At 43.8% G+C, this 72,089-nt stretch overlaps 1 protein-coding gene across 1 annotated transcript; it reads right to left on the bottom strand.

Annotated features, from left to right (window-relative positions):
• Positions 1–31,082: 31,082 nt before the first annotated feature.
• On the bottom strand, positions 31,083–63,659 carry PDGFB (platelet derived growth factor subunit B). The gene is made up of 7 exons (XM_088455052.1): positions 63,273–63,659; positions 45,528–45,624; positions 37,822–37,914; positions 36,525–36,718; positions 34,818–34,965; positions 34,535–34,710; positions 31,083–32,027 (listed from the first exon to the last, which is right to left on the bottom strand). The coding sequence occupies exons 1-6, from the start codon at positions 63,327–63,329 to the stop codon at positions 34,574–34,576; spliced, it is 726 nt and encodes a 241-aa protein (XP_088311178.1). The 5' UTR covers positions 63,330–63,659; the 3' UTR covers positions 31,083–32,027; positions 34,535–34,573.
• Positions 63,660–72,089: the final 8,430 nt, after the last annotated feature.

Here is a 72,089-nt window from a genome sequence, read left to right as displayed (position 1 = left end):
TCTTCACCTAGTGGGCGGCAGCCTGTCAGCTCTTTTGCATGGCCGCCGCCCACTAGGACTTCCGGTGTCTTCGCCCGGTGGGCGCCAACCCGCCAGGGCTTCAGCGTCTTCACCTGGTGGGCGCCCACCCGCCAGGGCTTCTGGCGTCTTCACCTGGGGGGTGGCTGCCACTTCCCCAGGGCTTCAACGGTCCTCTGCAGGTGCCGCCGCCTCCAATGATGTCACAAGTCGTGATTGGCTCGCGGCAGCCATCTTTGAATTTCAAAATAGCGCAGAGGCGCCTTTTTTGAAATGGGCGCCTCTGCCGTATTCAGCATAATGGCTGGAGGAGTCTGAATCCTCTCGGGTCCATGCCAGCTGCCAACGCTCTCACCGCCGCCGGATCATCCTCCGCCGCCCCGTGCCCCCGCCGACACCCACGTCCCCCGCCGACAACTGACACCCGCCGCTACCGCCGCTGAGGTCCCCACTGCTGCTGCTTTGCCAGCTACCGCCCGCAAACGACGCCCATCTTGCTGCACCCAAGTGAAGCCACTATGACTACACCTGCTGGAAGCTCCTACTGTGGCTGCGCAACAAGTTGATAAGTCCTATCTTTATAATGGCGCATTCTTGAGGTAATAGTCTGAAAACTGTAACTTTCTAATTCACCTGAACCCCAAAAGCACGTACCCTGGCACAATAGCTACCTAATAAAACAAACCCCAAGTCTAAATTCCACCCTTAACTTGAGTTTTGCCTTTCCAAAAATCCCCCATAGACTACTGCACAAAAGTGTTCCTAATTGACAATGTCAGAAAAACTGACAGTTGGAGCATTTAGATTACTCCCAAATCCTCATTTTTTATGCTTTTGCCCTGAAATTTGGTATGCAGCACCGTGCAATAGATCTACCCACCCCTATCAAATTTCAGATCCGTATCTCCTACAGCTTTTGAGGTGTAGCCCCTTGAACACCCTGCCACCCCCTTCGGAATTCTCTATGGAGAAATACATTTTTTTTATGCAGCCTTAATATAAGGGCACAACTGTGCCCTTATTATATATATATATATATATATATATATATATATAAATATATACACAACACAACAACCGGCACTCTGCTTAAATATCCAAACCTTGCCTTGGTGCCCTCCCCAGGTACAACTGAGTCCTCCGTAGAATATAAATGATGAAGATAGCGGCACTCACAGGACTTTCAATCCGGTTTAAATCTATATACTGTATATTATATATATATATATATATATATATATATTAGGGGTGAGCGGTACGGATTTCTGAAATCCGAACCCCCCCGAGCCCCCCCGATCCGAGGCCGATCCGAGTCAGGCTCAACTTTTCCCGCCTGACTCGGATCTGAAATCGAGGGAAAATGTCATCATCCCGCCTTGCGGGTTTTGGATCCTATATAAGGTACCCGTGTCTGCGCCATTTTCTCACTCGGCTGTGGACAGTGAAGAGGGAGGGTGGGAGTTAGGGCTGACTGGCCTGTGTAGTGTAGTGTAGTGCAGTGTAGAGTTGTGCTGTGCTGTGCTGCGCTGTGCTGCTGTTGTCCATAGGGGCTGTGTCCACTCGTCCAAAGTCCATAGGGGCTGGCTGGACTGTGTTGTGCAGTCAGTTGTCCATAGGGGCTGTGTCCACTCCAAAGTCCTGTGCAGTGTCCCAGTCCTAAAGGGGCACTGTAGTGTTGTCCAGGGGGTGCTCTGTCCATCAGGGGGGCTCCCCCCATGGCAAAAAAATAAATATTTTTTCTGTGTTTGTGAATTGTGTGCGCAGTAGCCGCACGTGCATCAACAAAGTAGTGCCAAGCGTGCGCCTGTGTCATAAGTAAAGGGCCGGCTGGCTTGACTGTTAAAGGGTGCTGTAACCCCCAAAGTGCACTCCAAACAAAATAAAAAAATATTTTCTGTGTTTGTGAATTGTGTGCACTGTGGCTGCACGTGCATCAACAAAGGAGCAGCGCCAAGCGTTCGCCTGTGTCCCATAAGTAAAGGGCCGGCTGGCTTGTCCGTAAAAGGGTGCTGTAACCCCCAAAGTACACTCCAAACAAAATAAAAAAAGATTTTCTGTGTTTGTGAATTGTGTGCACTGTGGCTGCACGTGCATCAACAAAGGAGCAGCGCCAAGCGTGCGCCTGTGTCCCATAAGTAAAGGGCCGGCTGGCTTGTCCGTTAAAGGGTGCCCTAACCCCCAAAGTACACTCCAAACAAAATAAAAATAAATTTTCTGTGTTTGTGAATTGTGTGCACTGTGGCTGCACGTGCATCAACAAAGGAGCAGCGCCAAACGCGCGCCTGTGTCCCATAAGTAAAAGGCCGGCTGGCTTGTCTGTTAAAGGGTGCTGTAACCCCCAAAGTACACTCCAAACAAAATAAAAAAATATTTTCTGTGTTTGTGAATTGTGTGCACTGTGGCTGCACGTGCATCAACAAAGGAGCAGCGCCAAGCGTGCGCCTGTGTCCCATAAGTAAAGGTGCCAGCTGGCTTGTCTGTTAAAGGGTGCTGTAACCCCCAAAGTACACTCCAAACAAAATAAAAAATTTTTTTCTGTGTTTGTGAATTGTGTGCACTGTGGCTGCACGTGCATCAACAAAGGAGCAGCGCCAAGCGTGCGCCTGTGTACCATAAGTAAAGGGCCGGCTGGCTTGTCCATTAAAGGGTGCTGTAACCCCCAAAGTACACTCCAAACAAAATAAAAAAATATTTTCTGTGTTTGTGAATTGTGTGCACTGTGGCTGCACGTGCATCAACAAAGGAGCAGCGCCAAGCATGCGCCTGTGTCCCATAAGTAAAGGGCCGGCTGGCTTGTCCGTTAAAGGGTGCTGTAACACCCAAAGTACACTCCAAACAAAATAAAAAAATATTTTCTGTGTTTGTGAATTGTGTGCACTGTGGCTGCCTGTGCATCAACAAAGGAGCAGCGCTAAGCGTGCGCCTGTGTCCCATAAGTAAGGGGCCGGCTGGCTCATTTCTTAAAGGGTGGTGTAAACCACAAAGTGCACTAGTCTCCAACAAAAACAAAAAAAATATTTTCTGTGTTTGTGTGCGCCTTAGCCGCAAGTATTTATCAATATAACATAAATGGAGGACCAAACTTTCTCCGATAAAAATAAAATAGGGAAAGATCAAGAACCACTTCCTCCTAGTGCTGTTGCTGCTGCTGGGAGTTGTTCATCATCCCAGAGAGGAAGTAGGAACACCACTACTTTTACTAAACAATTGACCCTCCAACAGTCCTTAGCGAGGAGGATGAAGTACGACAGCAGTCATCCTGAAGCAAAACGTATAACTGAGGCCTTGACTGCTATGTTGCTGTTAGACGTGCGTCCGGTATCCGCCATTAGTGCAGTGGGATTTAGACAATTGATGGAGGTAGTGTGTCCCCGGTTCCAAATCCCGTCTAGATTCCACCTGCATCCTCAAAGCAGCAGCGACAAGCGTGCGTCTGTCTGTTAAAGGGTGGTGTAACCCTCAAAGTGCGCTCCACAAACAATAAAAAAATTCTTCTTTTTTTTCTGTCTTTGTGAATTGTGTGGGCTGAAGCCGCACCTGCATCCTCAAAGCAGCAGCGACAAGAGTGCGTCTGTCTGTTAAAGGGTGGTGTAACCCTCAAAGTGCGCTCCACAAACAATAAAAAAATTCATCTTTTTTTTTCTGTCTTTGTGAATTGTGAGGGCTGTAGTCGCACCTGCATCCTCAAAGCAGCAGTGACAAGCGTGCGTCTGTCTGTTAAAGGGTGGTGTAACCCTCAAAGTGCGCTCCACAAACAATAAAAAAATTCTTCTTTTTTTTCTGTCTTTGTGAATTGTGTGGGCTGTAGCCGCACTTGCATCCTCAAAGCAGCAGCAACAAGCGTGCGTCTGCCTGTTAAAGGGTGGTGTAACCCTCAAAGAGCGCTCCACAAACAATAAAAAAATTCTTCTTTTTTTTCTGTCTTTGTGAATTGTGTGGGCTGTAGCCGCACCTGCATCCTCAAAGCAGCAGCGACAAGTGTGCGTCTGTCTGTTAAAGGATTACATCGGTGACAGCATCCAAGTAGGCATGTCAGACAGTCCGTACCTGTACTGGCAGGAAAAAGAGGCAATTTGGAGGCCCCTGTACAAACTGGCTCTATTTTACCTGAGTTGCCCCCCCCTCCAGTGTGTACTCCGAAAGAGTGTTTAGTGCAGACGGGAACCTTGTCAGCGAAAGGTGTAGGAGGTTGCTTCCACAAAATGTGGAGAAGATGATGTTCATAAAATGAATTATCAACTCTTCCAGGGAGACCAGCCTCCAGAACGTACAGAGGGACCTGTGGTTGTGGATTCCAGCAGGGACGAATTAATACTCTGTGAGGATGAGGATGTACACAACACTGAAGAGGGTGAGGAATCGGTGGATGAGGAGGATGAGGATGACATCTTGCCTCCGTAGAGCCAGTTTGTGCAGGGACAGAATAATTGCCAGCTTGTTTTGTGGGGGCCCAAACGAACCAATCATTTCAGCCACAGTCGTGTGGCAGACCCTGGCGCTGAAATGATTGGTTTGTTAAAGTGTGCATGTCCTGTTTATACAACATAAGGGTGGATGGGAGGGCCAAAGGACAATTCCATCTTGCACCTCTTATTTTTCTTTGCATTATGTACTGTTTGGGGCCTAGTTTTTCAAACTGCCATCCTGTCTGCCACTGCAGTGTCACTCCTAGATGGTCCATGTGTTTGTGCCGCCCACTCGTGTCGCTTAGCATAGTCATCCAGCTACCTCGGTGCAACCTTTTGGACATAAAAACACTATTGTGAGGTGTGAGGTGTTCAGAATAGACTGGAAATGAGTGGAAATTAAGGTTATTGAGGTTAATAATAGCATAGGAGCAGAAAAACCCACAAATTCTGTGATTTTAGCTGTTTTTATGCTTTTTTTAAAAAAAAATACAGATCAAAAACACAAAACCCAGAACCCAAAACACGGAAGGGTGGTTTTGGCAAAACCAATCCAGATCCAAAACACGAAGAAAGATCCAGATCCAAAACCAAAACGCAAAACACGAAAAGTGGCCGGTGCACACCCCTAATATATATATATATATATATATATATATATATAAAAGGACAACAGAACTGGATTAGAGTGCCTAAAAGTGCCACATAGTGCAAAGGATAATATATAAGTGTAAAGTGCAAGTGCTAAAGTGCATATAAGATAAATGACCTGGTTAGAAGAACAGACAGTGAGGATATAAAAATGGCGTACAGACAGCATAAGAAGACCGGGCTTGCCAGGAGTGGAGTGATCGCGAGACTCACATCCGGAAACACGCCATCAGCCGGATGACAACAAAGACCAAGATCGGAAGTGTCATACAGCGGAAACGTGGGTGCTGGCACCAGGCGGAAATGAGAGACTGATTTCACCGTCACCCAAAACAAACTATATATGGACCGGAATTTATACGAAAAAGATATGTCAAAAAAGGAGACAAAAAGGACAGTACTCCAAACTAAGACAAGCAATCAAAGGATCTCGATGTTACTCATTTTAGTTACAAAAAAATCTTCAGAGGATTGTTCCCGTTTAGACCACCTGGAACGAGAGTGTTAAGTCTATAGATCCAGGGGGCTTCCAATTTTTTAAGCATCAATTCTCTATCACCACCTCTCAACAGCTTGGGCACATAATCGATCAACATGCATCTTAAGGTCAACAATTGGTGTCCAAAGCTCAAAAAATGCTTTTCAACAGGTTTGTCAGTAGCTCCGGTATTGAGTGCTGCTCTAATCGAGGCACGATGGTTCGCCATGCGGTTTCTAAATTGTCTAGTAGTCTTCCCGATATAATAGAGGCTGCATGGGCAAGTCAAAAAATATGTTACAAATTTCATAGTGCAGACTAATTTATGTCTGATGGGGATCTATTTCCCACTATGTGGATGTGGAAACGTCTCACCACAAAGCATGGACCGGCACGTCACGCATGCATTGCATTTGAAGCAACCAGTTTTACTGCTATTAAGCCAAGAGTCACCCTGTTTTTTGGGTTGTAATGTGGGGCGCACTAACAATTGCCTCATATTAGGTGCTCTCATCCAATATATATATATATATATATATATATATAATATATGTATACATACATATATATACATATATATATATATATATATATATATACACATTTATACACAGTCATATATATATATAATTGTGTATATATATGTATATATATATCTATATACGGACAGTGGCCAGCGGCACAAAATTCAGAGCTGGACGCTATTTGCTCTCGCTTGTTCAGAAAAAGGGGCCGGATATTTAAATAGAGTGCTCGCTCTTTGCGGTCTGTTGACGCCTCTATGTCTGAGCGAGCGAACGAAACATGCGCTCGCTATTTTGTAAAGACGCCCCCTGGCCGCTCGCATCATATGTCATCTCCGCTATTTATTAGATTAATCGAGTGCATCGAAAGGCGTATGAACTGCTCACAGTGCTTGTGGTAGCATTTTCCTACTGCAATCATGCGAGCAGTTCAGGCTAAAAGACAACCAAGTGACGTGGTCGATGACGCTGCTTTGTTAATTATGCACACCCTTAAAACGCCCGTTTTGACCATTTGGCACGCCTGCGTTCGGATCTCCACTCCCCATTTTCAAGCACCTTCCCCTGTTACCACCCACAAACGCCTCATCCTGTCACTCAAATTAGCAGGCATTCGCTATTTTGCGAGCACACGATTTCCGACCGCACTGACTGGTTGGCACATGCGCATTAATTTACGACCCATACGCATGCGCAGATGTGCGAACATCGCTCGGAGCGAACGAGCGGCCACTTACCAGCGGCTCTGAATCAGGCCCTGAGTGCACATCCAGATACCCCTTTACACAAACACAGAAGAATGGCAGCACTCCATGGACTTCAAGGAAATAACCACAGCACAAGGTTTACTTTGACCAACATTAACCCTTGTGCTTGAAGTCCATGGAGTGCAGCCATTCTTCTGCATTTGATATATATATAAATTATGTACAGATATATACACATGACACAGCTCCTCTGAGTCAGACACAGCACCCCTCTCTGCCCACAGTGCCCAGTGCCAGCCAGCCCCATCTGTCTCCCAGCCTGCTTGCCTGTGCTAGTTAAACTTACTTTTTGGTCCGATGGCCGGGTGCTGGGCAGGGGCAGCTAATATGGAAGCAGAGTTGTGAGGTCACTCATGGCTCTGCTCCGCAATGACCCATAGGAGGAGTGGCCGAGGCTGAGCATGCACAGCAAGCCCTACTGTAACCAGAATGAGCTTGTGTGCAGAAGCTCATTCTGACCTGGCTCACGGTCAGTCAGTGAGTCACCTAACCGGCAGACTGCCTTGATCCGATCGCGGCAGGAGGGGAGGCAGCTTCGCGGAGGTAGGGGGCAGCGTCAGAGCCCTGGAATTTTCCTAGGCATTCCAGTCACCCTAGGCATTTGTTTAGGACCGGCTCTCCTAATTTGCCAGTGTTGTTAGGGTGAAGAGAGAAAAACAGTACTCTCTTTGTTGGGGCACTAATCCATCATAGATGAGAAAGATTCATAAATGATTATGATTTAGATAAAGCTCAACTTTTATTATATATTGAAGAAAAATAATTAAGAGCAAACAGACTTACATGTAATGCTACAATAACACAACACACAAACATAACATGACTAGATTGAGGGCAAAATAAAAAATCAGGTGTTTCTGAGAGGATTTTCTAGGACTTATCGTGTTCAAATAATACACCTGATGTCCCCCTCTCTGTCATCGAAATTATGTATTAAAAATATAATGCATGTAAAGAAAATTTTAAATGTATGGTTTATTTAACATATTGCCGTGGTGACTGCTGTTAAATCATTCTTTACAATCAGTTCTTAGCTTATCATATGGCATTATATTGTATATTATCACCAGGGGATGGTGGCGGAGCATTACACCACTGTCTAATGATTGGATCATACACTATATATATTGTATATTATCACCAGGGGATGGTGGCGGAGCATTACACCACTGTCTAATGATTGGATCATACACTATATATATTGTATATTATCACCAGGGGATGGTGGCGGAGCATTACACCACTGTCTAATGATTGGATCATACACTATATATATTGTATATTATCACCAGGGGATGGTGGCGGAGCATTACACCACTGTCTAATGATTGGATCATACACTATATATATTGTATATTATCACCAGGGGATGGTGGCGGAGCATTACACCACTGTCTAATGATTGGATCATACACTATATATATTGTATATTATCACCAGGGGATGGTGGCGGAGCATTACACCACTGTCTAATGATTGGATCATACACTATATATATTGTATATTATCACCAGGGGATGGTGGCGGAGCATTACACCACTGTCTAATGATTGGATCATACACTATATATATTGTATATTATCACCAGGGGATGGTGGCGGAGCATTACACCACTGTCTAATGATTGGATCATACACTATATATATTGTATATTATCACCAGGGGATGGTGGCGGAGCATTACACCACTGTCTAATGATTGGATCATACACTATATATATTGTATATTATCACCAGGGGATGGTGGCGGAGCATTACACCACTGTCTAATGATTGGATCATACACTATATATATTGTATATTATCACCAGGGGATGGTGGCGGAGCATTACACCACTGTCTAATGATTGGATCATACACTATATATATTGTATATTATCACCAGGGGATGGTGGCGGAGCATTACACCACTGTCTAATGATTGGATCATACACTATATATATTGTATATTATCACCAGGGGATGGTGGCGGAGCATTACACCACTGTCTAATGATTGGATCATACACTATATATGCACACTATGATTTTTGATTATTCCTGAGTTGAATCTTGTGACACAAATAGTATTACTATTATATGAATATGACATACTTCTATGTCCAATTAGTCTAGTTAAGAGGAATATTTAAACACTGTGAGTACTTTCTCAAGACAGGATATTACTCAGTCTTGATTAACCCTATGGTTTTTCTTTACATGCATTATATTTTCAATACATAATTTTGATGTCAGAGAGGTAGAAAATCCTCTCAGAAACACCTGATTTTTTATTTTGACCTCGATCTAGTCATGTTATGTTTGTGTGTTGTGTTATTGTAGCATTACATGTAAGTACGTTTGCTCTTAATTATTTTTGTTCAATATATAATAAAAGTTAAGTTTTATCTAAATCATAATCATTTATGAATCTTTCTCATCTATGATGGATTAGTGCCCCAACAAAGACAGTACCGTTTTTCTTTCTTCACCCTAACCATACTCCACTTACTCTCATGAGAGCACCTCTGTGAACTGATTTACTCTCTATTTTCTCACGAATTGCTCATCACGGTAGTTTATCCATCATTTACACATATATTATATTTTTTCTATATTTCTTCTTACGAGGTCATATTGCCAGGGCTCAAGTCATATACCATCCCCCCATCCCCCAACACATCTCTAATTTGCCAGTGTCCAAACTACCACAGTAATAAACAGGAGCGTTCTCTGTCCGGGCCTCCTCCTCTCTCTCCAGCGGCCGGCTGCACACTGGGCGCAGTGCCGCACCTGCAGACTCTGGGCACTAGAGTGTGCCCAGAGTCTACAGTGCATGCGCAGGTCACTGAGAAAATGGCACTGCGGCCGTTTTCCCGGTGTTTTCCCTACTGTGCATGGGGAAAACGCCAGGAAAAAGGCAGCAGTGGCCATTTTTCAGGCGATTTTGACAGTGCTTATACCGGCGCTTATGTGGAACTCCGGTAGCAAAGTGGTAAGTATTAAAAAAAAAAGGGCTCAGGGTGTGCGGTGTGAGCCCCCTGGACCCAGGGGATCGTGTGCCCCGCACACCTTGCACCCATTATAGAAACGCCCCTAGTAATAAAGTTTGTGGACCTGATTCAGAGCCATTCGCGAAGGCGCGATCGCTCGCTGCCGGGCGATTGCTGCTCAGTGCGCATGCGTATAATTCACAGTGCGCGTGAACAAGTCAGTCTCAGCGATGAGGAATTGTGCGCTTGTAGTACACAGGCTTCCTGCTACTTTGAGTGACAGATAGTGCCGTTTGTGGGTGGCAACAGGGGAAGGTGCTTGTAAACGGGGGAGTGGTGTTGAAAACAAAGGCGTGTCAGGCCAACAAAACCCAGTTTAAAGGGCGTGCATAATTAGCAAATTAGCGTGATTGTACATGTCACCTGCTTGTATTTCAGCCAACACTGATCGCTGTTCTTGCGGCGCGGTAAGGCAGCCTCAAGGGCTGCGAGCAGCTCCGATGGCTCTCGATGTTACCGATTAATCCTACAATTCCAGGAGATGACGTGTGTTGCGAGGGGAAAGGGGGCGTATTTAAACACTAGCGAGCGCTCAGTGCCGTAGCTCGCTAAGACATATAGGGCATCCTTACACCACGCAGTGCGAGTGTGGAATTTGAATATCCAGCCCCTTTTTGCCAGCGAGCAGCCACATCTTGCGAGCAGGTCTGAATGAGCTCCTGTGTCCACAAAGGTGTCTGTGTACCTTACTGTATGTGTGACAATTAAGACACTTCTTATATTGGTAGCTGGTAGATTGGCAAATATAAATATGTTGGAAATGGTTGCTGTGTGTGTATAAATACTGTATCAGAGGTTCCCAAACGCGGTTCTCAATGCACCCCAACAGTTTATTGTTAAGGTATAGGTCAAGGAGAAGGTGGATGGGGGGGAGGGGGGGGGGGGCTAGATGAGGGCCACAACTTCCTCTACAGATACAGGAAAGAAAAATGTCAGTGTTGGTAAGATTGATGTGGTCAGAGAAAGGAGGAGGTGGAGTGCTCATGGTCTGGTGGGATTGAATGTCATAAAAAGTATGGAGTCAATGTTAGATGTAAAGTAGGTGGCAAAGTCAAGGGTAGAGAGTGAGAAGGGGGTGGGCAGAGGAGGGAGTTAAAAGTAGTAGTAAGAGATGCCGGGTTTTGAGGTCTGGGCGGAGATGAGGTTCTTGAAATATGACTCTTTAGAGATGGAAAGGGCTGCACTGTAAGATGAGAGCATAATTTGAAATGGAGGAAGTCTGCCGTGGAGTGGGATTTCCTCCAATGTCACTCAGATATTTGGTGTTGTGACTATTTTTGTCTGCTATGTATGTTTTTCAGTGTGTTTGTCTTTGTGAGTATTTATTCAATGTGTGTTTTTTAGTGTGTTTGTCTTTGTGAGTATTTATTCAATATTAAAAGTTGTTTTATATTTTTCATCTAAGAGTGCCCCAAAAGAGAGTTCTATTTCCCATCACAGAACTCCCTGGTCTTTTCACTGTCCACATCACAGCATCTCCTACTTACTGACCTTACCAGCACCCCTCCTTCACTATCCAATTTACAGCAACCCCCCCAATACTGTCCATCTTACAGCACTTCTCCCCTTTACTGTCTACCTCACAGAACCCCCACCCCCTCCCTCCAGTGCCAGCAAACTTTACAGCTTTCTTTTGGTCTTGTCTCATGTTATGTGGCTGTTCTGTAACATGTGACTTGCTCCTCTGCAGTGGTGCGCAGCCTGACGTGACATTATGTAACATTTGCACGCACGCCTTCCAAATCCTACCGACTCCGAGTGGCGCACAGGGGGCTGGTGCAGCTCAGCCAAAAAAGAAAGGCCACTCCCGCCCCCCTTATTTGCAAGTTATTTAATAAAGTGAGTGTGGCATAAATGTTAAAAAAGGCAGTGCTTTGAACCAAGGGCCTGATTCAGAGCTGCTCGCTGTTTGCGAGCGCTTGCTCTGAATCAGGGCGAGGATTTTTTTGTTTATTTTTTCTTCCGCCCACTCGCTAAGCTGTGGGTGCCCACCCACAGCTTGTGCGAGCGGGTGGGAGATGGTCGCGATCATCGCAACCATCGGGCTTGCGAGGAGACCCTGTGGTAGGGTCTAAGCTCTCGCAAGCCCGAGTGGACTCCCTGCTCTACTAGAGCAGGAAGTCAACTACTGACATCACGAGTGATGTCAGTAGGGCCGCCCACAAACGGCAGGCATTCCTAAGGGAATGCCTGCGTTTGCCTAACCACCCCCCTCCCCGCCTACAAAACGGGGCAAGCTGTCAATCAACATCAACAGCCGCCCCGTCTTGTAGCGAGTGTCGAAACCGGATAATTGGATAAGACAGAATCTGTTTGCAATCAGGAAAACCTGCACGACGCCATCTTGTGAATGGCAGCAAGACTCCATTTTAGAAAAGAAAGCTTACACAAGCGCCATTTTGTCAAAAATACATAGTACACAAACCACAGTGCAAAGTTGCTAAAAGTAGCACGAACAGCTTTTTAACAATCTTCCCCAAACACATACCGACAGTGTTCAGAATACATAAAATAACTTTCCAACACATTAAAATCACCACAGACTTATATTTGAGCAACAGCAAAGCAGTGGTGTTTTCCCCGCATACATACATTTAAAAGCAATGGTCCCGTAACGCAAAAAGGATAATTATTACTTGGTTTTTTAAACGCAATGTATATAAAGAAATGAATGTTTTCTGTAACTATGGCTTAGTAAATGACAATTGGACTGTGTTTGGAAAAGTACTGATCTACTCTGTTTCCACAGCGTTCCGGTGACATCGATATGAAGATCAGAACATGCGGCTATGCAATATGAATGTTAGAGAGAATAACTATTTGAAATGTTGTAAGCCATGGCAGCTTAGATTTGCATGTGGGGGATGCAAAGGGAGGTTGGAGACCTTTTGTATCCATTTGAAATTGTTCAATAAATGCCCTGTAACAGATTTCTAACCCTTACCAAAACACAATGACATGGTGTAGGCTTGTTTACATTTTTGTCCAAAGGACTGGTTATTCCAGTCTAATCAATAGAGATCGCTAACTGGGACTAGGATTTAATTAGCAGAAGTTCAGGTAACCAAAAGGATACTCCCTTTCTGATGACCTCACAGGTGAAAGGGGGCGGGAACATAGCATGCACATTCTGAGAACACACAAGCCAGCACACACACTTGCAGATTTTGGAAGAGAGAGGTTCCCTCCCTCACAAGACAACGGAAAATGGGTCTCAGTTCCCCTGAGTTATAGCTAAGTATAAATTGTGCAATATTTAGCCTATTTGGGTGTCTGTAGTTATTTTTGGTGTTAATCTGTTATTAGCTTAGCATGGTTTGTGGTTTGTAGCTTTCTAAGGATATTCATGAGTCTGTGTTAGCATACAGTGGATGATATGTTATCTAATCTGTACTTTTTATCTACACTGTAGGGTACAATAGTCTGTTATCAGCATGCAGGAAAGGGATTGATTATGGAGTTTTTGTAATATTTGTAAATGATTGATGCTGGTTGATTGAGATCCTCTGGTGAGCTGTGTTAGGGCCTTCCCATGTGCTCTGTGTTAGGGCCTTCCCATGTGCTCTGTGTTAGGGCCTTCCCATGTGCTCTGTGTTAGGGCCTTCCCATGTGCTCTGTGTTAGGGCCTTCCCATGTGCTTGAACAATATCTCTGCTTGGGAGAGATAGGCTTGGTATGTGTTGTATACTCATGAATGTAATCATAGGGTGGTATCAGTGTTATATTATGGAAGTTGAATTAATAACAGCTTTGAATGGTCATAAGTAATTGCTGTATGGGTCAGATAGGTATATTGTCTATATTATAATTATGATCATTAATGGATATATGATTTACAGAAGTTACAACATTATGCAAGTTTTCTTACTTTCAAAATGGAGTGTATTATGGGAGTTTTCAATGTGAGTTTTCAAATTGGAGTTTGCCTAGGGATCATGAGGCTTGCAAACAAAGGAAGAGCATGTGCTTCAGCCCTTCCCCCTCCCCACGGTCTAGTGGGTACTGGATGAGGTCTGTTGTAGGATGGTATTGTTGTATATTGGAATCAGCTTGTGTTGTACATGTTGGAATATTAAATGGTGCAGTGTTTGCCTGATGTGTTGGCATATGATATTCAGCTTGCATATTTAATTAACTATGGCATAATGGGAGATTTCAATGAGGTAGCTTCATAATGGAGTTTGTTTGTAGACCATGCGGTTTGGACAATAGGGCAGAAAGCATTCCCAACCCCCCCTCTCTTACACACACACACACACACACACACACACACACACACACACACACACACACCCCATTACCAGCCATCTTGAACATGTGCTCTCAGCAGACATTGATATCTCTCTCATTGTATTTTAATGTGTCTCTCTTTCTCTCTCTCTCTCTGTTCTCTGTCTCTCTGTCCTCTGTCTCCCTTTCTCATATTGCTCATTGTATTTTGATCTTTATTAACCATTTCATGTATATTAACTGTACCTTATGACCTAATGTTTGTACAATTTATTTACGCTCATTATTAGATCATAGCGTTGTAACATCTGTACTTTTACCTGAATAATAATCTTTAGCGCGTTGGACCGCTATTCAACTGTCTCAGTATTTCATTAATGGTATAATCAAACACAGCGCTAATTAGCGACATCTTGTGGTTTTAGAAGGTATAGGCAGGTTTTTGTCTTAGAGGTTGAATCTTAGAGGTTTATAGGCAGGAATGTATTAAAAGGTTTATTTACAAATTCAACACGAGCCCGGGAGCGAATTCAAAAGCCCGGGAGCGACTGAACTTCAGTCTCTCGCTGAGGCTCGCGCATGCACATGCCGGAGGCGGCGCATGCACAGGGGGCAAACATCGACCCGCTTGCGAGCAGGTCTGAATCAGCCCCCAAGTATTTCGATTTTGCAAAATATGTGCAGCTGTCAGAAAATCTGCAATAGTCCTAGAAAGAGCCGGTACAGATGGCCAAAAAGTCTATTTTTTAGCCTATGAGGTTGATTCAGTAACTTCAGTAACGATCGCTTTTGCAATTTCGCACGGAATGCGAATGTATGCTAATGCCTGTCACAACTCAGCTGGCATAGAGACACCCACTGCTGCTATCTCACATCCCGACTACTTTGCACACACATCGACCTGTCACGCAACATTTACACCAGCCGCAGAAACTGCAAGTCTCGTCGTACGCAAGCTGTGTATGCAATCGCATAGGTTAATTTGTGTGTACGCCCATGAAACGGTGTTCAAACGAACAGACACTCTTGCATTTTTCAAACAACTCCCCCATCACCACCCTCAAACATTCACAGCCTGTCATTCACTCTGCGATGGATTCATCAGTGCGTCTGTAATCACAGTGCAATCGCATCACACTCGCAGTGTGGTGCATACACATGCGCAGTGGTTAACAATTGTTCAATCTGCATACGTAATTACAATTGCATACGCTGCTGAATCAGGCCCAATGTACGATAATGCGACATGTTTTACCGTAGGCATGTCTGTACATCTTAAATGACCCCCTCTGTTTCTCCCTTCCACCAGTTTCATTCAATAATGTAATGCAGCACAAATCCTTTCATACATACATATACCCTATAATGGAGCACATACCCTGTGTAATGCGCACATACCTTCTGTAATATAACACATGCCCTGTAATGTAGCACACATCTTTGGGCACAAACCCCATGTAATGCAGCACAACTCCATGGAACTGACCGCCTGTCATGCAGCGCACACACACCCTGTCATGCAGCACACACACACCCTGTCATGCAGCACACACACACCCTGTCATGCAGCACACACACACTCTGTCATGCAGCACACACACACACCCTGTCATGCAGCACACACACACCCTGTCATGCAGCACACACACACCCTGTCATGCAGCACACACCTTACCAACATTCCTGGGCAGCTTTCCGGGAGCAGCAGGAGGGGACCTTCTGCTCTCCTTTTCGGGGGGTGGGGCCAGAAGATAGACTTCATTCGGCCCCGCCCCTTTACAGAAAACACCCGCGATTCCTGGGTCCGTTTACGCGAAATGATGCGATTTGAACCATTTAGCCCTGCCCCTTCCCTACGGACCCGAAAATTCCAGGTAAAATCTCCCCATCCCCCAAATGGTCACTTCCTGTCAATCACTCTGCGATGGGTCTGCATGGTCACTGCGATTGCAGTGTGATCGCAGTGGAGCCTTCGCACATGCACACTGAGATGCATGCGCAGTACGCAACAATCATCCGTCTGCATGTGTACTCGCAACAGCGATCCTTGCTGAATCAGGCCCTCAATTTTTATATTTGAGTTCCAAAATGACTACAGAACTGAACCGGGAATCGGTTCGACTCAGAACACCAAAGTGATTCCGAACTGAGACTTGATTTGACTCGGAACCCCTAAGTTCAGGTGTGTTCGTATTTCAGGCAAACCGAACCACACATCCCTAATTCCTTGTGTGTGCTTTCGAAAGGAGCGTTGTCTCATGTCCATAAAGCCACGGCCCCTTTTGAATGGCGTTTTGAAGGCATGATCACGGATCACGCCCCTGTTCTCGTCACACTGGGGGCAGCCCCCAGTCTTTCTGCTAATTTGGTGTCACCCAGTACAGCCCGCACCCCCTGCACCTTTCTAGTGACACCACTGCACACCTGCCCTGTAATGCAACACACAACTAATGTAATGAAGCACACTTGTCATGTAATGGAGAACATAACACACATTATTTTCAAATAAATTAAATAAGAAACCCGCAGCAACCAACTAGACATTTCCTCTCTTTGTCTTACAAGTTGTATAAGACTGCTTGATTGGATGCCTAGTATTATTGCATATTTGCACTTTGCTATTAAATAAGCCCCAATGTGTCTTGGAAATATCTGTTTATAGTGCTGTATAAAAGTAATACATTTTGAAAGAGGGCTGTCCCAACTTCCTATGTGCATTCAATTGATGGGAGCACAGTATTCAATGTGCAATGCCACAGAAAATGCAGAAGTAAGCAATCAAATCTTCTCTGTAACACAATTCACACACAGTGCGCAATTCCCTAAGCTTGTCAGAAACACAATGCATCTCAGTATTTCCATAACCATACAGCAGCATAACTAAACCTCCTCATTTCCCAGCTTCCACACCCAAATGTGTCCTCTCGGGGAGAGCTTTTGTTTTCTGTCTTAATTAGTGGAAATTTATTTTGGTTCCATCATACAGAATTTTTCCTCTGTAACTCCATGATGCCTAGAATGTGAATTTTGAGTACCTACAGTATATTAATATATGGATAGAATGTCTGTATATCATGGTAAAGAGGGATATATGGTAAAGTGTGAATAATATTGATTATTCTTTTTATATAACTAATTATGATTTGCTTGTATATGGGATATGTGTTATGAAATTGATGTTTCCCCAAAGATGCACTAAATGTACTAGGCCTGTACTGTATGACACAGAGGTAATAACCTTCATTATGCCAATGTATTGTCTATTTACTAAATTATAAGTTCACAGACGGTTTTCAATGCATCCAAAATCCTACTCTTTCCACCTCTGCTGCACCACTCCATCTCTGCCAGGATACAATTCAAACTACTCACCCTCAAAAATTAAACACCCAGTGCAGGATATATCAATCCAAAAATTGTGGTAAAACCTCAGAAAACTGCAGCTTTCTAAGGTTTACCGCAAAACATATGGATCTCTCCATAAGTACTAAAAAGGTCCGGAATAGATATCTCCAATATCTACTATGGTCCCACAGGAAAGCAAGCCCCATAGATATATATGGGGCTGCGATGTGCAAAAAATGCATCAAACAACACCTAACTGTCTGGAGCTTGTGCCTGATAAGCAAAGCATCTGGCATTCCCTATAGAAGCCTATATGTTATTTATGCCTATTTCCTCAAGAAGGTCCTTCATTTATGCAGGAGATATGTCCGATTTATAGTGTTACAGCTGTAATACATTGTCTAATACTAAAAATTCTGAGTAATAAATTGAATCCACAGTTACAGGTGTTATCACTTTTCACAGCTCTGCTGTAATTTTACTAATTAGAAGTGCAGTATAAGGAAATAAAGCTTTTATGACAATGTTGCAGTAGTTTTGCTATTTACCAATTATATGCAAGTTAATCAACTATAGTATGGTCATATTGGGGGTGGGCCGTGCTTTGAGGTGTGGTAACAGTGGGGGGATGAGTCTAATTGGTGGGGGCTGTGGAGGGGGGTGGGTAGGTGCTGCAGCGAAAAGTAGGGATACCTGGTCCTACTATCGGTAGAGTAAATAGGTAAGATGGTACGTGCACTCCTAGAATGTCGGTGCAGATTGGGGTGGGGTAGGGGGAGGGAAGGGTGTGTGTGCGGCGGGGAGATGACTATATGCTGAGTTATGTCTGGTGTGGTAGTGTAATAAGTGATTATGTCTGTACAGGTGGGGTTGGTCAAATGTGGGGATGAGTAGGAATTGGGAATAAATTGGAATGAATGAATCAGCAAGACAAACTGAATCCAATCCTGTTTTATTGGAAGAGACACAGTGTTCCTCTAGGATGGTACTATAGTATAAAGATGCCAGGTAGCACTGGCTGGTTAAGTAGGCATAAGAGTGGAGGGGTGTGGCCAGGTATATTCCTTAGTTGGGAAGTGGGTAGACCCTTTAAGGGGGCTCCTTACAGTGCGGTCCTTACTACCTGCACGTTCCCCTGCTGGAGCTAGCGTCTACAAATTTAGGAACCGGGATTACCTATATGCTGATGTCAGAAGTACCTCCAGTTGGTGCCGTCCCGCACTGTTGAGGAGGGATGCTTACCTACCGGTATGTCTGGAGGGTCCGTGGCGAGGAGCGGTTCCCTTGCTGTCCAGTTATATTGATGTAGCCTGCTGACAGATGTGAGTCCTCCACGATCCTGTGGATGCTGCGTAGGATATTACTCGTGCTATTGATGCTGCCTGGGTATCTGGTCAGTGTGGTGGTGCAATAATATGGTGCTGCGACCGGTGCTAGATCCGGCCCCATGATCCCGTGGGATCTGCACTGTATGCCGGGTCGTGCGCTCTGTGAGAGCGTGCTCAACCTACAAGCCTGTAGGGAGCACACAGCACAGTGACCAGTGGTGACTCCACATGTCCATGAGAGTCCACTTGTGGCGTGATGGTTCAGAATTCAGGGTCTGAGCGCAGTGTGTGCCACGACTGGAGAGTACAGTCTCTTAGTGGGAGTGGGATGGATGATAGTTTGTTTGGTGCAGAGTCTTCCAACGAGTTTCGGCCTGTCGGCCTTTCTCAAGGAGTTCCCAATCTCTACTCATCCCCACATTTGACCAACCCCACCTGTACAGACACAATCACTTATTACACTACCACACCAGCACAATTTCTGCCTATGCAGTGTGTGGCAACAATGTTCCTGCACTCTTACGACATCAGAATTTCAACACTTGTTCATTGAAAGAGGGTCAATGTTTACATAATGTTGTAAGACAGTTGGTAAAAACAGTGTGAAAGAAAACAAATGCTAAATAGAACAGTTACTTTCTTAAGTGCAAACCAATTAGAAGCTCATTACATACAAAACATGTGACCAAGAAAAACAAACAAAATAACTGCCTTGATAATGTTTACCAGGTTGCAGGTTTTGATTGAGGTAAAAGCAAGTGAACAGTTTGGAGATGGCAGAGCAACTGAGAGCAGCACAAACTCCTCTTCTTTGCTGGTGCACTTAGATTCCAACCAAAATGTCCCAGTTTGTGTTGCAAGAAATCACATTTGTGAAGCAGTATAAATTTTCACATTTCACATAGTGAGATTCTGAAAATGTAAATAGATACTTCCCTACTTTGGAAGGTTGAGCTCTGTGACAGAGCGAGCTCTGCTTTCCAAATGAGGTCCAAGTGGGAGGGGTGGCACCTCAAATTTTACCATTGTGGCCCCACCATGACATATTGTCACAAATAGCAGGATTCAAAATGTTGTCTGCTCTCCCAGGATCCCAAGAGAATTTAGCAAAGTTTGGAAAATGTGGGGACAGTAGGTAAGTATGAGTACTTTGGGAACATTTTTAGGGGCGTTGCTTCTGTGTAACTATTTTCCATCAGTTCTTGATTGCAGTGTAGAACAAAAACCATAATGTGTTTAGTCACAGAGAGTTTGTCAGTGGGAACCACTTTCCTGATGAAGTTGCGCTGGGAAATTAATTTTTCAATGCAATCACAAATTGGACTCCTACTCCTACAGTTGCAGAGGCTTTGTTCAAACTTGTCCACCTTCCTGATATTGGAGGAAAGCTCTTCCATGGAGCAGTCAGGGGGACCAAGTTTTACTATATCTATCAGAAGATTCCAGCCTACTGAGACATTAACAAGAACAGATAAGCTATTATCTATGTCTTGTATGTTCATATTGATCCTGATTCAGAGTTGCTTCAAGCAACTGGGAATTCATGTAAACATCTGCCTGTATTCATAGTTGATTGCATCTAAAGGCCCCCATACACGATAAGATTTTACACACGATATGCACGATTTCGATCGATCACAACGATCAATCGTGCATATCGTGTGTGTTTTGGCATGCTGTACGACAGCGATGCGCGCCCCCGCCGTCGTACATCGGCATCGTAGATCTTATGGAAAAATCATAAGATCTGCGATACATCATGCTGTTGAATAGGTAAACGAAGCATCTTGTAAGATGCATCGTTTACCATTCACAGCAGCATGCGAAGCATCGGGCTGAATTTGAAAACGTACCGAGGTGTCGTATGTTTTCAAATCACCCCGTGTATGGCTGGCATAAGCGATGGCTCTGCCCCCAGCCCTCAGCTGTGAAAGCAGACTAGAGCACAATTCCCTCTACATGGAAACAACATACCCACAGAAGACAGGTACTACAGGTCAAGACCATCGCGACCATCAACCTGCACGCTCGTATAGGCTGTGGGTGGTGACCCACAGCTATACAAGCGTCCAGGAGGACGCTCCATAATTATGGAGGTGGGCCCTGATTCAGAGCGAGCGCTCTGGTCAGAGCGTCCGGCTCTGAATCAGGGCCATTGTCTTTACAGTAGAACTGCAGGTCCCAGCAAGCCTTCCTCACATGCTGGTACTTGGGGAACCACAAGTACCAGCATGCAGGGCATTAAAGGCCCGCTGGTACCTGTAGTTCACCTGTAAAGAAATGTTTAAATAAACACAAGACACACACCGTGAAATTACAGTTTTAATACATACATACACACTCACACATTACCAGGTGTGGTCGTCTTGTGCCTGTAGGCATCCATGGTCTTCTTAAAACAAAAAAAAACAAATAAAACCAACCAACGCACTAGATAACAACCAGGATGGTTATTATTTCCCGAATGAAGCGCTCAGACACGGCTTCTTCCTTTGAAGGTCCGTGACTGAGCATTCATTGGCTGAGAGAGGTCAGCCCCCCATCTCTCAGCCAATGAACGGCTCCTCCATTGAAGTCAGTGGTGGGAACTGCAGAATAAACTTTAGTTACCCTGCGGCTCTCCATTGACTACAATGGAGGGAACCGTTCATTTACCGAGAGAGGCGGGGGCTGACCTCTCTCAGCCAATGAATGCTCAGACATGGACCTTCAAAGGAAGAAGCTGTGTCTGAGCACTTCAGTTGGAAGTAACAACCATCCTGGTTGTTACTTAAGTGTGTGGTTCGTGTTTTTAGATTTTTTGTTTGACCGAAGACCATGGACCTTTCGACCGAAGAGGACCAAAGCACGCATATGAGAAGGTGACTATGTTTTTTTTTTCCACAGGTACCGAATGGAATTTCTACTGGAAAAGGGGACCGATGCTACAGGGATACATAGGTGAGTATCAGTGGCAGAACTCCCGGCGCCAGTCCTGAAGGGGGCACCTGGCTCCACTGTCACCCTGCCATTACGGACACTGCTGAGGAGGAGCTGCATGGAGAAGGAGTGCCGCTGATCGGTGCTCCTTCTCTCTGCTCCCCCGCCCCCCTGGCGCTATCAGCAGCCAGAGGACAGAGCTCACTCCTGAGCTCTGGCTTCCAGGTCCTGCAGTGCACTATGGGAGTGATGTCACGACGTCACTCCCATAGTTCTGAGGAGGGGGCGCCGGGGACGGACAGAAGCAAGCACTGGAGCGGGGTTTAAGGTAAGTGTTGTGTGTGTTGTGTGTGTGTGTGGGGTGTTACTACTGGGGGCATTACAGGGGCCTTACTACTGGGGGCATCCTATAGGGGCATTACAGCGGCCTTACTACTGGGGCATCATATGGGAGCACTACAGGGGCCTTACTACTGGGGGCACTATTGGGAGTACTACAACCTGGAGCACTACAGGGGCTCTTACTACTGGGGGCACTTCAAGGGGCATTACTACTGGGGCATTGCAGGGAGCATTACTACTGGGGGCACTACAAGGGCATTACAACTGGGGGCACCACAGGGGCCCTTACTACTGGGTGCACTGCAGTGGGCAATACTTTTAGGGGCATTATTACCAGGGGCATTACTACAGGGGGCATTATTACTATTGGGGGCACTGCAAAGGGGGACCACTACTGGGGGCACTACATAGGGGGACAACTACTGGGGTCACTGCATTTGGGGACCACTACTGGAGGTACTGCATAGGGGGACCACTACTGGAGGCACTGTATAGGGGGACCATTACTAGAGGGCACTACATAGATGGGCACTGCATAGGGGGACCTCTACTGAGAGCACTGCATAGGGGGACCACTACTGGAGGCACTGTATAGGGGGACCATTACTGGGGCCCTACATAGGTGGGCACTGCATAGGGGGACCTCTACTGAGGGCACTGCATAGGGGGACCACTACTGGGGGCACTGGATAAAAGGAACTGCATAGGGGGGTAGCAGCAGCTGGGGCTGGCACAGGTGCTGGGGGGGTGGTAAATTTTAATTTGGGGGGTACCAACATTTATCTTGCCTCCGGGCACCTGGGATGAAGTTACGCCACTGGTGAGTATGAGTACATGTGTGTGCATGTATGTTTATTAAAATTATACTGTGTACGGTGTGTGTGTCCTTTTTTAATACTGCTTTTGCAGTGGAACTACAGGTACCAGTGGTCCCTTAATGCCCCGCATGCTGGTACTTGTGGTTCTCCAAGTACCAGCATGCGGGGGAGGCTTGCTGGGACCTGCAGTTCCACAGCAAAAGACAATATTTAAAACTATATAAAATGCACTACAATTACACTATCAACCCTCCACCCCACCCACGGGTGGCTGGATATCCCCGGGCTATCAACCTAGGCTAGGGGTGCCCTGGATAGGGCAATATTTTCTCCTGTAATTCCAGAATCAGGACCGGTTCCCAGAGCCCAGTGCTGGTTGTACTAAGTACAGTGGAACCCTACACATTTTTTCCCTGTACTTAGACAACCAGGACTGGCTATGAAAAGTCCGGGGCTATTTCTGTTTTGAGGGGGGATCCCACATAATTTTTTTTCTAAATGTAACTATTTATAAGCTTGTTACAGTAAGATACATGCAGGCATGTCACTGATGTCTACATGGATCTGTGTGAAAATGAACTGTTCATGCTGAAAGTGAAAGCATGAAGCAGCTCTATGCAGTCGGGGATTGCCAAATCGCATAGCAAATCACTGTTCCAAACCGAACCAAATCGAATTCGATTTGAGAAATGCTTCTCAAATTGAATGTTAGTAAATGATGGATTTGAAGAGGGATTTGAACTTTCGATTTGAGTCGGTTTGAGGTGAGCTAAATCGAACTACAAAACGAAAGTCAAATAAGCATGTACCTTGAATTTGTGATGTGCATTCAATTGCTCATTGTGAATAACATCTCCTGTATTGTATCCATCAATACCTCAGGTTTCTAACCGAAGGAACAAAGATTTTGATCAAGAAGGAATCTTGTGCCGTATGTCTGGAAAACCCCTCTTTTTTAAGCTCAGGAATGGAATCCAAGTATTGCCCTGACAAGATCTCAACACTGACGGGTGGTGAGAGTGAAAGTCGACTACAATATAACCAATGGATTTTAAGTAATCGCTGTTTTGAATGTGGTATATTCTAATCTCTATTATTTATCTTGCCCATACAGCTCTTAATATTATGGGCAACGTTCTATTTTTCGCACACGGAAAGATTTCTAAAACCTGTAATGAATAAACTACCTTTCAGTTTAGAGTTTCTTATACAGCCCAGGATGCAGCAGTAGGAAAATAAAAGACAGACATGGGAGTAGACCATTCCTTAATGGAAATGGATTATACTTTTAAAGACTTGTGCCTTACAGGCGTTAAGGTTGTGTTCTGGAGAGATACAGGCATGCTGCCAGACTGTGAATGGGTTAAGCTTGTACATTGCTGTCTGTTCACCTCAGACCTGACCCCAAAGTGTGAGTAGGAGAGGGTGGGTGATCCTCTCTCACCCAATATCTTGGCAGGGCTCCTATGTTTCAGCAACAGCTGCTCTCAGCCTGCCCAGCATCTCTACCATCTGTAAAATCCCTTCTCAGTTTCCTAGGGATATGGCCGCCTCCGGCAGCTACCCGATCCTACCTCCTGGGGTGGGGTTACCTCTGCAGCTGCTGTTTTCTATCAGCGGTCAGTGGAGGGGGCACCTACTTCTTAGTAGAGGTACAGTATTTCAGTTCTTCTTGCAGAAAACAATACTGGTCACTTTGGTTTGGAGCCAAACTCTAATGAAGAAACACCATATATTGTTAGTATGCTTGATCATTTAATTAAACAGTTTCAGGAAGTATAAATAAACTGTCCAATTTTCAAAAAATTCATATCAAAATTGTATGTGGGGCATCAGACACTAATCCTGCAGCATTTATTTATTTTCCTTTCAGGAAATTATAACTTATTTATTTTAAAATAAAAGGGAAAGTATTGTGTTTTACGTTCATCTGTAAATAAGGCCTAAAGTAGTTATATGTTTCACCATAGGCATGGCTGTGCCTTATAAATATGCTGCATTCCACTATATTCTAGCATCTAAATGACGCCCCCTCCCTTTCCACCAGGTTCATGCACTTTGTCACATACTGTATACCTGTAATGTAGCACACTTCCTTGGGCACAGATCCCCTCTAATATAGCACAAACACCCTGTAGTGCAAAACACATACCCTGTAATGGAGCACATATCTCCAGTAAATCAGCACTCTTCCCTGAGCACAAACTACCTGTAATTCACCACACATCCTTGGCCACTCATGTAGCTCTCAGTTTGCTGGAGACCTGCTGCCATTTTCTTGTAGCACACATGCATCTTATTCTTCTTCACAGTGGTTCCTCCCTGCTAAACACTTCAGGGAGTCTCCCTGACATTCAGAGAGATTTGGCAAGTATGCTTCAGAGACCCCCGATAATTGCAATATTGTAATGCAGCCAGGGTTTTCATGCCCTTACTGATTCATGGAAGTGTTAAAGAACTTCATTAGTAAGCTGTAAATATAGCTTCATTGGGGATGTTAAAATGTATTTTCTTAATTCAAGAAGGAGATATCCACACATACAGGTAGTTACAAAACTGCCCTCACACCACTTGACTAGTCAATTGGATGTAAACTCTCCTTTGGCATTGCTGAAGTCTGCACTGAATTTTCAAAGGATGCAGAAGTGTTCTGCTACGGCAGGGGCACTGCAAACTCTGTTCTTCTTGTACAGAATATTTTATATTTAATGGAGTATATCAACATGTAATTAAATATAATAGATAAAGTTCAAGAAGACATTGATATACACTATAGTTTTTAGCTGCTCATGAAAATGGAAAGTGCCCTTTGGGTTGGCTCCTAATATTGACATCAATACAATCTAATTAACACAGACAGATTTTCAAACACTAATATGTGAATTTGCCCATCCCAAAAACTGTAGTATAAGGGATGTGGTAAGCTGCAGAGGTTGAAAGGTCACCATTGTGACACCTAGGTCATAAAATGTTCCAGCATGGGAGAGAGCTCACAGAGGGAGAGATGTATCAAACCTTGGAGAGAAAGTACTAACCAACCAGCTTCTAACGACCACTTTACAAGCTGTGGGGGAGATTTATCAAAGCTTGGAGAGAAATAAAGTAAAGTAGGGAAAGCTACAGAACCAACCAATAAGCTTATAACTGTCATTTTACAGGCTTATTTATCAACGGGTTTTATCATTCACGAGTGATAAAACTCGTTGCGTATGATAAATGGTGCTCCAGCCAATCAGCTCCAGTCATTTTTCAAACAGATGACAGTTAGGAGCTGATTGGCTGGAGCAGCATTATCATACACAACGAGTTTTATCACTCGTTGTGAGTGATAAAATTCGTTGATAAATAAGGCCCACATGTTTGAAAGATATTTTGATAAATCTATCCCTTTTTGTTTGACAAATGACAGTTATGCCGGGTACACACTAAGCCAGGGGTCTTCAACCTTGGCCCTCCAGCTGCTGTGGAACTACACATCCCAGCATGCTCTGCCATAGGTTTAGCATGCTGTTGTAACCCTGGTTAAGGGTTAAAATAAGTACTGTACTCATGATTGTAATATTTATAAATGTACAATTTGTGATGTAAAGTATATGTATTTAATTGTATTCATGACATAGCCCTTCTATAATTTATGTATACAATTATATATCTATTTCGTGTATTTACAGGAAGTTTATATGGTACTTCTTTCTTTGGTGGGGATGTGCCTCATTGTATGGGATACACACACACTAGTAGAAGAGGCGGAGTGATCTAGCTGGGAGTGGTTAGGTTTCTGTCAGAAAAAAGAAGGGCAGGGACGGAGAGAGAGATAAGAGGAGCTGCCAGTAGACTGAGAGGGCGCTGGAGTGCTCACCCCCCTGTGTCCCAGGTGGCAGCTGAGCGGTGGATAGGCTCTTCGGCACAGGGGGGTGGATTCAGAGAGGGAGTATGGAAGTTGGTAGAAGCAATGGTTCCTGCCTTGCCAGAAAGGTGGCTATTGGTGCTGATGTTTGTCAGGAGTTGGTACAGGACAGTGGAACCCTGGCTGGCAGCTCTGAAAAAGCCATCTCCTGGGCTGGTGAGCAGTGGCAGTGAGGATGCAGCAGCTGTAGCATCCGGTGACCAGGGGTAGAGAGCTGTAGTTGGAAGGCAGCATAGCTCTTTGTCGGACAGCTGATTGGCTATCCTATCTGATGAAGGTTCCGGTGGGCTTTTTAAAATGGCTGGACCAGCCCTAAGCAAGGCAGCTGCTGGAAGTAGTGCTGGGGGCAGGTTGGCAGTGGCTGTGGCGCCCTACCACTAGTGAGTGATCTCCTTATGGTGCGTACACACTACACGATATGCTTCCTGAGTGTGTCCCCGGTAGGCTGTGCTCAATGTCGTTCATGACATTGAGCACAGCCGCTGAACGATATCATTAACGATATTGTTCAGCGCCAGGTTCTCTCCCCCATTCCCTGACATGCAGCAACCTGACGGGGTCGTCAGATTGTGCTGCATGTTCAGGTGATGGACAATGTCGGAAACGACCAGCGGGAGTGCGCATCGCTGGTCGTTTCCGACATAAAAGTGCACGATTTGTGCACGATTACTGAGCGACTGCACGATTACGATGTCGTAATCGTGCAGTCGCTCAGTAATATCGCCCTATCGCCCAGTGTGTACCCACCATTACACTGCCCTCACCCAGAGCTTAGCAGCAGCACAAGTGAGAAGAGTGTGGAGGCATATGGATGTAATTGGGGAAATGACCCTGGGCACAGTTAGAGGAGAAATTTGGGGGAGCCCTTTCACATTCTATTCAGTGAATATTAAAGGCAGAAAAAAGTAACAGATATCTATCTACCTGTAACTAACAGGTAGCAGTTGGAAATAGAGTAAAGCCCCCTTCAGCTGATCGGGCATAGGCAGGAGATAGAGGACAGCTGCCAGCAAATAGCTAGTCCTGCCAGCCCAGTACAGAGGGGTATCCTGGTATTGTACACAGCAGCAGTCAGCAGAGGTTCATCACTATTGGCTGTCAGTGAGTAAATCATATGTACTGTACACATACAGCTATGGTATAGTGAGAGAGAGCTGGGCAGTCACACCAATAGCAGGCCGTGTTACCTGCAGTTAATAGCCTCATGTACTATATCTCTAATGCTCTCTCATTAATACCAGACTGACTAAAGAGTTGGGGGAGAGAATAGTTTACTGCACTTATTCAGACAAAGCTGAAAACTGGTATATTGACATTTGATCACACAGTAAAGTAACTATTTAGTTTTGGCTTCTGATAGCAGAGATCCACAGGAACTATTTCTGCATCTTGGGTTAAATATATTGTTATCTCTAAAAAAAGAACGAAATAAAAAAATGAACACTCAGGAGGGAAGAGTGTTATATTCACGTGAAATACTTACCTTACTAAGGAACTGCAAGCAAACTTTTAGAACTTAGTATTTAGGAGGCTATCTACATTGATATATTGTTATTATTTATGCATGATGTTACTGCATTGTTCAGCTAAACATATGTATGTCAATATACAACACAGTACACTGTTATGTCATATAATGAGGTGAATGTATGTTCTTATTTACTTGGAATTTCGTTAACATAAAGAACGTTATATCTATATGTAATTGTGTTTACTTACCTGGAGGTGTGATGCAAGCATCCAAAAAGAATAAGGAACAGATGTATTTATGTTATAATATTGTTTTCAACTAACATGCCCCTTCTGCACACTACTTTATAGGGAGTAATATTTAATACTTGAGTGTATTCATTGGCTTACATAGGCAAGTCCTATATATATGTACTATGGGTTTTCCCAAGTAGGTCCATACTGACAACCAATACTTGGGTGGAGGCACTGATAAAATAAAGGTACACCACTTAGAGGGAGGTTAACGGTGGGTATAGTAGACTATATGGGAGGTAATAGGGGGGTTACACTGTTATAACAAAAAGGAGGCAGTGCATGCTGGGATGCAGCACCAGATTATAGGCAGGGTGACAGGGGCAGTCGTCCTGGGGCCCCCACATATAGGGGGCCCCCACACACTGTACCCGGCCACATCTCGCTGGACGGAGCCTGCTGGGGACAGCGAATAAACCCGCCACTCCCGGAATTTTGCACAGTGGAGCTTGGCATTCGGTGTCACTGTGTAGTTCTGCCCCTACAGCTTCTCTCATTGAGAAGCGTGACATATCTTGCTGCTGGCGCCCACATGGGGTGCAATGCCTGCCGGTTGAGCACTGCTCCCCTTCAGCTAATGCCAGACGCAGCCGGGGAGAGACAGCTGAGCAGCAGCGGCCACAGCGCTCGTGGCTCAGGCAGTCCAGCAGTCATGGGGTAATTTCACCTTTGCGTCCTGTGCGGAGAAACAGGAAGGGGAACTGGACGGTTCAGACCAATGTGCAGCCGCTCTCCATGTCTAAGAACCGGACCCGCCTAGGGAGCAGTGCAAAGACTTCGGCCAGGACTCCGAGGAAGGCAGCCGGAGAATGTAGCGGAGCCACGGGAAAGAGACAGAGAGGGGCCACAGCAGGAGGAGGAAAAAGGTGACATATATGTATATCACAAGCCTATCTTTTACTGTGCACATACTGTCTCCCCTCCCTGTCCCCCTGTGTATATACTGTACTCCCTCCCACCCTGCCCCCATGTATATACAGTCCTCCCCTCCCTATCCCCCTGTGTATATAGTTCTCCCTCCCTGTCCCCGTATGTATATACTGTCCTCCCTAAGAAAATTAATGTCCACATTTTCCTAAACTAAAACACATGAATTTAATCCTTGTCCCTTTTCATGTAATATACCCTGCATGTGATTCATTTAAAAAAGTATAGTCACATGGAACCAAAATAACAGATGTGCTGTGACTGGAAGCAATAGCAAACAATCAGATGTTTGATTAGTCCAGTAAAAGCTAGACTATTGCAAGCAAATGTATGTTAGGCTATGATTTACAAACAAATTGACCTTCATGCCATGTTATTAAACAGTGAAACACGCATCTAAATGAAGATCATGTGATCTGAAAACCTCTTTCAAATATTGTGTGCAAGATAACTTTCTTATGAAATGTCAGTAACTTGGAGGATAATTGCCAACATGGGTAGAACATTGCAGAGTGCAGTAACCATAGCAACTAGTCAGCTATAAACTGTAAACTATCTAATACCCCTTTACCACCAAAATCCCGGGTCTGACCTGGGATTTTTTACCTAGCATAGACCCCGTTTCCACTGCACCCTCGTCCCGGGTTTTTCCCGGGTCGCCTCCATTTCCACTGAACCCGGGTAAGCCCAGCAAAACCTGTGGATGTCATTAAAAATGGCATTTATTCAGGGCATTTTTAATGACATCCACATTTAATGACATTTTTAATGACATCCTTTATTACTGTATTTATTTTATTTTTTTATTATTATTATTTAATTCTTATTATTTTTATTTATTTATTCAATTATTATTATTTATTTCATTTAATTACATTTTTAATGACATCCTTTATTCACCTTTGGTCTCTGGGTGATTACATCAGCAGCCAGCACCCTGGAAGGACCAATCAGCTGCTTTCGCAATTACCTGCGTCAAAAAAACTCGGGTAAGAGCTGTTTCCACTGCAGTGTTACCGAGTTTTACCCGCTAAAAAACCCTGCTTTATATCCGGGAAGAAATCCTGGGTTAGTAGACCTGGGATTTTTTCCTTGGAGCCATTTCCACTGAGCCGAGATGCGGGTAGACACTGCAATTACCCGGGTTTTTTAAGCAGTGGAAAAGTGGTATAAAACAGACCGACCAGCAATTGTTGTTTGATGTTTACTAAAAAACATGAAGTGTACATTAGGCTCTTTTTGTAATATGTAATGCTGGCCAAGATCAAAGCAATGTCAGAGATGATACTGGGCAATTGACTTCAAATACAGTGCCTGATAATACTTTTATTGAAATGAACTGGATTACCACTGATAATATGGGCCGAATATAAGAACCGTGAGAACCTGCATGTGCATTTTCTACACCAACTGAGCCCAGCAAAAACCGAAGAGATCCATCTAGCCACTCTACTAAGTCACCATTCTGGATACCCATCTGTGTTGCCAATTTGGACATTGACACTGTTGCCCAATCAGGTGTCCAGATTGACTTGTCCTTGGCTATCTGAAAACAAACCGACCCACCCACAGCTGGAATTCTTTTGTGTTTTAATATAGAACAGAACAGAAAACAGCAGATTCAATAATAGTTTTTGGGGGCTTTTAATACAAATTGAAGATTTGGTTGGGTTTTTTTTCTTTGTACAATTTAAATACTGAATATAAATTACTTTACATAATAGACCAATATATTTTAGTTTTCTTATTGACAGGCAGAGCTGTGTGCAAAGAATTCAGAGGAATGGGAAACAGTGAAACAGCTCATGGATGACTATTGGAGAACAATAAGTGGGAGAAGGGTGAAGTAAGTTCACGGATGGCCACATATTATCCAATGCATGCCATTGTAAAGGGTAAGAGCACTGCATATTTCAGACATCATTAGGCCACATGTGAATCTCCATCTGTTGGTGAACTGCAACTTCTGTTGTGCTGGAACTTGTGGTCTGACAAACAGTTGGTTAACCACACATGATCTCCCCATGATACAGTCCATTAGCTTAGAACAGAAACATGCTTAGTATATATGGCCTGTGACCTTCTCAGTGTATATGACATTGTAAAAGTACATAGCTAGGGGGGGGGCACTAAGAATGCAGTCCCATTCCCATTTTCCAGTCTCTGTCCTGCCTCGTGCAATCTGAGCAAAGGAAACGGCTTTTTACAAAAATAGGTATATATTTATATATATTTATAAAAATACAAAATAAACTACATTAAATAAGGTGACAAAATACATCCAGTGAGTTCAAGAGGGGCTTTGTATTTCCCCTACCTTTCCCTCTACCCCTGAAAACCAATTCTTATATTTGGACAAAATTCGGTCGTTAGTGGTTTTAATCTTGCTGCAGCCAAGGAAGCACGTTTCTGTGCCTGTTATTAGGTGATATCCAGTGAGGGGTAGAAGGTAGAGATGGGCTACAGTCTTTTATTGTCTCTATAAAGCACCAGCGCCAAGTCTGGCATTTGAAGCATGCGGTCAGAATGAGTCCAAGGACCCCATAGGGGCCAAACTTCTTTTCTCTGTGATCCTGGAAATATAAAGAGAGAATATTAAAGTTTATTTAAAGTATATTGAAGAGCTACCATCATGACACATTTATCAATTTATGCCATCAGAATAGTTTTAACGCATGACATCATATATTTTGCTGACTTTGGCTAAACATGCTAAAACCTTTATCATTATTTAGTTACAATACCATTTTTCAAACCTCTCATTGAGTACACCAAATCATTTTCTAAGCACATATGATAACAAATATATTGGGTAATTTGGGGAAAAACTACATTTGTAAATGTGGATTAATAAAATAGGCCTAATGCATAATGTTAATTATCTGTGCTTATCTATCTGTGCCGACCTATCTGACAATTGATAAGTGAATACACACTTACAGTCAGGTCCATAAATATTGGGACATTGACAGAATTTTCATATTTTGGCCTCTATTCACCACCACAATGGCTTTGAAATGAAACAAACAAGATGTGATTTAACTGCAGACTTTCAGATTTAATTTGAGGGTAATTACATCCAAATCAGGTGAACGGTGTAGGAATTACAACGGTTTCTATATGTGCCTCCCACTTTTTAAGGGGCCAAAAGTAATGGGACAAACTAAACAATCCTAAATCTAACTTTCACTTTTTAATACTTTGTTGCAAATCCTTTGCAGGCAATTACAGCCTGAAGTCTGGAATGCATAGACATCACCAGACGCTGGGTTTCATCCCTGGTGATGCTCTGCCAGGCCTCTACTGCAAATGTCTTTAGTTCCTGCTTGTTCTTGGGGCATTTTCCCTTCAGTTTTGTCTTCATCAAGTGAAATGCATGCTCAATCGGATTCAGGTCAGGGGATTGACTTGGCCATTGCATAACATTCCACTTTTTAGCCTTAAAAAACTTTTTGGTTGCTTTTGCAGTATGCTTCGGGCCATTGTCCATCTGCACTGTGAAGCGCTGTCCAATGAGTTCTGAAGCATTTGACTGAATATGAGCATATAATATTGCCCGAAACACTTCAGAATTCATTCTGCTGCTTTTGCCAGCAGTCACATCATCAATAAATACAAGGGAACCAGTTCCATTGGCAGCCATACATGCCCACGCCATGACACCACCACCACCATGCTTCACTGATGAGGTGGTATGTTTTGGATCATGAGCAGTTCCTTTCCTTCTCTTCTCTTCCCATCACTCTGGTACAAGTTGATCTTTGTCTCATCTGTCAATAGGATGTTGTTCCAGAACTGTAATGGCTTTTTTAGATGTTGTTTGGCAAACTCTAATCTGGTCTTCCTGTTTTTGTGGCTCACCAATGGTTTGCATCTTGTGGTGAACCCTCTATATTCACTCTTGTGAAGTCTTCTCTTGATTGTTGACTTTGACACATATACATCTACCTCCTGGAGAGTGTTCTTGATCTGGCCAACTGTTGTGAAGGGGTTTTCTTCACCAGGGACAGATGTTTTCCATGGTCTTCCGGGTCTTTTGGTGTGGCTGAGCTCTCCGGTGCGTTCTTTCTTTTTAAGAATGTTCCAAACAATTGATTTGGCCACACCTAATGTTTTTGCTATCTCTCTGATGGGTTTGTTTTGATTTTTCAGCCTAATGATGGCTTGCTTCACTGATAGTGACAGCTGTTTGGATCTCATATTGAGAGTTGACAGCAACTGATTCCAAATGCAAATGTCACACCTAGAATCAACTCCAGGCCTTTTACCTGCTTAATTGATAATGAAATAACGAGGGAATAGCCCACACCTGTCCATGAAATAGCTTTTGAGTTGATAGTCCCATTACTTTTGGCCCCTTAAAAAGTGGGAGGCACATATTGAAACTGTTGTAATTCCCACAACGTTCACCCGATTTGGATGTAATTACCCTCAAATTAAATCTGAAAGTCTGCAGTTAAAGCACATCTTGTTTGTTTCATTTCAAAACCATTGTGGTGGTGAATAGAGGCCAAAATATGAAAAAATTGTCAATGTCCCAATATTTATGGACCTGACTGTACCAATCGTCTGCCCGATGTGCCGGGCTTGACAGTTCAACTGGGAGCGAATTGAAATTTGCCCGCCCAGTTGAGCTGTCAATCACCACTGGGTCCCTGCAGAATGTGAAGGGCGATCGGCGGGTCGCCTGTACACACCAGCAGATGACCGATATATCAGATCACTGTACACTCTCGGCGATGCACTATAGATATATTGCACGTTCAACGGGGGATCTATCAGTGTGTACCCAGTTTAAGACTAAAAGTAACTTTATTTAGATAAATGTACACATGTATAACAAGATAAAATGTTTCCAACATTTGACTATGGATTAAATAGAGGAGCATACACCATACTTGGACGTTCATAGACAACTTAATCTTATAACTATTTGTTAAGTGAAGCTGTAGGTAAGGTTTCAAGGATTGGTACTTTCTTCCAATGTACTTAATCCTGCTAGTACTTGTGGCAAATCCCTTGGGCAGCCTTAGAATTAATTGATTATGTTTGTAATTGGGAGCAGATTATCATCTCTTACCTGCTCAGTGACAGATACCGAGAATCATTTCCACATACACTACGTGACCAGGAGATCTCTCTGCTCCTTTTTGCTGGCAAGATGTTTGAGCTTTCTATTATTCCTCTTTGACGGCCGAGGTGGGGGCTCCTCTTTCCGGGTGACAGGTGGTGGAGGTGGTGTAGTTACAGCTGCACCTGTGAAAAACGACCATCATACATTAATGGGGGATTCAAGGGAATATCAAAATATGGGGAAAATGTGTAAAGACAGCACAAAACACAAAGGCAAACAGGATAATTACCTCCAACTCCCCTGTGTTCATGATGATGGTGCTGACTTCTTACTGACAGGGGACTGACAGACTGACAGCTGCATTCCACATGGTCTTCTAGAGGAATCGGGACAAGTACAGCTGTCCTCCTGACTTGCTGTATTACAATTTTCTTCACCTGTATCAGAACAATAGAACAAGTTTAAAGATACAGTGATTATAACACTGGGAAAATTGTCAACATACTGTAGAAAGTAACGTGGATTAGCTGCAAGGCTCTGACTGTGCTAAACCAGTCATTTCTAAATAGCAATATTTTGTTACCAGACATAAAACTTTTATCTCATTCGCTCAGTACAAATTTTAATTTTATTTAAAAAAAACTTGAAACAAACTGGGTTATACACGCCGATGGAGGTTCACATATTACCTCTTCAATCGGCCTACTGTGCATGAAGCACATCTTTCCATTGCTTCCAGTACATATTCCATCACACTAATGTCCAGATAGGAATTTTCCATACAAAACATTCAACTTTTCCAAAGCAGAATAATTTCCTGGAAAGTGCCCCCAACAGTGGGGATACATTAACAGCACTGTGAGAGAAAGCCCCCACTCTGTACAAATGTAGCCGACAGTAACAACGTGTAACCTAATATTGTTTGCTTAAACATTTGAATTTAAAAAAAAAAAAAGTTGGATACTTTTGTTATGTGTTCTATATACTGGATGCTTTTTTTATGGTTCAACAGTTTTGCTTATAAAAACAATTTCCAACAACTTTACAGTACAGCTAATCTCTCCACTTTGTGAGGACGTTTGGCATCTTGTCAAATATAACACTACTGTCATTTTATGGAAATCAGGGAGGAGGGATGTTGCATTGCAGGTGGGATATTGTCATTTATAGTTTCCATTGTTTGTGTATGTTTTGAATAAATGTAGGGAAGAATTCGCAGGTGTAATATTCTAGAAATAATCCATCTATATTAAATCTCTAGGCTTGTTCTACATCTCCTGATGAACTGTGGTTGCCTGTTGCCATGATTTGATCTGGCTAATATAGGGGGACCACTTATATGTTACAACTGTGTAATATAGGGTTGAACAGGGTTAGCCCAAAGAAAGATTGCCCATCTCAATAGCAATATGTCATCCTCAAAGTATTTTTGGAATCCTGACCGTTTCTGAAAACCCTATAGCCGTTACTGAATGCCACATGCGAATCCAATGTTCATGGTGTTATTAAATAGACAGCTCCATAACCTATAATTTATGGCCAGAGCCATCATAAATGTCGGAGCCTTAACTACCCGTTGTGTGCCTTTTACAATATATCACGGTTTATTGAGTTTGAATGGATTAGTGTGAAATTGATTCACAATAGAGAAATAATAGAAAAAAAAAGAAATAAATTATTGTGAGCTCCCCATATATAATAATAGAATAGAGCAGAACTTCTTGGTCAACAGGAATGTGGCAAAATAAACTCTGAACTCGACAACATAATAAAAAATAGAAGCTTGGGGCTGGCAACATTTCTGCAATAACGGCAAACATGACACATTTTTAGGACAGGGCAATAATCTGATGCTTCTATGGATAGCCAGATTCTTATAATGGTAATATGGCCATTTACTGGTAAGAGTATTAGGAGATAATATTCATCAAATGTATGTGTAACTGTAAGTCAGAGAAGTGTAAGACAGATGAGCCTTCCCACAGTTATCTCCTACCTGGACATAGCGAATGTGGGTGCGGATTGGAACACATTTCATGCTCGGTGAGTAACAACACCCAGAGCACCTCTGCACCTCAACGCATGACGGATGAACTAGGAAGTTAGCATTGGTTGGATCCACCAGCTGGCGGGTGATTTCAAATACCTCGGTTCTTGTTTTGCACTCTGCGATCTTCGCATCTTCGGCATCTGGGAGAAATAAATGCTTTAAGTCAGTAACACAATTTCCAAATATAAGACGACATGTGAGTGTAAAGAATTGGTCACATTAGTACTTAGTGATCTACTGCATAGAGGGCCTGATTCATTACAGATCGCTATTGTGATCGCAGCTGCGATTATGCACGCAGTTCTGCTGCGAAAATATGCTAATGACTGCAACCGCTCAGCCAGCATAGACACACCCACTACCTCTTTCTTGCATTCGTAAGGCCTCGCAGTCCAGCGTATACATCGGTAACATCGGTCCCTCATTACATCAGGTCTAACCTTACTCAGAAATTGCAACGGTTGTCCAGCTGTGAATGCTGTCGCAGTGGCTAATTTATGCACGCACAAGAATTGGCGTTCAAACTGCTGTCTATTTGCATGTGTGATCGCAGTGCGATTGCAATGCTGTTCTGCACATGTGCATTGTGGTGCATATGCATGCGAAGTACGCGCCACCGAGCAATCTGCGTATGCTGCTGCAATTGCGATCATTGCTGAATCAAGCCCAGTGTTCTGTGTTGTAAGTATATTAAGTATCTTTTAAGACATGTACAACTGCAAATATACAGTTAGAGTATATTTTGGGCTACTGTACATTTTGTCGATGTTTAAAATGTAATTTATCATGTCGACATGGTCATAATGCCGACATGTTCTGCATGTCAACATTGACTATGTAGACACTGAGCATGCCGACAATGTCGATAATGGGTGGTGCAGCGATGCGGCTGTTCCGAAGGTAAGTACTCTAACCCTGACCCTAAGCCCAACGCTAACTCTGTGGCTGCAGCTAATGTTCTGCCAGTTGCGGCTTTAGTCACTTTTGTGACATTAGCCACAACCTGTGCCTACAGCCACAACCGTGGTATGTGCTTAGCGCTAACCCTAAAGTTGGCATTTCTCAAAATGTTGTCATTTCAGCTGTTGTAATTTACGACTGTAAACATTTTGAAATTCTGCGGATGTCGACATGTTAGCTGTTGTCATGTCAACAATGTCAGCATTCCTGCATTTTTATATGTGTGGGTATCCAGAAGTTATTCTGTAATAAAAAAATAGTTTAGAACAGGGGAGTCACTTACCTATGCTGCGTATGACCCGGGAGTGGCTGGAATTGCCCCTAAGTAACCTTCTTGTGCCATTCTTAGCTAGTTCATACACGTTCTCCTCATCATCTATTAGGGGAGAAACATGTTACATTTCAGTTGTATAACAAAATGTCCATCTACTGTACAAAGTCATGAGTGATCAAGGTCAGATTGGAATAAAACATTGTATTTTAGAGTAAACACCAGCTGTGGTGATATGTGATTCTAGCGCTTGATTAGGTACAGCTCAGTTACATTTCATTTTCACACTTACAAAGTCACACTTTTCTTTCCTGTAAGTTGTCTAATAAAGTCACTTGGTAGTTAGGGGAATTACAATCTAAAATTAACTTTATCTTGTTTTGTGGAGATAAGACTCATGCATACTAAACTATCGGAAGTAGGAGCTTGTACTATACACAGCAACCTATAAACCCTATAATGTAAAAGCAAAGTTTATACCTGTAATGCCCTAGGTATTGTGTATTTATAGGTCCTAAATGTGTGTACCCTACAACCTATAATTAGCACATCTTTCTGCATACATTGCCCTGGGAGAAATCAGTGGTTATAAAATACCAAGTATTAAGTAATTATTAAAAAGAAAAAGGTAAGTAAATGAAACATAATTCAATGCCTATGCAGCCTCCTGAATGGCTCTCTTTTAGGACTGTGTCTAGTTTTTCTATGGGGTAATCCCCTCTGTTGGTAAGCAAATTCTACTGCCAATAGCAAGTAATGCCCTGTGTATACACTATACAGTAAGCATACTAACCTTTACCACTCAGAAAAGAGACTTGTGGGTATATCTGTTAAAGGTCTATTTTGATGGATTTAAAATCAATGAAAATTGAACAACATCGATGTTGTGCTTCTTGGGCTAAATAACCTATTTAATAATACTTAAAAACAAATCAAAACATTTTTTGTTAGTAAATGTGATTTATCCCCAGAAACATATCAATGTTGATCAATGTTAAAGCGATTAAAATCTATTAAAATTGACCTTTAGTAAAAATATCCCGTGGTCTCATAACAAATGGGTTTATCATGGGCAGATCAGCGTGTGCTTTGGGCAGAAGGAGGATATGGTTTCATTTGTCTTAATGTTTCAATCAAGATTTTTTTAATTAATATTTCAAAAGAACCCATCTTGAAACGGTTTGCTCAGATAATTTTTTGATTTAGAAAGACTATCTATAATTATATATATATATATATATATTGTAAGCTTGCAAGCAGGGCCCTCTTACCTCTATGTCTGTCTGTTATTACCCTGTTTTGTTCTATAAATGTTTCCAATTGTAAAGCGCAACGGAATATGCTGCGCTATATAAGCAACTGTTAATAAATAAATATATATATATATATATATAGTAGCAAACACAGCAGCACTTGAAGATTTTAAGAAATATTTAATGTGTTCCTCACACATACGTAACCAACGTTTCGGAGCCACATGCCCCTATGTCAAGGTGAATACACGCAAAAGGGGCGTGTGGCTCCGAAACGTCGGTTACATATGTGTGAGGAACACATTAAATAATTCTTCAAATCTTTAAGTGCCACTGTGTTTGCTACTTTCTACATTTATTTCCTGAGGGCACGGAAGTATTTTTTATTTAGTTTAGCGGAGTGCCGGTCCAACGAGTGCAGCTATATATATATATATGTCGATTTGCTGTGGTACTCAGGTGTTAAAGAGGTACACAGAGGCAGGTGAGAATGCCAACGTTTCAATGCCTCTATAATGCATTGACTTCAGGATGTTTTCTCCCTATTTTGATAAATTAAGACTTGTCCCTTATGTGTGTATAGCTGCATACACACATGACGATTTTCGTGAACGATATGAACGATAACTATATCGTTCAACGATAAATCGTTCATATCGTTCATTTTATGCAGTGAACGATCGACCAACGAGGCGCGTTCCCGCATGAACGGTAACGATATCTATGGTCTATCATGCATGCAGGCCAACTTGGATGATTTTGTAAAGATTTGCCTGTAAAAAGATAGCTTCACTGAAATATCTATCATAGATATCTATCAGTGTGTACAACCAAAATCGTTTGCCCTGCACTACAAAAAGTTGGAGGGAAATCTATCAACGATATCTATGGTTGTTCAAGTTGTATCGTGTGTATGCACCTTAATGCTGCATACACACGTAAAGATTTTCTGTCCAACCATCCAACTAGTTGATTGGTTGGAATGAAAATCTGGCAAGGTATGAAAGCAAATGACAATCAGCAATTTACTCCCAAACGCCAGAAAATGGACAAAAACGGTTGTTTGAACAAATTGTTTAGTTCAAACATGCAGCGATAAGGTGCATACACACAGTACGATCTGTACCACCAACGACTTGAAAGATAGATTTCAAAGATATAGTTCATAGATATCGTTCATAGGGGGTCATTCAGACCCGCTCGCAAGCGGGTCGATGTTCCCCACTGCGCATGCGCACGACGGAGGGAGCTCCGCCGTGCGCATGCCCGAGACCCGGCGAGCGACGGGCTCACCATCGCTCCGGGTCTCGCACCAAAGGGGGCGTGCTGTCGATGTTGATTAACAGCACGCCCCCTTTGGTGGGCGTGCCTGCCAGACGGAGGCGTTCCCATGGGAACGCCTACCGTCACAAGCCGGCCCCACTGACGTCACTAGTGATGTCAGTGGGATTGATTTTGGCTCTGATAGAGCCAAAATCACTCCAGGGCTTGCGGCAGCGAGACCCTACCGCAGGGACTCCGTAGCAAGCCCGATGGTCACGATGGTCAAGACCATCATGACCATCATCATGGACGCTCGCTATAGCTGTGGGTGGTAACCCACAGCTATGCGAGCGACCATTAGGACGCTCCAAAAAAAGGTAGGAGGGCCCTGATTCAGAGTGAGCGCTCTGGTCAGAGTGTTCAGCTCTGAATCAGGCCCATAGATCGTTCAAAGATATCTTTCAGTGAGTCATCCTGCCACATCTCTGAACAGGGAAAATTGAGGATATCGTCCAAGTTGGCCTGCATGTATGGACGATGAAAGATATCTTTATCGTCCCTGCGGGAACGCGCATCATTGGTCGATCGTTCACTGCCTAAACATGAACGATTTTTCGTTCAACAATATCGTTATCGTTCATTTCGTTCAGGAAAATCGTCCCGTGTGTATGCAGCATTAGTATTTGGCAATCTACAGTTTATTGGGATAAACATTGAGTTTAGCAGTAACACAATAGACAAAAATTAACCTTTCATCATATATTATTTTTCTTGTTGATAAGAAAAGAAAATGTCCTATTTAGATCCTAATGTTTTATCCTGTTGACAAAGGAAACTATGTGGAGGGGGGTTGGGCACTAAAAGAAATGACATCACAGTTTTATTCCCCAAGAATCTGGCTCTAGTGTAGACACAACCTGCTGAGAGCTTCCATGGTAAAACCAACAACCAGCATGCAAACATCTTCACTATCTGTATATGTACCATACATTGCATTGTAAGCCTAATTAACTTTATGCCCAAAGGGGATTTGCTTATTGTTTTTCTCTAATTTGCAGTAGGGTATTCCTGTTGTAGAGTTCTCAGCCTGGGGGTGGTAGTGATTGTCATAGGGACTTTATTGCTTATATTCAAGTTACAATACTGAAAATGCACTTAGGTTGATTTATCCAGATTTCCTTTTTTATTTTTTTTTTTTGGTATCAGGAATAATTTTATATTTGTCCATTTGAGAAAATGAATTAGTTGTTGATCTATGTTTGTCTTCCATTCAGCATGTTCAACATAATGGGCCGGACATTTAAAAAAAATTTGCATTATTAAGATCGTGGTATTTGCTAAACCCCCTCATTTTGGAATTTGCATCGGCACCTAGCCAACACCTATCTGGTCTAATTTAAAGGATTAACATCCCTGAAGATTATCATTGCATGCCAAAATGATGCCACTCAAAGAAACAATTCAATTAGTGACTTCATTTTATAAAGATTCCCCTTTTCTCAAAGTATCTTTTAGAGGATTTACAATGACAAGTCATTTTATTTAGATGCCGCCCTTGGGAAAGTATTTGAAACTTGAAATATAATTTTAATGGAACTTTTTATTAAACCCATTACAAGAAACATTGGCCCTCATTCAGAGCCGCTCGTTAGCGGCAGTACGCTCGTTCCGAGCGATGTTTGCACATCTGCGCATGCGTACGGTTTTTAGTACGCATGCGCGAACCAGTCAGTGCGGCCAAAAATCGTTGGTACGCAATATAGCGAGTGCCTGCTATTTTGAATGACAGAATGAGGCGTATGTGGGTGGTAACAGGGGAAGGTGCTTGAAAACGGGGAGTGGAGATCCGAACGCAGGCGTGCTTAAAGGTCAAAACGGGCGTTTTATGGGTGTGTATATTTAAAACAGCAGCGTCATTGTTCACGTCACTGGGTTATTTTATAGTCAGAACTGCTCGCAAATTTGTGGTAGCAAACACCAACCACAAGAATAGCGAGCAGTTCATACGCTGGTCGATGTACTCGATTAATCTAATAAATAGCGGACATGACGTAGGATGCGAGCGGCCAGGGGGCGTTTTTAACAAATAAACGAGCGTATGTTTTGCTCGCTCGTTCAGACTTAGAGGTGTGAACAGACTACAATGTGCGTACGGATCATTTGAATAGCCACCCCTTGTTTTTAAACGAACGACCGCAAATAGCGAACGGCTCTGAATGAGGGCCATTGTCATAAACAAGTGATAGCAGGAGTTTATGTGTTATCACAACACCTGGCTATAATGGGATTGCCTGCAGCATTTGCTAATAAATGTCAGTATTTTATCCAGTACATAGATGGTACAGGAAAATATACATGCAGAGTAACCAGAAGTTTAATAAATACATGTTAAAGGCAACAAAATAACCCAAGCACTTGTTAATCGTGTACCATAAATAGCTAAACTAAAAAAAGGGCAATTAATAAATTACTAGCATTTGACTGTCTCAATATGAAAAGTCTTATTGTGCACTGGGAAAGGAATTAAATTAGACAATGGCTATTATTTAGATTTAAGGTAACACTTAGAAATCAGTGTTTCCAAAACAGCTGCTTACCACACCCTGTCTGTATGAGAACACACCAAGGACAAACACTGAACAGGCCAGGAGTCGCTGGGGTCTGACTGTCCACAGACTCACTATTAACTCTGTATTTTGTATGTCACAAATCACAAAATGTCCAATTCTAGCTTCTAAGCAGGAATTGTAATAGCAAACTGGCAACTTCAGAAGGTTGCAGTACGCACCACAATCCTCCTTGTCCTTTGTTAATAAGTGGCAACATGAGCCATTTAGGGATGAATTGAGGTTGCATTTGGGCATGTTTCTATTTTAAATTACTCTATGAACCTAAATTTTAAGGAAATAAAATATAAGTATTACAAATACGCTTTTAAATGTATAATTTATTACTAAAGATGTTCTACTACTACATTTTACGATTTGTTCTATCGAAACTTTATTTTCTTTCACAAGTGACTATTCTGTCTTCACTAAAGTTAGATGAAATAAACTAACACAGAAAGCAACAACATGGATGGGGTAAATGTGCAATAGCCGGCGGACTGCAGGCATTGGCGAGTCCCGTGCGAGACTGCCCACTGTTTACAAGTAGCAGTCATTTAAAAGACAAAATCAACCTATTACATTTACCCCAATGAGGGCAAATGGCTGGTTCACCAAAATGTGGTGTTTGTGACCCTACAATAATACATGACATAGGGCAGGATGTATCATGGATCGCATATTCAATGCATTCCACTCTTATGGCATGCATACCGGCGTTTATTAACACCTTATACATAACTAATTATGCAAGGGACAGTACTTGCAATAAGAGCTGTCATTAGCGAAGAGAGCACTTCCAGATTTATGACTCGGGAGTCCTATTGCTCATGTGCAAGCCACAATAGAACAGAGTGGGATCCTTCTGATCCCTTTCAGGGAAATTCTATGGAAAGAAACCCATAGGCTTCTAGAGGCAACGCCATCTATAGCTGCAGCTGCCTATCGGGCACAGGCTCTGCGGGCCGCAGCGGATGGCGGACCACTTTAATGCATACCAGGATTGCAGTAAACCTTGGAAAATATCAGTTTTCAGAGGTTTGATGGCATTATTCAGGTTAGTACATCCCACCACAGGAGACTCACAAATTACCAGGAGAGCAGACAACACCCCACATCCCATCTACATCTGCAGTGACATCAGCGGGGCTATGGTGATGCAATTCGCTGTGAATCACGTTACCGTAACCCTGACGCCCCCTGGAAAATGCATTGTATTTTGCAGCAGTGGCAAGGCCAAGATGACGCATTTCACGACATTACATATGCTGTTAAGAAGGAATACACAGCTCTGTTGCACTGCTTTATTCCATCCAATTTATAGCGTGAAAAGGTATATTCCCCACACACAAGTGCTTCAGAACATACTAAATGCATTATTTGTCACCCTTCTTATAATGCCAGCCAAGCTATAGCAGCAGTTTGGTCTGTGTTTAAAGCTGGTGTCACAAAGAGCAAAGGCTGGAAAATTGCGATGAAGATAGTAAATAGCATTTGGTAAATTGCTGATCCCCATCTCAATGTCAAACAATGTATCTTTGCATTTAAAGGGAATGATGGGGCAGATAGTTAGTTTAGGGATAGTAATTCCGTATGCAGTAAGCATGCTTAGCATAAATATGAAGCATTCGTATAAATGGAGGCATTCGTCAATTTCTTTATTTAGTAAGGAAAGCACAAACCTATAATATATCTGCCTGTTTACAATGTGAAAGTCACTGATTTCTTACCTTACATATAATATATACTTAAGATAAAGACTCAAACGATTTGTAAAGCCGAAAAAAGCACCGTAGTATAAATGTAATGTACCTCTGACCCGTACAGCAGTATTATCAGTGGCACGGCCAGGTTTAACACTAATGAATGTTCCCCATGGGTATTAATAGCACAGACAGCTGCTGCAGCTGGACGAAGTCTGGAAGTGAGAGGGCGGGTAGTGCGAAGGGGAGGGGGAGGGGGGGTGCAAGGAATTCTTTTCAAGCACAAGCCAGAGTTGGAGACTGGCACAGCAGACAAAGAAGGGAAGTTGTGTCCAGACACAGATAGCAGAGTGCAGGGTCTGACGTGCGCACAGAGACAATAGCAAAGAGGGAGGTCGCAGGAGAGAACGGCAAACTCTAATGTACTGCAAGCACTGTGCTCCTGGCATGAGTTCCTGCACACATGGGCCTGCTCTATGGGTCACACTTATTAACCCATGTGCTAAGGAGAAAACTATACATTCAAATATATTTACATATACAAGGATTTAAAGCGAGCACATTCCTGTATATTTAAGAAATTGACTGCATATTTTGCAAATAATTGTAGGCGCCTAGTTCTGAGAAACAGTCATGCACTGACATGTAGATAAACACATAGAGATACATAATGTATCTACTGAATGTGATTGACTTATGGCTAATGTCAACATTAGCTAGATGATGTGTGTCATTTAAAGACTAATGTACAGGAATCTACATAGATTTAGCAAGTCAATATCTGCACTGAAGTAATGATGATTGTACTTTAAATAATAATAAGTGCATATTTCCACCTTTGTTGGAGATGTAGGCCTAGGGAGCAATAAGGACACAATTCTGTAGAGATTTACCTACGGAATCTATCTGCAGCAACCTTTGTACATCTGCTACAGACTTCACTGCTCCTGCTGTGAGTTTCTTGTACATCTCCTCTGGAATGGGGTCCCCCTGCCATAGAGATAAACATGGATCATTACTATGTTGTAAAAACAGCTAATATCTCACCAACCAGCTTCAATACAGACATGTATTAAATCAATTAACAAAATAGCTGAATACTCTAAAGTTGATATAGCAGGATTTATTGTACACAGCTACCATAGACCATAATGTGACAATAGCCTTCCTTCCCAAAATCCTTCTGTTGTATTTCAGTGGCTTGTTTTATTCTGTCAATATTTTTCACTAGCTGCCTTGGCTTGTTACTGAGTCACATCATATAACTGAATGTTATAATGTCACCCATTTGTTTTCAGGTATCTGGAGATTTAACATTACCATCGTCTTACTCCTTGCTAGCTGTATGCACATGGTATATGAAGGCTCTATCAAAGTCCATTTTAAGGCACGTTTAAAGGCCCCAGGTTTATAGGTGAATATGTTTCTGGAGCTAGTTTGTTAGTAATTAAAATTCCAGGGCAAATGCAGGATTTCTAGAGAGGGGTTTCCAAATGCTTGATTTTAGAGAGAGTGTGGCCAGTCCATGAAGAGGGCATAATTAGCACCTAAACAGCTATGTGTCATACAACGTGCAGAGTATGTCATAATTCCGACATATACAGGGCCAGCAAACATAGTTAACCCATTAGATGCGGCAGTATAGCCATCCTATCTGAACTGAATGTTTTTATTTCAAATGTGGGCACCATTCCAGAGCATTGGAGCAAGTCCAGGAGTTTGGGGGAGCGGCAGAAGAACCTAGTAATGCCCTGGACATATATGTACACATTGGTTTCCTTTTGCACTGGATAGTGTATGTTATATAGTATTGATAATTATTCCTATAGGTGGTCTATAGTAGTGCACCCCTAACAGTGCATGTTTTGATGATCTACTAGTTGGTGCAAAGGTGTAACCATTACTGGTTGTGGTACTTATTTCATTTGTAATACTGAAATATTTAAAACATGCAGCTCTAGTAAAATATAATGATATACTGTTTTTGTGGTCATGGTGTGGGCCAGGGACGGACTGGGGCTGCAAAACAGCCCTGGCAATAGTCCATGATGCGTGCGCTGTAGGCTTCGGTAGATGGGGGCGTGGTCTCGGGGGACAGGGGTGTAGTTTGGTTAAACGGGAGCATGGCCTTGCCACATGCCCCCGTGTCTCAGTGTCGCAGCCAAGCGGCGCACCTGGAGTCAGAGCTGCTCGACCAGGGTTTCAATCTGGACCGGCCTATCAGACCATCGGCCCTTCTGGCATTTGCCAGAAGTCCCAGATGGCCAGTCCGGCCCTGGTGTGGGCTGAGGAGGAGGGTTTCCAGGCAACAGAACCCCCCCCTGCATTTGCCTATGTGTTTTAACTGATGAAGTTGATGGAGCATGGAAGGATTGTTTCTAAACCTGGCCCAGTTAGAAGAATTTGATCTAGTTCCAGCATCAATGGTTATACTTGGTTCCAATACTTTTTGTTGTAGTTGTAACTTTTTTTTTCTAATATAAAAATCAATGTGAATGATGGGACATAGTTGTGGCTACCATGGAGAGTGTGATGCCAGGGGCACAGGTGGGGGCGTGACGCTGTGAATCGCATCATTACGAACCCAGAGGTGGATAGGATGCCAGAGGGTTTTCAACTCTCCTGTTTGTTTAGATTCCAGAAGGATCCCAGACATTCCAGGAGAGTAGGTAAGAATGATGTTGGGGCTTGCGGCTAGTTTATCTGTCATACTTCCCCTTGTAATTCCAGTCTAATGCCAGTACTCTTGTATTGTCAATATATTTAATACATTATCACCATAGTTGTGGACAATCTGACACTTGGCTGTTTGGCAGGTGCAACTGCATATATTGTATCTAAAAAGACACAGACAGGGATGTATTGAAATGCGGCCTTTTAGACAGTATTAAAATTTACTTTAATTAGATGAATCTTTAAAGCACAAACAACATTATTTATTAAACAGAGTTTGCATAAAATTACATACAAAGTGTATCAGTATTAAGAGGGGAAAACCTCATTTGATTAATAATAAACTGCTGGTTTGCAAACCAAACATCATCTGTTAGTATCTGATGTTGGAGTTGGAAGCCAGCCCATCTGCGGTGCATAAAAATGTATGTCACACGGCTTATGTAAACAACTTGTCCCTGTAATGTGAATTGATCATATGATAAATAGGCAAATGCAGATGGTGTTTCCAATTAAATGGAATCCCTCAATTCCCAGCCCTAATATGCTGCATAAGGGGCAGAATGTAGCTGCTGCACATGCCCAGTATCAGCAGCTTTTCCAAGTCTACTGTGTGTGAATGTGAGCGCTCTACCAGCGCACTGGGCCTGAGAGACCAGAGAGCAGCTGTCAGCAAGAAGAGATTATACTTTGTATGTATATTTATTATGGAATATTCAACTTTTACCTGACCCCTTATGTTATTTAAATGAGATGAATAAAGAAGTGTGGAACAGAAAGTTATTTTTTAGACTTTATCCTTCAACCTAAATTACAGACCAGTGTTTCCCAAACTTGGTCTTTAGGGACCGCTTAAGCTGGCCATACATCAGACCAACTTTCCTCCAATCATCCAACTAGTTGGTTGGTTGGAATGAAAATCCTGTAATGTGCTGGAGCAAATAATCAGCCATTTGCTCCCAAACACTGGAAAACAGATGAAAGCTGTTGCTCAAATCAAATAGATTTAAAACCAACTTGCCTGAATGTCCTTTTTCATGTTTTCTGGTGTTTTGGAGAAAATTGCTGATTGTCATTTGCTCCCATACATTACCGGATTTTCATTCCAACCAGCCAACTAGTTGGATGGTTGGAGGAAAGTTGGTCTGGTGTATGGCCAGCTTTACAGTGCATGTTTTGCAAAATTGAAATAATTAGCACCACCTGCGGGTCTTTTAAAATGTATCAGCCAGTAATAAATGCACCTGTGTCTACCGACTAGGAATTATTGAAAACATGCACTGTTCAGGGCCCAATAAAACTAGGGGTAGATTTCACAATTTCCCGATTGGACAGGAACCACCGGCAAATTGCGGCAATCAATCATATGTATGGGGGCCTTTAGGGTTCCCTGAGGACTGAGTTTGGGAAACACTGCTCTAGACCATCTATAGTGTGAGTTTACAAAAGTGAGTTTGTTTTATGAAACTTACATACATTGCATAAATGCATGCACCTGAGAAATATGAGATCCATTTAGAAATGCCAATTTGCAATAGTCACAGCAACTTTTCTACAAAGTGCAACCTGGAGAAGTGCATGAAAGCACAGGAAAACCATCCTGGACCCCAAAAACATGACAACTGAGATAGTAGGACCATATTTGAAGGCAGTTAGTGGCCATAAGGAAAGTAATCAAGGTTTTTAAAAAGTATCAAATGCGTGATTTTTGCACTTTTTATTAATGGTGAAAAATTATAGAATTAGCAAGTGTGGGGTACAGAAAACACCTCCACGTATCTGTCCCATATTATGTAACCCATTATAGATCTTTATAGTGAAATCCACCTGAAAACTGACATGTCTTTATTGGCCAAATGAAGCTCTTTATACCCCTGCAAGTGTGTGATTATTAATTGGGAGGGGTGTACCAAATGTCCTGCACTGTGTCCCCCAAATTTTTTTGATCACAAAATTTTATTGAAAAAATTACAAGTAGATTTGCAAGAGAGTCTACATAAGTAATATCGCTAGCATTATAGACAATATTAACACTGAAAACTCTATAAATACAGTAGAAAACTGTCTATAGTAAATATAAACAACATATAAGAGATAATGCAAACAATAACATTGCACTGGAAGAAAGAGATAGGTGTGGATTTATGGGAGACAGAGGGGTAGGAAGAAAAAGAATGAGAAAAAAAAAAAGAGTAGAAGAAAAAAAAAAGGAAAGAGGGAGAAGGTGGGCACGAGATTATTTAGTGATAAGGAAGACCGGGTGTAGGGGTTAATCCATTATGTCAGAACAGGGAGAGATGCATGATGGAGGGCATACCAAGACCTCCAGACCGCATGGAACTAATTTACCATGTTGTTTTGGAGGCTAGTCAAATATTCCATCTTAGACACATACCATATTATATTGGGTAGTTCCTGGCAGGATGGTGGAGAGGATTGTTTCCAGGCTCTAGCGATCTGGTATTTAGTCGTGCAAGAGATATGCATGATCAATTTATTGGTTTGCTTGTGTAACTGGCAGACTGGGGCACATAGGAGAAGTGTGGCTGGAGAGAGAGTGGGGTGGGCAGGCACTACTGAAGTTATAAGTGAACTGACCATAGTTCAGAAGGGCACTATCTCTGGACAAATTCACCAAGTATGTAAAAAGGTGCCCAGTTGACCACACTAACGCCAGCATAATTGTGAGACATTGGGGAAAAGTTGATGAAGACAGTTCGGGACAAGGTACCAACGTGTGTACAACTTGAATCAGTGCTCTGTAATAGGGACACTAATGGAGCATTTTCCAACATTAGATCGAACTTCCTCCCAGGTGTCCTCGCCCAAAGAGAAGCCACGATAGTTCGTGGGCTGCCAAGGATGTACGAGCTGGGCTTAAGATGGAGTGATACAGTTGAGATATAGTGCCTCTATCCAAAGGGCGATAGATACATAAAAGCTCCATTGGGGTGGGAACACTGGGGGAAGTAGAAGAGGACCTTGAATCAACAAAGCTCCGTATTTGCAAATATTGAAAGAAATAAGAGTGGGGTATGGAATATCTTTTCTTGAAGTTCAGCAAAAGTTTGAGAAGCGAACCCACTTGAAATATGCCAAAAATGGGTAACTCCAGCTGAAGCAGGCTGAGCCTTAGGTAGCAGTCAATAGATATAGCAAGACTGTAGTATAGTACATTGTGCCTTAGGTAGCCAGTGAGAGATATAGCGAGACTGTATTATAGTAGGCTGTACTTTAGCCAGTAATAGATATAGCAAAACTGTATAATAGTAGGCTATGTCTCACGAGAGCTAGTAAAAGATATAGCAAAACTGTATAACATTAGAGTATGGTAGTAACCACTGAGGAGACCCAAGCTTGTGGAGTACCTCTTAACTGTAATACAGTATGTGACTTAGCTGCTAACAAGGGCGTACTGTATGCTGGCAGCCTGTACTGAGCCTGCAGTGCTCACCCCAGCCTGGACCGGAGGTGATGGGAGGTGGTCCCAGGAGGGAGGAGAGAGTACTGTATTATGGCAGCCTTTACTGAGCCTGCAGGGCTCACACCAGCCTACACCGGAGGATATGGGAGGTGGTCCCAGGAGGCCAAGATGGCTGTGCTTGATAGCCTCGTTGGTGGCACTGGAGGAGGCTCTGCTAGCCAGCGTCAGGCGCGGGTGAAGGGGGACCGCAGGTCACAGGAGGCCCGAGCTCTCCACAGAAGGTATGAAGGAGGTCAGGAGGTTCCGGCGTCCTATCACGTGGGGCCGCAGGCAGATCATCCGCCACCGCCACGTCCGAGTCTATGGAGGCAGCCTTGGACCGGAGCAGTGATTGCTGGAGCGTTGGTGAGGGTGAGCACTAGCGGCGCTGGGATCCAGATATCAGTGCCGCGCCAGATGCGGCGTGTGTCAGTCGTCCGAGGCAAAACTTCAGCTTTGGGTCTGAGCCGGGGGTGAAGGCTGCAACCCGCATAGTCACTTAGTGACTCCCGGCTCCACACACCTGTCACCACGGAGGTCCCCAAGTAGAGTACACTCTCCGAGGTGGATGGATTGGTAAGGTGCAGCCGTAAAAGGAGGTAACAGCAAGTTATTTTATAAGGGTTAGCCAGGAGCACGAAAGAGACGCGTCTGTCCGGCTTGTCGCTAGGCCACGCCCCTTGTGTCTCAAAATTTTTACCTTAAAATAAAGATTTCCCTACCTTTTCACCTTCTCAGGGGTGCGCACAAAAAAAGTGCATTTTCTCTGAAAAACTGATGCAAAATTGGCATTGAATAAAATTTGCAGTGCGAGTTTGCCGTGAGAACGGCTCACAGGATCCAACTTGCACCTAATTGGGTTGATCAAACTCGCAACTAATTGGATGCTCTGCAGAGCAGGGAATTTGAATTGTGGATTGGTGGCCACATCAGGGAAAAATATTCATCCCAGGTGGGCTGGCTCTATGACGCATCTAATGGCTTACCGTGATCGCTCGCCCTGTTAATGTCTGAAGTATTACATGCACTGTACATTGTATGATGCATACTATAGCTTATCATGTGCTAATAATTCCCTTTGTGGGCTGCCAGGGCTGGCCAGACTCGTTCTAAAATCAAGCATTTGGAAAGCCCCCTCTTTTCCCCTAATTTCCTGGGAGTAGGTAAGTATGGGATAGGGGGCGTTCGCATGTTAAGTAGACTAGTGCAAACAAAAGCAAACCATGCCCCCTTTGCCATGCATCAGATTACATGTATTTTTACCGTTACTTTCAAGACTTGTTTTTTTAGTCAGTTACAAAACCTTTATATAAGCATCATAATCAAAATACATGTGATTTCAGCAATCTCCCCATTAAGAACTAGGTCTAAACACTTTTCTTGTATTTTATCATGTGGCTTTGCAAATCGACATTTAATATGTTGCACCTGTTTTTCGCATAATAGGTTGCAAATGCAGCATTGTATTTTCTGATCTGCCCAGTTAAAAAAAATAGCACATTGCCTTGTAGTATTAAATTTGATAAATTGCATGTTTTGAAAATCACACAAAAAAAGTAATTTACAATTGTGGTTTGGAACAAGACATTTTGATACATCCCGGTCCAAGGGGTCGACTTATGAAACTGAGAAAGCCCTGGAGAAAGGCCCTGTCTCTGCTTCTCACTATTTAACACGAGGTGAACAATTTCTGAAGTGATGTCTCCTGTAGTACCTCAGTTTCCACCGCTTACCGCCAACCTCATAGACCTCTATAAGGGTGGTGGCCTGGTTCAATTTAGTAAATGGCAAAAAAGCCTAGCTTTCACTGCGGGTTAATCCCACCTCAGGATGGCCTTAACTTTACTCAGCAATGAGGATCAGCAAAGCCATAGTTGTTTCGTTGGATCCCCACCAGGTCAAGTAAGTATTCACATGCACTGACAGTAGCCTTGCATGTGCATATAGTTTTCCCTTTCACCGGCAATGTTAGGCTGCCACTTAATAGGAAAAAGTAATCACAGAGAAGGGTTTTTGTCCGGGTAGTCCCAGCACGATAAAAAACAGCAGTATAATATTCTTTACCGTTGCCATAAGCACATAATGTTATTTAGCAGAGATATTCTGGTCATCATAAATAGATCCCTTAGAATGCTACAGCCTCCAAGATGATGAAGACTGGATGTAACAGGAATACAATTTTATTGCATTTTGAAAGATCCACCTTAACAAGTCTTTTAACTTGTAACGCATGCAAACTGATATCAAATACTACGTAAGATTTACATTAAAACAATGGAGAAGTGATACTCAGCGGTCAGTGAATACTAACAAATAACTTGGGCAAAATCCCCAAGAGAACACTTTACAAACTTGGAATGCACCATGCATTTCAGTTGACAATGGTTTAACACTGACTAACTGTTAATACAGACTGTAGTAATATGATTGTTATATAATGAGCTCATCAAACAGAGCTCTGTAAAATGTACGCCTGATTGAGACTCACACCAGTTCTGCTAAATTAACCAGATATCAACAGGATCTGCAAATCTGTGAAGCATTACAAAGTCTTAACATCTTGAAAATAAAAGATATTCCAAGTCAATATAAAATGTTTCCAAAGCTCTTCTTAACCCACCAGACTTCCATTTGAAAGACAAAGCAAGTCATCTTGAAAATGGTGCATTCAAGTAAATTTCCTGTATAAAAAATAATGACTCTATAATAAGTCACTAAGAAATAGTATGATTCATCTGTGCATGACCTCTAACAACACCACTACAAGACTGATGATACACACACACACACACACACTGAAGTGCCAAAAATCATGGGGTAGCAGTATGTAAAGGTATTGGTAGGTGGTGTCACTCTACTGTCACATCTTGAAAATGCCCAGACCTGCATCAGTTGTAATATGACATCTTGTGAGTCAGTTTGAACACCGGCTAGGCTGCTCATGGCAAGGCGACATGAATTATCAGAGCTTGAACGGGGCATGATAGTGGGCGCCGAACGGATGAGACATTCCAATTCCGAAGTTGTGCGGACATTCAACATTCCTCGATCTATGGTGTCACGTTTGTACTGGGAATACCTCATGGAAGGCATTACCACCCACAGTGGTCAGTGCAGCATTCTTTAGCTTCCATGGGATATGGGAGCAGAAGACCCACCAGACACAGCACCTCACCTGCGCTTGTGACATCACTAATTATAGCTTGGAGGACTAGCAACATGTGGCGTGGGCCGATGAGTTGTTTCAAGCTGATGGTAGGGGTCGGGGGTGGCGCAGACCCCTTTAGGTTATGAACGCCAGTTTCCAACAAGGCACCGTGCAGGCTGGTGGTGGTTCCATAATGGTGTGGGGTGTGTTCACATGGCATGAGTTGGGTCCACCAGTCCACCTGAACACGTCATTAACCGGTAACCGCTACATTGCATTGCTTGATCACCATTTGCAGACCGTCATGTACCCCCTCACCGATAGAATATTCCAGCAGGATAACGCACCATGCCATCGGTTTCAAGCAGTGGCGGCTCCACACGTGGGGTTGAAATAGGGGAGCCACACCAACTGCCCTTCCAAACATCGCTGGCCAGGACTCACTGGCAGTTTGCGTAGCTCACCTATTTGAACTTTGGACTGCAGCCCCACCTCTGTAGTCACCACTGGTACCAGGCTGTCCAGAATTGGTTGAGGAGCATTTTGCAGAGTTACGTTAAATGGTGTGGCCACCACATTCGCCTGACATGAACCCAATCAAGCATTAAATGGATGTGGTGGATAGGACCATTCGCACCCAGAATCCTGCACCTACAAATATCAGGAAGCTGTGGAAAACTTGGACACTAGGCATGTAACCCATGACATTTGCCACTTCAGTGTATATATATATATATATATATATATATAAAAACTTTAGTTACAGGTAAGTGGACTCAGTTGATAATTGGAACACTAGGCCTGATTCAGACCCAGTCGCACGCACTGAGCGCTCGCAACCGTGTCGATGGTGAACCACAGCGCATGCGCACGACGGAGCCGGCTCCTTCGTGCGGATGCGCGAGACCCGGCTAGCGACGGGCACTCTGTCGCTCCGGGTCTCGCACCAAAGGGGGCGAGCTGTCGATGTTGAGTGACAGCTCGCTCCGTTTGGTGGGCGGGCCGAGGGGGTGGCTGCCCAAACGGAGGCGTTCCCATGAGAACTCCTGCCGTTTGGGGGCGGCCCCACTGACATCACAAGTGATGTCAGTGGAGAGCTTCTGGCTCTGTTACAGCCGAAAGCTCTCTGGGGCTTGCGATGAACGAGACCCTACCACAAGGGTCTCGTCGCAAGCCCGATGGTCGCGATGGTCTTGACATCGCGACCATCATCATGGCCGCTCGCTATAGCTGTGGGTGGTCACCCACAGCTATGCGAGCGGCCAAGAGGCCGCTCCAAAAAAAAAAAAGCACGGCCCTGATTCAGAGCGAGCGCTCTGTCAGAGCGAGCGGCTCTGAATCAGGCCCACTGTTTGGTAGGGTATGTATATCTGTATCTGGGTGGTCACTGATTGTCCCCAAAGACGGGTCCTGCGACGCCCAAAACATTGGAATAAACAAGTCTTGGCTTCAACCACTTACAAGACTCTGAGTGCCGCCTATTGAAAGTGTATGCATATATATATTTATATTAGGGGTGTGCACCGGCCACTTTTCGTGTTTTGTGTTTTGGTTTTGGATCTGGATCTTTCTTCGTGTTTTGGATCTGGATTGGTTTTGCCAAAACCACCCTTCCGTGTTTTGGGTTCTGGGTTTTGTGTTTTGGATCTGTATTTTTTTTTAAAAAAGCATAAAAACAGCTAAAATCACAGAATTTGTTGGTTTCTCTGCTCCTATGCTATTATTAACCTCAATAACCTTAATTTCCACTCATTTCCAGTCTATTCTGAACACCTCACACCTCACAATAGTGTTTTCATGTCCAAAAGGTTGCACCGAGGTAGCTGGATGACTATGCTAAGCGACACGAGTGGGCGGCACAAACACGTGACCCATCTAGGAGTGACACTGCAGTGGCAGACAGGATGGCAGTTAGAAAAACTAGGCCCCAAACTGTACATAATGCAAAGAAAAAAAAGAAGTGCAAGATGGAATTGTCCTTGGGCCCTCCCACCCACCCTTATGTTGTATAAACAGGACATGCACACTTTAACAAATCAATCATTTCAGCGCCAGGGTCTGCCACACAACTGTGGCTGAAATGATTGGTTCGTTTGGGCCCCCACAAAACAAGCTGGCAATTAATGTGTCCCTGCACAAACTGGCTCTACGGAGGCAAGATGTCATCCTCATCCTCCTCATCCACCGATTCCTCACCCTCTTCAGTGTGTACATCCTCATCCTCACAGAGTATTAATTCGTCCCTGCTGGAACCACAGGTCCCTCTGTACGTTATGGAGGCTGGTCTCCCTGGAAGAGTTGATAATTCATTTTATGAACATCATCTTCTCCACATTTTGTGGAAGCAACCTCCTACGCCTTTCGCTGACAAGGTTCCCGGCTGCACTAAACACTCTTTCGGAGTACACACTGGAGGGGGGGCAACTCAGGTAAAATAGAGCCAGTTTGTACAGGGACCTCCAAATTGCTTCTTTTTCCTGCCAGTACAGGTACGGACTGTCTGACATGCCTACTTGGATGCTGTCACCGATGTAATCCTTTAACAGACAGACGCACGCTTGTCGCTGCTGCTTTGAGGATTCAAGTGTGGCTACAGCCCACACAATTCACAAAGACAGAAAAAAAAAAAGAATATTTTTATTGTTTGTGGAGCACACTTTGAGGGTTACACCACCCTTTAACAGACAGACGCACGCTTGTCGCTGCTGCTTTGAGGATGCAAGTGCGGCTACAGCCCACACAATTCACAAAGACAGAAAAAAGAAGAAGAATATTTTAATTGTTTGTGTAGAACACTTTGAGGTGTCACCACCCTTTAACAGACAGACGCACGCTTGTCGCTGCTGCTTTAAGGATGCAGGTGCGGCTACAGCCCACACATTTCACAAAGACCGAAAAAAAAAAGAACAATATTTTAATTGTTTGTGTAGAACACTTTGAGGTGTCATCACCCTTTAACAGACAGACGCACGCTTGTCGCTGCTGCTTTAAGGATGCAGGTGCGGCTACAGCCCACACAATTCACATAGACAGAAAAAAAAAGAACAATATTTTAATTGTTTCTGTAGCACACTTTGAGGGTGTCACCACCCTTTAACAGACAGACGCACGCTTGTCGCTGCTGCTTTGAGGATGCAAGTGTGGCTACATCGCACACAAGTCACAAACACATTAAAAAAATAGTTTTTTATTTTTTGGAACACTTTGAGAGTTACACCACCCTTTAACAGACAGACGCACGCTTGTCGCTGCTGCTTTAAGGATGCAGGTGCGGCTACAGCCCACACATTTCACAAAGACCGAAAAAAAAAGAACAATATTTTAATTGTTTGTGTAGAACACTTTGAGGGTGTCACCACCCTTTAACAGACAGACGCACGCTTGTCGCTGCTGCTTTAAGGATGCAGGTGCGGCTACAGCCCACACATTTCACAAAGACCAAAAAAAAAAGAACAATATTTTAATTGTTTGTGTAGCACACTTTGAGGGTGTCACCACCCTTTAACAGACAGACGCACGCTTGTCGCTGCTGCTTTGAGGATGCAGGTGGAATCTAGACGGGATTTGGAACCGAGGACACACTACCTCCATCAATTGTCTAAATCCCACTGCACTAATGTCGGATACCGGACGCACGTCTAACACCAACATAGCAGTCAAGGCCTCAGTTATACATTTTGCTTCAGGATGACTGCTGTCGTACTTCATCCTCATCGCTAGGGACTGTTGGAGGGTCAATTGTTTAGTAAAAGTAGTGATGTTCCTACTTCCTCTCTGGGATGATGAACAACTCCCAGCAGCAGCAACAACAGCACTAGGAGGAAGAGGTTCTTGATCTTTCCCTATTTTATTTTTATCGGAGAAAGTTTGGTCCTCCATTTATGTTATATTGATATATATACGTGCGGCTAAAGCGCACACAAACACAGAAAATATTATTTTATTTTTGCTGGAGAGTAGTGCACTTTGTGGGTTACACCACCCTTTAAGAAATGAGCCAGCCGGCTCTTTACTTATGGGACACAGGCGCACGCTTGGCGCTGCTCCTTTGTTGATGCACGTGCAGCCACAGTGCACACAATTCACAAACACAGAAAATAATTTTTTTTTTGGTTTGGACTGGAGTGTACTTTCGGGGGTTACAGCACCCTTAACGGTCAAGCCAGCCGGCCCTTTACTTATGACACAGGCGCACGCTTGGCACTACTTTGTTGATGCACGTGCGGCTACTGCGCACACAATTCACAAACACAGAAAATATTTTTTTTTTAGGTTTGGACTGGAGTGTACTTTCGGGGGTTACAGCACCCTTAACGGTCAAGCCAGCCGGCCCTTTACTTATGACACAGGCGCACGCTTGGCACTACTTTATTGATGCACGTGCGGCTACTGCGCACACAATTCACAAACACAGAAAATAATTTTTTTTTGGTTTGGACTGGAGTGTACTTTCGGGGGTTACAGCACCCTTTAACGGTCAAGCCAGCCGGCCCTTTACTTATGACACAGGCGCACGCTTGGCACTACTTTGTTGATGCACGTGCGGCTACTGCGCACACAATTCACAAACACAGAAAATAATTTTTTTTTAGGTTTGGACTGGAGTGTACTTTCGGGGGTTACAGCACCCTTAACGGTCAAGCCAGCCGGCCCTTTACTTATGACACAGGCGCACGCTTGGCACTACTTTGTTGATGCACGTGCGGCTACTGCGCACACAATTCACAAACACAGAAAATAATTTTTTTTTTGGTTTGGACTGGAGTGTACTTTCGGGGGTTACAGCACCCTTAACGGTCAAGCCAGCCGGCCCTTTACTTATGACACAGGCGCACGCTTGGCACTACTTTGTTGATGCACGTGCGGCTACTGCGCACACAATTCACAAACACAGAAAATAATTTTTTTTTTGGTTTGGACTGGAGTGTACTTTCGGGGGTTACAGCACCCTTAACGGTCAAGCCAGCCGGCCCTTTACTTATGACACAGGCGCACGCTTGGCACTACTTTGTTGATGCACGTGCGGCTACTGCGCACACAATTCACAAACACAGAAAATATTTTTTTTTTTGGTTTGGACTGGAGTGTACTTTCGGGGGTTACAGCACCCTTAACGGTCAAGCCAGCCGGCCCTTTACTTATGACACAGGCGCACGCTTGGCACTACTTTGTTGATGCACGTGCGGCTACTGCGCACACAATTCACAAACACAGAAAATAATTTTTTTTTGGTTTGGACTGGAGTGTACTTTCGGGGGTTACAGCACCCTTTAACGGTCAAGCCAGCCGGCCCTTTACTTATGACACAGGCGCACGCTTGGCACTACTTTGTTGATGCACGTGCGGCTATTGCGCACACAATTCACAAACACAGAAAATATATTATTTTTTTAGCACTTGGGGGGAGCACCCCTGATGGACAGAGCACCCCCTGGACAACACTACAGCACTCCTTTAGGACTGGGACACTGCACAGGACTTTGGAGTGGACACAGCCCCTATGGAGAACTGACTGCACAACACAGTCCAGCCAGCCCCTATGGACTTTGAAGTAGTGGACACAGCCCCTATTAACAACAGCAGCACAGCACAACACAGCCAGCCCCTATGGACTTTGAAGTAGTGGACAACAGCAGCACTACACTACACTACACTACACTACACTACACAGCCCTAACTCCCACCCTCCCTCTTCACTGTCCACAGCCGAGTGAGAAAATGGCGCCGACGCGGGTACCTTATATAGGATCCAAAACCCGCGAGACTCGGAAGGCGGGATGATGACGTTTTGCCTCGATTTCAGATCCGAGTCAGGCGGGAAAAGTCGAGCCTGACTCGGATCGGGCTCGGATCGGGGGGGCTCGGGGGGGTTCGGATTTCAGAAATCCGAACCCGCTCACCCCTAATTTATATATATATATTTATATATATATATACACACACACACATATATATATGTATTTATATATATTGACACACATATGTATGTATATACTTACATACATATACATATATATAATTTCTCTAGTCACATTCTTCACTTTATTAAGTTGTTCATACCATTCTCACACACTGAAAATCCCAACCCACAGGCTGCACAAGCCAGGACAAAGACAATTTTGGCAGGCAACCTTTCTAGGAAAGAAATACTAGGATCACAGTAAACCGTGCCAGCTATTGTTCTTCAAAGTAAGTGCCCTGGTGCAGAGAGGTGAGAGGGCTGAACGGAGAAAGTGAGGAGCTCTGGGAAGCCTTGCTAACAGCACTAAGAGATGGAAGTACTGGAGCAAATGGAGAGATTAAGGGCCTGATTCATCTTGTTAATACGCACGCAATCAGCTGATTTTTGCGTACTGTGTATGCATCGCAGTGAGCGAACCAGCCACTGCAATCTGGACTGCCATCGAAGTGACTATGCAGACCCATCACAAAGTGATTGACAGGAAGTGCCGTTTGTGGGCGGCGATGGAGGAGTGGTCAGCGAAACGCTGGAGTGCCAGTGCGTTTGAACGCCGTTGTATGGGCGTGCCTAAATTATCCACTGTGATGCAATACGGAGTCTGAGGACACAGAGCGTGCGCTGAAGTTAGCAATTTCTGAGTAAGGTCAGGGCTAGTGCAAGTGTGCGTGAGGCTGCGATAGTACCAATGTTTTCGCAGTCTTGCTAAACATTACGGATGTGTGTAAGGTAAAGTGGGCGTCTTTATGTAGTGCTGCAGTGGCATAGCGTTCGCAATGAATTAGCATACTATCGTAGTTGAACTGTGTGCGTAATCACAGCTGTGATCTCAATAGCGATCCACACTGAATCAGACCCTATGTTCAGAGTAACCAGTTTGCTGGCAGTGGGCCTGATTCAGCATGGATCGCTACTGCGATTCCGCACGGAGGTCTGCTGTGAAAATATGCTAATGAATGCAATTGCAAAACCATCGCACAGCCAGCATAGAGACGCCCACTACAGCTATCTTACATCTGTAACACCTTGCAGTACTGCTTATACATCGGGAACATCGAGTAACATCGGCCCCTCACGCACAATTACAGCAGGTCTGACCTACCGCAGAAACTGCAAGTCTTGTTGCACGCAGTGAGTACAAAAGCTGCATATGCCGTCTCAGTGGCTAATTCATGCATGCCCATGCAACAGCGTTCAAACGGACAGACAAACCTGCGTTTCACTGACCATTCCCGTCACCACCCACAAATGCAGACCTCCCTTCACTCATTCTCTGATGGCTTGTATTCTGCTTGAGTGATCACAAAACGATCGCAATGCTAACACGCACTGCGCTGCATACACATGCGCAGTACGCAACATCGATCGGTCTGCGTACGCTGTTGCAATTGCAATCCATGCTGAATCAGGCCCAGTGAGTTAAGCATTGTCCTGCATTAGGCTAGTACAGAGGTTTCCAAACTCGGTCCTCAAGGCACCCTAACAGTCCAGGTTTTAAGGATATCAATGCTTGACCACAGGAGACTTAATTAGTACCTCAGTCAATTTGAATTAACCACCTGTGCTCAACCATGGATATCTCCACGACCTGAGCTGTTGGGGTGCCTCGAGGACCGTGTTTGGGAACTCCTGGGCTAGTAGTCTACATGACAGTGGTTAAGAAATGGAAGTGTAAGAAATTACAAAATTGAGAAATACAAAGATGAGTTATATTTACTAAGAAATAGATTTTCAAAACCCACAATTTTTGCAGATTTTGCCTTCCCTATTTAAAAGGGCAATAATAGTAAATGCAAAATCAGGTTTGTTTTGCATTAAATATTATTTGCGCTTTTAAGTCCGGCAGGCAAAATCGGAAAAAAACAGGGTTTTGAAAATCTATTGCTTAGTAGATATACCATGATGTAGATGAGTATATAGATATATATATATATATATATATATATGGAGTTTTGTAGAATGCTAACAAAATAAAACTACTAATAAAGATAAAAGTAGCATTAGTTATATGCAATAAACAAAGCAGAAGGCTTCAGCAGTCAGGAGGTCCAGTCAGCCTGACATAAAGCACCTGTACTGGAAGTTATCCAGAGGACATCTATCATTGTTACCCTTGTTCAGAGCCAAGAATCTAGTGGCTCTCCTGTATTTATTGAGCTGTAATTCCTGGCTAACCTCTGGAGTGCCCAATCCTGACTCCCCATGGGTATCTGCAGCTGTGTGAGCCATGTGCAGCTAGGGGCACTAAAGTGCCAGCTATGGGGTACAGTGGGTTAGATTCACTCACTGGTATCAGAGAAGGAAAACATTTATTCACAATTCTCAGCCAAAAAAAACATTCGTTTTACATTGGTAGAGGATAAAAGTATAGGTTTGCATATTTTGAAGTTCTATTACAGCTGGAATGCCAGGTGCTTCCTTGAAAAATACTGTTTAGAAATAGGTACTCTAGATTGAAGATTCCATGATCTGCCTGTCATTTTGCAGTCTATGATCCGGACCCTGAGACTTTCTCCCCTGACTTCATCACTCTTTCCGTCTTTGCTCTCCTCCGCTACTGCTTTCTCCATGCCTGCCGGCCGGGCGTGTGTTCGTGCTGTAATGTAACCTGCCCTCCTCAGGCATCTCGCAGCACTCTCTCCCTGAGGCTGCACATTCACTGGGTTCCAGGCAGCTGCTGGCCGAGCACTTCCGCATGCACGCAGTCTCTGCCGGCAGGTGCAGCGCCTCCAACCCCGGGACCGTACAGGTCACTCGCAGCACGCTCAGCTCTAGTCTGCCCTATTAACTATCATCCACTCTCGCATCATCCACTTTCGCATGCCAGCATTTCCGTTATGGGGTAAAAATAGCGATTCCAACATGCAATCAATTTTCAGATCCGTAAGAGATCGACCGATCTATCTATCTATCTATCTAGTCACTATATATATATATATATATATATATATATACATATATATATATATGTAGATAAATAGATAGGTAGATAAATATACATAGATATTATATAAAATACGGATCCGCAAGTATATATATATATAGATATAATAAATATATATATTTTTTTCTATAGATAGAAATAAGAACAGATGGAGAGGTACATGGACAGTTTACATTTACAACCTCTACAAGTTGCATTGTGTATATATATATATATATATATATATATATATATATATATATATACATATATATATCCGCAAGAATGACTTTTCTTCGTCTAGAATTAGAATATACAATAGAATATGCCATTTTATAACGGTGATCAGATAAATACATTACTATGGGGACTGTATTGTGGTAAATGTGATGTTATACATGATAATTATTATGCTACTATTCGCAGAACCGATTTATTAGTGAACAACATTGCAATGTCCCAGAGCCCTTACCTCAGCACGAATTGCCTGCAGGAACCAAATAGACATTAGCAAACCCCCAAAATTCATCCTGTAGTCCACGGGACAGTGTGTGGAACATGTATATAGCAGCTGTCAGGTCTGCGCAGACAGTGAATGGCAGGGAGGCTGGCACCCTTCAAGCAGGGGATACCCCTCCCCAAAAGAAAAGAGGACTCCTTATTCCAAAGTCTGTAAGGTGGATGCTGTGCTAGATAAAATGCCAAGGTGTTATGGAGCAGGGAGCAAAGAAAATGGAAAGCAGATAGGTGGCATCAATATTCCAGCAGTGACCAGACTGTCATGCGAGATCCTGGAGCTGCAAGTCTAGAGTTCCCCTCCAGAGCAGATGCTGAGAGCTGACCCAGGCTCAGCCACTGACTTCAGTATAACGAGTCTGCAGTTTTCTTTAGCTGTCCGGGCTAGGGGGCGTGTCTTGTGCGGCGGTGGGCGTGCATGAGGAGGGTGTCTGACTGCGACACACAGGTCTGTATGCAAAGGTGTGCAGGGAGAGGTGTGTGCTACACACAAGACTGTAAGCAGAAGTGTACAGGGAGGAGGGTTTGATGTCTTCACAAGGAGGAGGTAGATGGTAACACCCGGTGCAGACACAACAGCTATATGAGTGATAAATGTAAAATCAGTTACAAATGTCTAATCTGGTGTAATACTAATCATCAAAGCAGAAAGCTCACATGATGTACAGTCAGACTCAGGCCCGTATTCAATTAGCCGTGATAATTTCGTGGCCGTAAGCGGAATCTACTTTTCGCCGACTTCTCGTGTTTTGGAGGCGAAAACTTTTCGTGCGCAGCCCCGCTTTTCGCCCTATTCAATTCCAAAGGACGCGAAAACGGGACCCGGCGAAACGCAAACAGGCGAAAAGTGCTGTCAGATTTGTGGAAATCATCCTGACACCCCCAAAAGATGCACTAACATTGGGGATCAATATAGATGCCCCTGAATAACTCTGCTGAAGGTATTTGAATTAGCGTCTTTGCACAAGGGGTGAAAAATAGCATTTAGCAGGTTTTTATTGAGAAAATAACTAGTCCAAGTAAATTTGGGGTACATGAAAATGGGTGCAAGTATGGTTAAAAATCGCAAAAGTGTTTTAAAAAACACACCTTCAGCAAGCACCTGAAATCAAAAAACACCTCCCCCATACTTGCAGACCCCCCAAAAGCTTATTCGCTAGTTTTTAAGTTTGTACCCCGACTTTTGTTTTTTTCGCCCCCTTTTTCAAAGTAATTTTTTGGGGTTTCCTCATTTTTTTTAGGAATTTTTTGACACAGTTATGCTTTTGGGGGGGCTGTCCCAAGGGTGCTGAGTGATTTCCCGACGTTTGGACTCCAAAACCGCAATTCTGCACTTTTTTTCACCACCTATTCATAGGCGAATCTTTTTCGCCTATTACATTGCATTACGCTTTCGTGTACGCAAAAAGTATTTGGAATTGCATACAGCAATACTTTTCCGCATGGCGAAATTACGTCATCGGCGAAACTTTTTCGACGAAAACGGCTTTTCGCGTCTAATTGAATAATGCCTGCAGTGCGAAGCGATATATACCTACAGTTCACATGGCCTGCATATATAAATATATAATGATGTGCAATGTAAATGCAGATATAAATGAGCCAGCCATTTTGGGAACAAATGTGGGTGTTTATCCTTAAACTTAAGCACAGTGGGGTAACTTCATCCCAGTTGCCCGGAGGCGAGATAGATGTTGGCGCGCCCCCCTCTGTCTCATGCTGACTCTTCAACTTTGTAAAACAAATGAGTTGTGTTATTTGACTCAGTACTCCCCATCCAGTTAAAGCCCATGTACCGCTAACCTGTTACAGCTCACTTCAACCACTGATGCAGAGCCATGCTATTTTGGACTGCTAATTTGACACATGCACAGAGCGATATCTCAGAAAATGACGCATGTGCAGTAGTGTCAAAATTGTTAATTCCTTATGCAATCTTTGTGGCTGTCAGACCATACGGAGAGCATTTTAGTGACGCTAGACAATACTCAGAGCATTTAAGGAGTACCATACAATACTGATAGCAATTTAGCGACTGCCATAGACCACTGAAAGCATTTTTGTGACCGCCACACAATACTCAGAGCACTTTTAATGAGTACTATACAATACTGATAGCAATTGTCACTGCCATAGACAACTGAAAGCATTTTTGTGACCGCCAGACAATATGGAGAGCATTATAGTGACCACCATATAATGCAGAGAACATCACAGCAACCATCTACTGGGGGCACTGTATAGCTGTTGGCCACTACTGGGGGCACTTTATGGGGGGGGGGGTGGCCACTACTGGGAGCACCAAATAGTAGGGGCCGCTACTGGGGGCACTGTATAGCTGGTGAACACTACTGGGGGCACTGTATGGGGGGGGCACTACTGGGAGCACCAAATAGGGGGGGACCGGTACTGGGGGCACTGTATTGCTGGTGGCTGCTACTGGGGGCACTTTATGGGGGGGGTGGCCACTACTGGGGGCACCAAATAGGGGGGACTACTACTGGGGCAATGCAGCATAGGAGTACTACTACTGGGGCAATGCAGCATACGGGGGACTACTACTTGGGGCACTGTATAGGGGGGACTACTACTGGGGGAAATGCAGCATAGGGGGGACTACTACTGGGGGTACTGTATTGGGGGGTGGCCACTACTGGGGGCACTGCATAGTGGGGACTACTACTGATGGCACTGCATAGGTGGGTAGCTGGGGAATTATTTTAAGGACTTATTTAATGTATAGTATTATTATTCAGAAATTATGCGGGGACGGGGGAGCCAGTCCATTAGTTTACCAGGGGCGCTCGGATCCCTAGATACACCCCTGGCGGGGATGGGGCCAAAATGACGAAATCGCGTGGCCCCACCCCTGCTCCACCCACAAATGACAGTAAGCTGTATGGGCCCGTTCCCTTGCACCAGCCACGCCCCCCTGTCATGCCGATCTGGCTGCTCCCACCTGGAAGTGGCAGCCGGAATGTCGGCAACCATAACACACACACACACACACACATACATACACACACACATACATAGTCATACACATTATACATTACATACCTAGATACCACAATGTAGTTGCTGACAGGTGTGGAATGATTCTGTGATTCGCGTGGAAACAGAAAAGGGACGGAGCTAGTCATATTGGCTCCACCCCTGCATGTGAGCAGCATAGGAGGGGGTGTGTCTGCCTGTGGCTGCAACGAGCCTTGGGTACCCTGATGGAGCTTGTCTCCTACCCCAAGCAGCTGCACTGTGGTTGGCGGGCCAGTCGGACCCTGGCGTTGAGGGCACTGCTTAAGCATCTATGGCCTGAGCTCGAAAGTGGTTTTGGTTCTTGTTTTGCTTTATGCATTTCTTTCGGTTGCCCTCTTATTGGGGGCGATTCAATTAATCGCGCTGTTAAGTCCGACTAGAGGATTTCTGCTAGCAGCCTGCTGAAGTGTGAACAGAATCCGACTTAAGTGCTGGGCGCGATTCTGTTTTCTTGCTTAGCGCGGTGCTTACAGCATCGCGGACAGCACATTAGTCAAAGGATGCTGTTTATCGTAACTAGACAGGTGCGGTAACCAGCGTCTCTCGAGTAAGTGCAGGGCGCGATGGGGACAATTAAATGGCTTCCGGAACTCCTTCCCGAGGCTATTCACATCGCATTGAATTGAATAACCACAATTGACCTGTTTATAATTTTTTATTCAAATCCCCATATACTATGATTTCTTATAGCAACAAGAAATACAAAAATGTAAATTAAAAGTTAGTTACCCATTGCCAATTCCTAAAAGCTAAGCTTGTTGGAGTTTATTAACTTGGGCATTTTTGCAGACCCCTTAGACATAAATGCCTACCCTCCCGGTTTTTGCGGGACGCTCCCGAGTTTTGAGGTAACCCCCCCCGTACCCCCGGAAGGGTGGGCACTTCTCCCGCATTCTGTCTACCTCCTAGTGAAGTGGGCAGAATGGGGAGAATTTCCGCGGCGATCACGGGTCCCTGTATAGGGGGCGGGGCTTAAGGTCGACATCTCCCGGGGAGGAGAAATAAAGGTAGGCAACTATGCCCTTAGAAAGCTATGGGGACTGCTTATGACGACATATTTATTAAATAAGAAATTAAGGTTCACCGTGATGTATTAAAAAAACACATGCAGGGACAGGGGCTATGATAGTAGCCTACCCATGCAATGTGTAAAAGTAAATGTGATCACTTTACTATCTGGACTGGGGTCCAGCTGCACTATTGAGCATGCGTGGTCAGCAGAACATGCGTGTATGAGTGGCCATTGCCGAGAAGGGATCTTATGGATACCTCTCCTGGTAACTTTAAGCTTCAGGTGGCGTTAGCTTGTAAGCTCCAGAATGGTTCACTATGGGGGCTGCTTTTACAATTGAAAATGGAGGATCACAGCAGATATCTCCAATATCTGCTGTGGTCGCCCGTGCATACCCCCTGGGTGGGTCTTAATATTTGCGAGTATCCCCGAAAATGGTTGTTTTTAGGCGATATCCCGCAAATATTCTTTTATATATATGCCCCTATGTGAGTAATATATGAGGACCGTATCTTCAGAGGCTCATAATAAATAGCCCCAGTGTGGCAATCTTCCGAAGATGGACAATATTAATATTTCATATGAAAGAAAAGAATATGCTTCCAGCTATTGTACTTTGTACAGCATCTGAACATGGCAACATCTCTGGTACTATCTAGGTGGCCGGACTCTCTATATAGAGAATGATATCACCAAGTAACTATATATAGATACAGTTCTCTGTGCTATTGATAGTGATCATGCTTTTTAAAACATCAAGGGGCGTCAATTACACAGCCCCAGTATAAACATAGCTCGTTGTCAGACACCTTTACTCAACCAACATTTTCCTGGGCTAATACCAAAAGGGTAGTGGATGAATAGACGTCTACAAAAATGGTATCAACAACTATAGTGTAACAAATATAGGCCCTCATTCAGAGCCGTACGCTCTGAGCAGAGCGCACGCTCTGAATGAGGGCCGGCCTCCATGAAAATGGAGCGTCCTCCTGGACGCTCGTATAGCTGTGGGTCAGCTATACGATGGAAACGGGGGAGTGGTAGAGCGAACACAGCCTTGTCTAAGCATCTTAATGCCGTTTCAAAGGTGTGCATAATTAAGACGGAGCGTCATAGTATACGCCACATGGTTGAATTACACACTGCAGCGCTCACAGTGCTTGCGGTAGGGTATGGTCAGCAACAAGTGCTGCGTACGGATCCGATGGTACTCGATGTTACCGATTGTTGCATACACTTCCTGGAGATGACGTGTATCACTAAGGGAAAGTGTGCGTCTTAAGACAGACTGGTGGGCGTCTAAATACACATCGCGATCACACTCCAAGACACAGTGAGCGTGCTAATGTCTTGCTGTGCGATCGCAGGATTTGCATACTTTGGCAGCTTAGGGCTGCGTGCGGACGCATCTAGCGAGCGGGTCTGAATCGGGCCCTGCGTTCCATAGAGTCTAAGCTTCAAAGCTAAAAGCTCGACCTCCAGATGAATTCAGGGAGAGTCTAGGTACTGCTGATAGTCCTTCTTCTACAGATGGCAGTATTTGGGCGGGACAGTAAGGAATCAGAAGCTGCCTCAGGTATATGACTTCCTCTATGTTAATATTGTAGGCTGTTATGGTTGCCCTGATAAGGTCAAGTAAAAGTATTATACATAATCTATCCCTAAAAAACAACTATTTATTTTTCCACATATCGATAAATAAAAATATATAAAGAAAATAGTTTTGTTTGTAGTAAAACGTCGATGACATTTATACCAAATATTTGCCAGTGAAATAAATAAACTGCAGATCCCACATAAATTCTATCTAACAGAAAACCTATGGAACATTTACATTTATACTTTTATAAAAGATACCTAAGCAATGTCGAAACAAGATGTCATTTTCTAAAGATGGATTGTGCAGGCAGATAGAAATATGAAGACAGGTTAGTGTTTACAAGGAATGGCCGCCAGTAACTGTAGGCATGGTAGGAGAAGGAAAAGTAAGTAACTTGCCAGTAAGATTTATAATGAAATTAATCAAATTAATGGTGTACTTAACTGATTATTATGATACAGAGGTGCCAGGGTTATGTCTTAAGCCCCCAAGGGGAAAATGTATCAAACATTGGAGAGAAATAAAGTTTGGAGAAAGATAAAGGGGGTATTCATGAAAGCTTGGAGATAGATAAAATTGTGAAAGCTAAAGTACCAACCAATCTGCTCCGGTCATTTTTTAAACAGAGCCTGTAAACTGAAAGGAGCAGATTGATTGGTACTTTATCACTCACAATTTCTAAATGTCTTTCAAACACAGCTTGTAAAATGACAGTTAGATGCTGACTGGTTGGTTCTTTGGAGTCTTACTAAGCCTTGGAAAGAGATAAAGTGGAAAGAGATAAAGGCCCTCATTCAGAGCCGCTCGTTAGCGGCTGTACGCTCGTTCCGAGCGATGTTTGCACATCTGCGCATGCGTACGCTTTTTAGTACGCATGCGCGAACCAGTCAGTGCGGCCGAAAATCCTTTGTACGCTATATAGCGAGTGCCTGCTATTTTGAGTGACAGAATGAGGCGTATGTGGGTGGTAACAGGGGAAGGTGTTTGAAAATGGGGAGTGGAGATCCGAACGCAGGCGTGCTTAAAGGTCAAAACGGGCGTTTTATGGGTGTGTATATTTAAAACAGCAGCGTCATTGACCACGTCACTGGGTTATTTTATAGCCAGAACTGCACGCAAATTTGTGGTAGCAAACACCAACCACAAGAATAGCGAGCAGTTCATACGCTGGTCGATGTACTCGATTAATCTAATAAATAGCGGACATGACGTAGGATGCGAGCGGCCAGGGGGCGTTTTTAACAAATAAACGAGCGTATGTTTTGCTCGCTCGTTCAGACTTAGAGGTGTGAACAGACTGCAATGTGCGTACGGATCATTTGAATAGCCACCCCTTGTTTTAAAACGAACGACCGCAAATAGCGTACGGCTCTGAATGAGGGCCAAAGTACCAACCAATCAGCTCCTAACTCAAATTTTTCAAACACAGCCTGTAAAGTGACAGTTAAGAGCTGATTACTTGGTAGTTTATCTGTCCACTTTACCTTTGTCCAAGGCCTAGTACATAGTACCGTTTTTTTCTTTCTCTCCAAGGTTTAATATATCTCCCCCTATGTCAGTTGACAGAGCTACTGTATTCAGTAGATATATAAACTATACATAGAAGCACATGCTCTCCTGGAACTTGCGGGAGGCTCCCAAATTTTCTTGGAGACCCACACATCCCTGGAAGAGTATCTGGATCTCCCGCATTCCTAGTGAAGTAGGTAGGATGTGGAGGTGATTGCCAGGAATCGCACCAAATTGCAGTGTAACGCGGCTCCGTATAGAAGAGACTGGGATTAAATTATGTGTTTTAGTGTCATTTAGCCCTGCCCCCTCCATACGGAGCTGCCCCCTGCTTGCACTCCAGCGATAAAGACATAGAAACCTGGCCCCGCTCCCCAAGTGGCCTGCTGTGTCTTCTCTCTGGGCATATCCTGGGGAGCAGATAATAAATGTTGGTAAGTATGGTACATAACAAAATATAGCCTAGATTATTATCAGTTATTTATATAGCGCACACATATTCCGCAGCGCTTTACAGAGAATAGTTGGCTATTTACATCAGTCATTGCCCCAGTGGAGCTTACAATCTATGTTCCCTATCACATGCACACACACTAGGGTTAATTCTTGTTGGGAGCCAATTAACCTACCAGTATATTTTTGGAGTGCGGGAGGAAACTGTAGTATCCAGAGTAAACCCACGCAAACACAGGGAGAATATACAAACTCTGCACAGTTAGCTGTAAGGCAGTAATGCTAACCATGTCACCGTCTGTGCTGCCCAGTAGATCAGTGTTTCCCAGACCTGGTCCTCACAGTCCAGGTACTAAAGGGTATTCATACATGAGCGCAGATGCAGGGCCAGCTCGAGGCATGTTCGACCAGTGTGGTCGAACAGGGGCGCCACCCCATAGAGGGCACACCCCTCCCATCCATTCCCGATTTCAGTGGGACAGTCCCTTTTTTGGGCACTGTTCTGCTGTTCCACCCGTGATACGAAGCGACCCGCGGGTGGTCGGGATGTTGGGCAACCTCCACTGCACGTGGTAACATGGCATCCATTCAGTGCAGAGAGAGAGCTGGGGGCAGCCCAGCTACTGACGTAGTACTGGGCTCGCCCCCAGCCTGACGTTAAATGGGAGGCATGTCATATGGGTACGCCCCCTAATAGCTTCATTTATGGGGTGTGGCCTATGGTAATTAGGCCACACACCCTTTTCAAGGTTTGGGACGTCCGAGTTCCTCGCTGCACAGGGCGCGGCTAATGCTGGAGCCGGCCCTGCGCAGATGGATTAATTATTTCCCCCGTCAGTTTAATTTATCCATTTAAGCAGAGATATACCTAATGTCTGTATTGTGAGTGGGACATGTGGACCAGGTTTAGGAAACACTGGCCTAGATATTAGACTGTCAATTAATATCCATGTTTATTTCCTACTCCAGCCACAAGTAAGTGTGGGTTGGTTGCAGTTAATGATCCACATACAATGCATGCACTGAGGGGGTCATTCAGACCCGCTTGCGAGCAAATGACGCTCGCAAGTGGGTCGATGTTGTGCGAATACGCATGCGCGAGACCCGGCGAGCGACGAGGAATATGTCGCTCGGGGTCTCGCACCAAAGGGGAACGCCTACGG

The sequence above is a fragment of the Taudactylus pleione genome, unplaced genomic scaffold (assembly GCF_031769625.1).
Source record: "Taudactylus pleione unplaced genomic scaffold, aTauple2 ptg000642l, whole genome shotgun sequence".
NCBI classification, from domain to species: Eukaryota; Metazoa; Chordata; class Amphibia; order Anura; family Myobatrachidae; genus Taudactylus; species Taudactylus pleione.
Note: the sequence above shows the minus strand (reverse complement) of the source record. Positions and strands in the feature narration are given on the sequence as shown.

Excerpts from the sequence above, each read along its gene's own strand:
- PDGFB (XM_088455052.1), bottom strand. The coding sequence starts at position 63,329 with ATGAATTTTGGGGGTTTGCTAATGTCTATTTGGTTCCTGCAGGCAATT. Across the intron at positions 37,915-45,527 it reads GCTGCAGATAGATTCCGTAG|ATGATGAGGAGAACGTGTAT; the intron begins GTAAATCTCTAC and ends CTCCCCTAATAG. Across the intron at positions 36,719-37,821 it reads CCGGGTCATACGCAGCATAG|ATGCCGAAGATGCGAAGATC; the intron begins GTAAGTGACTCC and ends TATTTCTCCCAG.